Source organism: Saccostrea cucullata, unplaced genomic scaffold (genome assembly GCF_032062105.1).
Source record: "Saccostrea cucullata isolate Sc308-1 unplaced genomic scaffold, CSIRO_AGI_Scuc_v1 ctg2278, whole genome shotgun sequence".
Taxonomy (NCBI): domain Eukaryota; kingdom Metazoa; phylum Mollusca; class Bivalvia; order Ostreida; family Ostreidae; genus Saccostrea; species Saccostrea cuccullata.
Genome location: NW_026939746.1, coordinates 33,170 through 95,907, shown reverse-complemented (window position 1 = coordinate 95,907; position 62,738 = coordinate 33,170). Strand labels below are relative to the sequence as shown.

The following is a 62,738-nucleotide window of genomic DNA, read 5'->3' as shown; positions in this document are numbered from 1 at the left end:
TACAATAATTAATCTTTTTAATCCTAGTTTGAATGGTTTTTAAAAAGATATGAATATAAACACTACAAAGTCTTTCTTTGGTTTTTAGTGCGGAAATAAATTTTGCAGCTATATCAGAAAAAATCACATAAAACGCTCAGCTGCAACAGTCACACACGTGCTAACAACCAAAGAAATCATTTTATTGTTTCAATTTCCATTGAATATTGAATATTAATGTATTCTGCAACTTTTAAGATAATAAGGGATCGAAAATATACAAGAAGTCTTAGTCAGCAGAAAGGATTTCTTATAAGAAAAAAAGATTTTTTGTTTTACTGCAGAAAATTTTAATGATTCAAAAAGGAGGTATTTTATTTTATTTTTTTTACACCCCTTCCGTATTTTATAAAAGGACAGGGTTAAATTTACATTTAAGCTCTTCTTAGTTCTTACTGAAAGAAGATATATAAACATAAAATATTAATATTATAACGCAGTTATGTTGCATAAATTAACATTTATTTTGATGGTGGTGTTGTTAAGTTTCTTAGAAAGTATTATAATTATAGATTTATTCGTAGAGAACAAAAAAAAAAACCGCAACAGATTGAATAAAAAACATGACCTAAAATGTTCATCGTATAAGATAACCAAAAGCAGGAAGTATTACGAGTTTCCTTTTCAAATTTTTCTCAGTAAAGAAGATATAACCTATATAACTCTTATCTTCTGTTCTTACTATCATAGCTAACTATAAATGGCAACCCGTATCACCGACCAAGCTTACAAATTATGCCCTGCGTTTTAAAACACAAAAGAAGGTAAGTTTCAAAACATTTTTCTTAATACTTTTTTTAGATTGATTTGGGGAAATAGCTTATCCTTATTTTTATTTTATTTTATTTTCTGATAAACAATAATATTCATATTATCTTCATATAAACTTTTTTTAAATAGTTTTTTATGAAGTGGCGTTTTGTATGAAAGAAGATTTGTAATCCACACCAGACGTGCAAACACATTCACACTTTCAATAAGGAATTTATCTCTGATGAATCGGGAGACAACACAGAACGTTTTGATTCTCAATGATGTCTTCAACGGACGAAGCTAATACTAACAAAAACTATTTCACTCTATCATTCGCTTTGTTTAAGTCAGAAATTATTGCTGAGACATCGGAAGGATTTGAGAAATCAATCGCCATCCTGATATTAATTATCGGATTACTAGGGTTCGTAGGAAATATTGTAACTATCTTCAAAATTTTATGCGATAAACGGTTTCATACTCCAACATTTCTTGCCATCGGATGCCTTGCATTGCCAGATACTCTGAATATCATCATTATTTTTGTACGGAAATTTTCCTATGTGTTTTATTATTTTGCATTTGAAGATGTTTATAACGAAAGTATGTTCGGGTTCTTCACCCTTTATTTCCTAAAAGAAACATTTATTTCTTGTTCAACTGCACACATTGTGTTCCTTTCTATGATCAGATATTTATTAATAGTCCATCCCTTACAGAGCAAAATAAGACTAACCGTGTCGATCGTTATCGCATGCTCTGTAATGATTTGGATCTATTCTTCACTCTTGTCGGCTTTCATATTAATACTGATATCAAACATCATTGAAGATTTATTGGATCAATTTTTAATCATTAGGAACACATTTCGTGTTCTTGGTATTTTAAGGGGATGGATTGCTATCTGTGCGATCTTTATTATACATATCAAAAAGGTAAAGGCTCTAAAAATGTCATCTGTTCCAATTACCATCCGTAGAAGAATGAATGTTATTATTTGTATCATATTATCAATTTATATAGTTTCTCTTATTCCTTTAATGTTATATATGTTTTATGCATTACTTGCTTTTAATACCGGCATTCTTTATTCATATCCGGATCCCTTATTTCTATACACATATAATGCTAATTTACTTTTTGGAATCCTTAATTTGTCTTGTAATCCTTACATAATTTTTTTGGTTTCACTTGTCGTTTCATAAGCAAAGGTAAACAAGATTCTTGAAGGTGAGCATTTGATGAAATGCGTTTTAAAACGTCCCCGAACTTTTTATTTTATTTATTTGTACATATTTGAAATGACAAAAGTGAGAAAATTACAAGTCTGAACATATTTGCATGTCCATATGCTATTGCTGACATTTGTACAAAAAAGTCTTAGATTTTTGTGTTGTATGAATATTGAATAATCGGAAGTCATAATAAAAGTGAATATATGGGTCCTGTGTAATTTCTTAAAAAGTAAATATACGTTGACATACGTCAACATTCCTAATACATCATATTGGAAGTTTAATTGTGACGTCATGAAAATTTAACAAGTCACAAAAACTTATTAACGACATGATGATGCATAAATAACAACTTGAATCTATTTATTCTATCAATTATTTATAAAATCTTGCTAAATTGAAATAATGGATAGCAATACTGTCGAGTAATAGAAGAAAGTCTTTCGTCAAATCTGACGTCATTAGCCTTGATATGACGCAGCACAGGTGATCCAGAGGACTAGCTTCACTGGCTTATTAATAAAAAGTTAGAATGCTTTAATGAATATATCATCATTATATATATATGATATATAATTTTTTACCTAATCATTAAAAATAAAAGAAAATAGTTTGTTAAATGAAATTTGTATTGAATATAAATTTATCTAATTTACTGCAATTAGTGTGAGAACTACCTTGAGGCCGGATATGACAAATACATATATGATGCTCATTGTTAAATAGTACATTTAATAATGTTAAACATGTATATGACATATATGAGTATACAATTATAATACATACATCATTTCATTAATATTATATAACTTTGTGAAATCCGGTAATTTGATTGGTCAGTACGAAGTAATTATTTTTTTAATAACGACCGCTGAAAGCAAATAATGACTCGCACGAGCTACCTCGTTTTCACTTTCGCTTTAGACAGACATTACGGAAGTTGTAGATGAGGAAAATTTAAAAGATCATATAGTGAAGAACTCTAAGGCTAAGAATACCAGAAAATTACAAGGATATCTGTTATCATTTTCGGGAATACTTAGCACATACCATTCCATGGTTCAATTCGACTTTTCCACTCGGCATGCAGAGTTTTGTCGCTGTTTACGCGATTACGGAGACTTAACAAAATAAAGACAAGCATGTATGATTGTATAGATAAATTATCGTAGAAGACATAGGTATTAATAATTTGTCAGTGCATTTCCTCTGCAAGTGTAAATTAGTGCGATTCTCAATATGGGGAGGAGGTACTAGCTCTGTGTTATTCGGAGATAGTTGTCTTGCGTTATTATTATGGGTTAAAAAAGTAAAGCCACGAAGAGGCATGATCGGCCTATACTTTGCAGGAAAATTTAACTGAAGTAAACCAGAAAAAATAGCGGTATAAATATTATCTACTAGTATCGAACTTAAAGGGTTGACGTCACATTCTTTTTTAATGACGTCATACTCGTACAGTAAACGTGCACCTTGATAATTTTTTGCAAAATTCAACTTTTGTTTTACTTTTTTTTTTCAAAATTTGACCGTGGGTACACCTTACAAACAAAATAAAATTTATGTCATTAAAAAGAGAATATGATAATTAATACACAAGGCATATTTTATTTTGAAATTGGCTTAGATAACACATATAATGAACTGGACAATCTTTCGAAATCTTTCGAATAATTCCAAGGCACTTCACAGTAGTTTTTTGTAATTTGAAGGATACGTACAATCTATAATAAGCCAATAATGATCATTCTAAATATTTCCGTACTTTTAAAATTAGCCTAAATTATTACCAGTTTCGAATAAAAAAAAATATATGAGAGTTTTGTAGGAGGTGTTGAATCAGTTTGATAAACTCCCTGTAGGCTTAAGTATCTTTTTTCTCACATGAACACAGTTTAGGAAGAGAATAAATACACTGAATGAATAATAAAGAAAATCTTCCCATCCTTGCTGATAGTTTAAATATAAAAACCAGGAACTAGTGTTTACGATAAAGGTTACTCATAGAAATAGATTGTTTGAACTTGTTATTACTCTAATGAATGTTAAAATATTATTTTCATACAAAAATGCACTTTAAAAAACAATTCATAAGCGTATTAAGAAAAAAAATATCATCCATCGTTGCTTAGTGTTAGAAAATACTCCAGTAACAAAGAAGCAGTCTGAACAACAAGGGATATGTATAGTGAATCAATTATTATTCAGTGCAGCAACGAGGAACAATACACAGAAGAAACAGAACACTGGTGCCTTAATGTGATTGACTTAAATAAAAGTTCCATGAAAAACAGGCGTGATATTTTTCGCCTACTCTATCTTGTATTTGCCGTTAAAGGCTTCTTTATTTTACAATTACCGTTGTCTTCCTCTGAAGACAAAAACGTGATTTCTAATATTAAATATTTGAATGCATCTTTATGCTGCTTATGCGATAACCTTATGAATTTCATGAGCCTGTCATCATTTTTATAGAACTGAAACCTTTGGTGTTTTATTGGTATTTTATATTTTGGTGCCTTCCTTGGGTTTCAAATTTCCATATTCTGTTTTTGAATAGTTGAAATAAAAAGAACCACACAAACTGTAAAAGCAGTATATGAATGTCTACATTGTTATACATTGATAAAAGATAGCAAAAATATTCAGAACATTTTATTTCAAAGAATAATGAAGTTTACTGATAAAATTGATAATGTAGTAAAAGGTCGTTCTGTCTATACCTTGTAGCGTTCAGGTATTCATTAAGTAAAATAGGGAAAAGTCTTTAGTTTTAAAGTCTTAAAATTTGTCAAAAAAAAAAAAAAAAAAAAAAAAAAAAAAAACATACAGTAATTAATTAACAATTTAACTTACAGCATTTGTGCTACAATTTTATAAATATTTTGAAATTATGTTTATTATTGAAAATGTGCGCCTAAGATATTCTGTTGCTATTACTCTGGAGCGGAATATACAATGACGTCATAAAATGACATCATCATGTGGATTACCTAGTAGAAACTTAAGGTTACTTGTTTCCTCACAAAGCAATTCCTATAGAAATATAACTGTGCTTAGAACACGGTATCAAACTACATGCGCAAACTATGCAGGAGTGGACGTTAAGGAAATTAATAATGTGGAATCCATATATATCAGATATTCATAATAGGGATTTTATAGTAAAAAAAAAAAAAAAAAAAAGAAAGAAAAAGAAAAAAATCCCAAACAGTAATCTCATTTCCCAATTTTACATAAATGTTTAATTTGAAATAATATACCCACATTTTGCATTATAACACTACATTCATTTCATTGCTTACCTTGCCATTGCACTTTTCGTTAAATGTGACATTTCATATTGTGACCTAAAACAGAGCACCCGCAGCTGTAGAGAATCAATAACGACAAAAGAATATTGAAGTGTAAAGCGATGGACATGCTCCTTAGAAGAAAATAAAGTTAACTAAACTAGAGTTCCTGCCTTGAAAATAAAGTAATTAATTCATTTAGCTATTTTACGTAGAGTGTCTCCCTTGAAAATAATATGATTAAAGATATTAAGTGTATCGTATTCGGCGACTATTTTTGAAAAGTGTTGCCTTTATTTTACTGCATATTTATATTTTGTACTTTGAACATTATCTCTTTTATCAGAGAGTCGGTACCCCTTAAATAAAAATACAGAGAAAAATGGAAGTGATATTTTTTCTACACTGGTAGTATCTGTAGTTCATCATTTTTATGTAAATTTTCTTTTTTCAATTATGCATTGTTCCTCATAAAAGTATCTTTTTCAAGAGCAGGGAAATTAGATTCTAAAATTAAATTTTTAAATAGATCTTTATGCTGTACTCAATCAGATTGCATAATTCAGTCGATGCCCCTTCACTCAAGTGTAAGAAGTGACGCCCTTCCTGGGTGTTAAAGTTGTCTGTTTTGTGGAAGATACTAAGTAACTGAGAACAATAGATTTAAACTCACTTTTCAAAATCATCATCGGAAAATGTCTACATTGTTAGAATACTTGAGAAAATACCCACAACATTCTACGTAAAAGAATGTTGAAGATTTCTACGGAAATCAGTTTATTATGGAAATTAATAATGTACCATTTTAAAAGAAAGTCCTCAAGTATAAAGTTTTCAGATATCTATTAAAGTAAAGGGAAAAATATGTTTTTAATGTCTTAAGATTCAAAACACTACTTACAGTAATTAATTAACAATGGAACTCACTGCATTTATGACAAAATCTTATCAATATTTCGAAATTTTCTTTATACTTTATCGTTTGCGCCTTAGATGTTTTGTTGATGTTATTTTTTAGCAGTAAAATACAATGATGCCATAGAATGACGTCCCCATGTGAGTTGGCTTTACAATGTCATAAAATCGCAAGGTTGCTGGTTTCCTGAAAATACGATTCGACGTTTAAAACAGACTGTTTTTAGAATACTGTATAAAATTGCATGAGCAAACACCGCATGGGGGAACGTTAATGCAAAAATCTAATTCACAAATTTGTACATGACATGTTCATTAATAACAATTTATCTTTTTAAGTCTCTTATCTGTAGAAAATCAATGGATGTTTTATAGAATTATAAGTCATTTTCTACGTTGAGCCTAAATTTTGAATCCATTTTTATTTATTTCCAATGATGATCTAAGTGCACGATCATAGTATGTGCATAACAATGCAAAGAAGACTTTATCTATTTACAAGAATAGAATAAAATAAACTGGCCAGAATATCAAATCTTTGACGCTTTATATCTCGAAAAAAGGGGAATATTTTCATAAGCAATACTGAACAAAAGTTGGTCAGAAACATGTTCAACAATATTCCTACTTTCAAATTTTGTTAAACGGCCTCATTAAGGACCTAGAGCGATGGCCCCTAAATGTTTCCATTCAGCATAGCTCCATAATGAATAGAAATCTCTGAATAAGTGTTGAACAAAAAGTCTTCAAAATCACAAGACCGTTCTTTTGAGTTATAATTGAAATGCATGGAAGAAAGAGTTTTTAGCTCACCTGAGCCGAAGGCTCAAGTGAGCTTTTCTGATCACATTTTGTCCGTCGTCCGTCCGTCCGTCCGTGTTTACGAGAGTGCATTTATTGGGTATTTTTCATGCCAAAATTGTACTTATTGGGTACTTTTTGCTTATTGGGTATACCCAATAAGAAGTGTCGCTGAATATGCTTAAAACACCCTAATTGGGTATTTGCAGGTTAGTACCCAACAAAACTTGGACACGACAATTTGTCCAAAAAAGTGTCCAAAAAAGTTGCTTTCACGGACGCACCGTGTTTTGTTGTTTCAGTTTTACATTCGGAACTCTAAATTCTCGAGAGTTCCGAAAATCAACTTCCGTTGATCCTGATCATAACAACGTTTGTTTTCATGGAAAAAAAAATATGGCGACTAAGAAACACTTGATGTCAACAAGATTTTCTGATTGACAAGAGAAAAGGTAAGTTTATTCGATTAATATTTATCCATTGCTGGGTTCTTATTTAAGGAAAATAGATTTTAATGTAATTTTGAAAGCAATTGTGCACAAAATTAAAATAGATATATCGGAACAATTAATCCTAAGTTGCACTTGTTTGTATTTTGAATTTTCTCTGTCTTTTTAACTCTCTTGAGGGCGAGAAATATTTAGTAAATGATCGTATATTGTTAGATAATCTTTAATAAATCAAAAGTGTTTATTATTTAATTTTACATCATAACCAACTAAGTATGTTCTGACAATGTATATTGGAAAGGGAAATGAAAATTTTAACAATCGTGTGTTCATAAATCAGCTGTAAATTATCGGTTTATGTAGACAGTATTACAATCGCAAAGTGAGCCGAGATGATGATAAATGGGTAATTGACAACAACTAAATAATTGTATGTAAGTTTATCTCATCTGACATGTAACTTAAGAGATTCATTGTATTACTGAAAAACTTTCAGTCAAAACAGTGCTTCTTTCTGTCTTTGATTTTGTCTGAGTGTCTGCTTTATTTTGATTTTTTTTAATTATTATTTTTGTCATTTGTTTTAATTAATTCAAAACAATACTGAAATTGATATAGGGCTACTATAACTATTTCACATGATGGGTGTGTAATTAGCATTGCGCTACACCCGGGGCTTCCATTTTTTAGGATGGGGCTAGTGGTTTTCTGCACTGAGGAATCCCCTTGGGCTATTAGGAATTTTAAAATACACATGTAATACATGAAAAGCACCACCGGTATTTTCACTCTTTTGCTATTAGATTCCCTAATATGGAAGTATTCCAGACAGCATCCTCATATTATCCATAAATTTCCACAACTGCATCAATTTTGCAGTACTACAAGACTGATTTACTAAAAAAACGATCTTTTATTTCCTAATTTGAATTCCCCCTTTCCTTTGTTTAATATAGCAATATTTGCATGTACATATATGCCTCACAGATATCTCATTATTAAATTATATACATGTACATTTACTCAATCAGCTCAATGATAAGTGTCATGTCATTATGTTGCGCTTTTTTTTTTTATTTAAAGCCATATATGACGTAACTGATAAAAAAATATATTTTTGAAAAATACAAAATTAAGTAAAGAAATATAGTTAATACATTTAAATTAAAGCTTTTCATACAATTCGGAGCACGGAGAACACCTTGTTTCATCTAATAATACGATTTTATCTTCTCTGTAATGTGTTATTTAAATCTTCTGTATTTTCTTCCAAGACGTCCGAGAATCCAAATTTAATTTTGATATCTTTATAACGCAATTGACTTAGATTTTGTAATTTACGGAAAATTTCTATCTTTATCATGTTTATATAAAGTAATGATACAAATAATAAGTTCTTATAATTTTAGTCTAATAATTTTCATTGTACATACGCCCTATATGGCTTTAAATGATTCAAGATGAAAACAAAATGATTTTTGCTTCGTTTTAATTAGACGAACTAGTGAATGACCAGAAAAGGAATATTTAAATTTTTTTTTCATTTTTTTTAAATCATATATTTATATATGATTAAATTTTACTAGCGAAAATTAAATTAAACTTTTATTTTAAAAAAGAATCATCTGTAGTTAATACCCAGGGGCCCGATTCATCAAAGGCCGTAAGCCCAGTCGTAGCGCTACGCCGGCGTAAAGTCGGGACTAGCACCAATATTTGTTTCATTAAAGAGCGTATCGTTACGCCTGACTAAATTTAGGCCAAAATTTTACGTCACTCATAGGTAGGCCTAAGTTATGGCGTAAAGTTAAAAGAAGGCCTTTTTATTAATTTTAGCGAGTTCTAAAGAAAAAGTAAGGTTCTAAGAAGAATTTAAAATACAAACAGTGCATTATTTAATTATACATATTATGAAGAGGGGGAGGGGGGGGTGTTGTTACAACTACTTGGGGACGTAGTTGATTTGAGTAATAACGTACTCAAATAATATTTTAATAAATTTCTGCTGAGAAGAAAAGATTGTCTTATTAGAGATTTCTTACGTTTTGACAATGCATTCATACACATTTGATTGTGGTATTGTATGTCTAAGGTATTGTAAATCATTTTACATATATAACTGTATTTCTACACCCCGCTTGACGGTACATGTATATGTACATGTATATACTATTTAGTAATCGGGATTTCCGTCCGTCCATCTATTACGCTTTGGGGGTACCCATTTCTATCCGCAACTCCTTTCATATCACTGATTAAAATTTGGTGAAATTTTCACAGAATCTTTATTATATATTGCCATTGTGCCTTATTGTACTTTTTGATCCGCAACATATTTTGGGTTTACCACAGCAAATAATGGACACTGCCATTATATTTATATGGAAGGCGGGGGGATATCTTTTATTGAACTCATTGCTTACGGTACCTCTAGTTTCTTTTTCATTTACTAAAAAGAGACCCATTAAAATTGTCTATTTTGAAAAATATTTTCCAACAGCATATTTTCTGAAAAACAAAAATTAAAAAAAAAAAAATCGGTTTCAAAAGCATAGTTATCATCTTTCATGTAATTTTCTACATTTAAGAAAAAAATTCAAAAAAAAAACCCCATCTTAAAACCAAATAGCTTTTGTCATGTTTGAAGAGTCCATTTCTTATTTACTTCTCGTCCACATGCGTGGATCCAGAGGGGGTCGGAGAGAGGGTTCAGAATCTCCCGAATTTGCAGATTAATTAACATTGAATGTACAGATTACTTAGCTAAGGACAAAAGTAATTATTTTCCTAGGTATTGGACAAGTGATGTTCCCGGCGAATCATAGACCCCAACCCAGGGAGGGGGTTGGGGTCTCGTAGACATATTTAGTAATAATACAGTGACTCGTACGTGCATAACAAAATGGCTACACTTAAGAAAGCCTTCCTAATATTTACGTTGGAAAAGTAATATAAAATGTATCAACTCAATTACCGGTAATCTTAGAAATATATGTACTGAAAGATTATTCATCAAAATTAATATTTGTCTCGGATTTATGTCTGGTACATCTCCATTTCGGCTAATGTCAGTGTAAGGAAACGATTTTTTTTTTCTGTAAGACATTTTACTTACGCACTGTAGATCCAGTCTAAATTCATGAAATTGATGAAATGATGTTAAAACCTTAGCAATATCTTAAAGAATGCATATATCTCATTGTACCCCCTAAGTTTCATTTAATTCAGAGACGTGTAAGTGCATTTTTTCATACCTTTTAGTTGCGCGAACAATAATTGATGTAACGTCGGACACGGGAATTTCGCTGTAAATGACCAATACTGAGTAACGCCTCATCATAGTTAAAATAATTTTAAATTATTTAAAAGAAAATTTTAAGAATTATTGATTACTTTAGATAAAATAAATGATTTTGTTTTTAAGGACGTTCGATCCTGATATTTTGAGCGTATTTCGCGCAAGTCCTTTATTCATAAAATTAAGCATCATTTTTATGTTTTAACAATAAAACTGAATTCTACAATGCAAATTAAACTATATACAATGAAAAAACCGCGATTTTATTCCATTCAAGTAGAATTATGCTAGGGCATATATTTTGTGGCGGAAGGTTTTTTAGACGAAAACGGTCAGTTTTTTTTCCATTTGAACTATAACAGTATGTTAATTTTGGATGCCTATTTTTCCATGCTGGTTGCACACAAAGCTGTTTTTTGCAGTGAAATATGTTATGCTGGTTCTGAAATATCTATTAAATTATTTCTTATGAATTCTATCAACAAAGTGGGGCAAATATAGTAAATATATTCTGAAAATCCAGGAAAAAATTGAGCGAATTTTAACGTAAAATTCACACTTTTTTAGTAATATCTGAAAATGTACATCATATACCCCCACTTTTGATGTTCTTTTCTAAATATTCAAGATAACTTTGACCTATTTGCTTAAAATCAGAAAAAGTTTAAGACTTTAAAATAATTTTCTTGCTTAATATATTTTCAATGCCGGAAAAATAACATTTTATTAGTACAGAAAGGTCAAATAATTGATTATGCGAAGCAATTTGAAACTTTTTCTTAGTCACAATTTTTAAGTGTCTTTTTTTTAAACAGACTTAGAGTTCATTTTGTTTCATGCTTTAATTGGATAAAAATATTGGAGGGAGAACGTCGAAGATGTAATTTTTAATTAAGACACAAATTTCAGTGCAGAAAGGTTATATTAAATGTTCTGTAGCGCTAAAAGAAGCATATTGACCCCCATTTTTTGATTTGAATTTTAATTAAGCTATGTATGTAGAAACTACAAATATACTTGGCAAAAAAAGTTTAAGACTTTAAATATCAGGATCGAACGTCGTTAATTCAAAGTAAACATGACATCGCGAAACCGCCAATTTCTTTGCGACATAAAGAGTTAGATATTATAGTACCAACATCGTGCGCAACGTCAAGAAATTTTTGAAAGTGGTAATAAATTATTGCTTTTATAATATCGATGTAAGACAGTGGTAATTACACAGTTAAGTTCAAGAATGAATTATTCCCATTTTTTTTTCTCAGACAAACATTGATGCAGAAGACATCTTTAGTTTTCAAAATTTTGTTTAAAAGAGCAAATCTTACATAGTATAAGATAATCTGAGCGCATATATAGCACATATAAGATGAAAATATACATGTTTTTGATTTCCTGCATTACTTACATTTTAATGAAAACAAAATAAAGAGTAGCTGTAACTAAATTTTTAAGACAGTGACCACACAAGCAAAGAATTTTTGTAAGAATATCTTTGTAGTCATTTTTCCAAACCTCTCTCTCTCTCTCTCTCTCTCTCTCTCTCTCTCTCTCTCTCTCTCTCTCTCTCTGCGTACTTTTAAAATGGTACATCACATTTAATCTGCAGATAGTGCAGAATTTTTTTCTATAACTGAACAATTATGAATCAATTGAATTGACAAAAAATTAATAAATACAGAGAGGATTATCTTACATGTACTATAGTAGTAAACGTGTAAAATTTATTTCTTGACTCAAAATGTGTTCATATGTAAACCGTTTGCATTTTGTTTTCATTATTTTTGCTTGCATATACATTTCTTATTAAAATTTTAAAATCTTATTCTGTCTCAAACTTAATTATTAGTATTTGTCAGTAGAATCAGTATTTATCGAATCATGAAATTTATTATCGAAGGCGAAGTCATTAACCTGTATCAATTTCGGGAAGAGGGGGTATGGCTGTAATTAAATTTCTAAAATGAATTGTTTTGCTTAATTCCGAAATACAAGTACATGTACTGTCCTTTTCATCCTTTCAATTTATTAGACTTTTATTATTGAACTATTGTAAAAAAAACTAAAATTTGTTTCTTAAAAGATGCATGTCTCTTACATAACACTATAAACCCATGCATGTTTCAATTAGTGCAAGTATTAATTTATCTATAACTTGTGTTATTGCAGCCCGGAGGACCGGGCTGCTCTATACATATAAGTTTACGTGTTGGTGTATGGGGATTGGGGTGGGAGTAGTTATTTAGAATTAAATGTTTTCTAAACATTGAAAAGACTTTTAATCAGAATGTTCTTTCCGTTTATAAATTACGAGATACATAATATAATTACTTCCATAAAGTGAATCTGAAAAAATAAATACGTTTTTCATATTTAATATATATAGTTGCTTATCATTTTCTATCGAAAAAACGACAGATCCTTTTTTTTAGAACATCGAATTTTACTTCTCGGATAAAAACGTTCTCTGCACAGTTCGTGTTTTATATTATAAAATTGAAAAATAATACATTTTAAATATAGGTGATGCGTGTGTCTAACTTGAATTTATACTTTATACAGCCAACATTTACTTGAGGAATTGATCAAGTTTAAAATGGTATCGTTGTTTAATAATTTTAATCCGACTTTAAGTTCGACTATCGTCTCCATCAATTAGACGCATGCCTTTTCACTCATATCGAAGTGGTTTGATGATCAAGACTCATTTTCATTGTTTACTTTGGGCGCGCTTGTTTTGTCTACACCTTACACCTGGTGTACACTTTTTCATAATCAAGTGCAAAAGTGTACACTTTTGGTGTACACCTTTTACACCCTGTGCAGGGCATGTGTCGGTAATTACACCGAAAATTCAATATGGCTGACAAATGCCGAAACGGTAAAACTGCAGAATTTCTTTTTCTGTATTTGAGTTTACTGTCAAGTATTTTATAGGTTCATTGTGATGAATTGTTTTTAGTAATATTTTGGACCTTTTTTGAGCATTTTATGGAAAATAAAAAACTTCATAATTTGTAAAATAAAAAAATAAGCAAATTTCGCAAGTTTTGGTGATAAAGTCTCTAGATATATTTGACTATGGCTAGATATTTAGTTATAGGGGTAATTATGGACAGCTAGGAAAATATTTAATAAAAAAATTCTTTGCATTTTTATGTTCCCCAAACGGAGTTTGGGAACATATTGTTTTTACTCTGTTTCTTATTAAGGTCTTCCGTTTTCACGGAAGACCTTCTAGTGATTCTACTGTTTCTTATTATTATTATTATTATTATTATTTTTTTCCCCAAAATTTTGTGCACGCGATTTCTCGAAAACTATTCAGTGCTTTTTAATGAAACTTTCAGGAATTATGCGTCATTATATGAAGCTGTGGCATGGATAGGAAAATTTGGAATACTCACCTTTGGTTCCAAGTTATTGACACTTTTCTGATTTTAAAATGCAATTTTGTCCCCCCTTTTTTCCGAAAATGGTTTAAGATATTAACTGGAGACTTGTTAGAGATGAAAGATGATGACTTTTAGATATGACGAATCACCTATTCGTGTGTCGTCGGTACTTCCGGTTGCTGTCGGAAGCGAAATTAAAAAGTCCGCATTTTCTAACTTTTTTGTTTTTCAATATTTTTCATTTATTTTTGGAATGGTAATAGAGACCCTTCTTATATTGCTTACTGTATGATTTGTTTGAATATTGATAAATCCAAACTCTAGATATCAAGAATTAAAAATCTGAAGCGAGTCCAAAATGGCGGCCGTCTCTGTCAACTCCGACATTTCGCAATAGGGGTTTACGGAGGCAGCCGAACGTTTGCTTGAACGAAAGTTACAAAGGGACAAATGAAATGTAAAGGAATACTTGGATTTTCACGTCATAGTTACGTTGCAATTCTGTGTCAAACTACGTTCTTCTTAAACGTCTTCTATAATTGGTTTTGGCTGGTTCTCAAAGTAAAAAAAAAGTGTTACTTGCTTACATACTATATGGAATTTGTAAAATGTGTTAAATATACTTTCTAATCGTCGAATTTTAGGTTACATGAACGGTTTTTTATTTCATTGAAGCTATCACACGTATCAAATAGAACATTTCAAAGAAAATGCGCCAAGCTTAACTCGTTGCGTTTGCGAGAAATTATGAATAGTGACTAGCCTTTTATAATTCTAAAACAAAGGCACTGTTATACAGAGGTATATACATAAAGCTTTAGAGCAGAGGTCCCAATAGCGTAATATTTAGCGCGTTCGATTTTCATGCTGGCGACTTGGATTCAATCCCCCTTGAGTGCATTTTCATCTCGACTTTACGTTTTTTTTTAACGGAATCGGACGGAAGACCTCTCGTTGCTCGCAACGAGATCGTATCTAGTTATTATTATTATTATTTTTTTTCTTATTTCTTCTCCGGTACTTTTTTTGTCCGCGAGTGTTCTCAGAAACTGTTCACCCAACTGAGCTAAAACCTTTTTAGGGTTAATAGGTGTGTAGTGTAGGTGTGCGGAACGAAGGTCATTTCGCGCGCATACGCATGCACGTGCGTGCGCGTGAAATGAGTGAATTGACTGATATATTTAATATGGATGTAACTTCTATATTTTTTGATGAAATGTTTTGAAACTCATTATATAAGGATATATAAGATGTATAGATATGATGACATGGTCAAATTTGCATGAACTCACGCGCATGCACGTGCGCTTTGCTCTGATTGGCTGAAACAAAAACCTCAATATCTTTTTTGTTTTTCGATGAAATGCTTCGAAATTTATAGCATAGTCATACATTAGGATACCCTACAATATGATATATAAAGATTTTCGTGAAATCACGTGCATGCACGTGCGCTGCAATCTGATTGGCTGAAACTTTAAATGACTATTACTCCCTTGGTTTCCAACCAAAGAAGATGGGATTTAGAACATAGAAAGACATAAAGGATTCCTACAAGATGGTATGGTCAACATTTACATGCATGCACGTGCGTGCACGTGCGCTTTGCTTTGATTGGCTGAAACAAAAATCTCAATATCTTTTCTGTTTTCTGACAAAATGCTTTGAAATTTAAAACATAGGCATACTTTAAGAAGTCGTACAACGTGATATATAATAATTGTCATGAAAACACGCGCATGCACGTGCGCTGCAATCTGATTGGCTTAAACTTTAGATGGCTATAACTCCCTTGTTTTTCAACCAAACAAGATGGGATTAAGAACATAGACAGGCATAATGGACTCCTACAAGAAGGTATGGTCATCATGCACGTGCGTGCACGTGCAATGAGTAAAATAGTGTAGACAAGATGATATAGTCATTACGCTCATGCAATGTTGTTTAAATCTTAAATGCATAGATTATGCCTATTTTAATGAAACTTACAGGAATATGGCACGAAAAGGGAGTTGGGGAGCGTTTGGGGAACATCTGTAACGGTTCCCGTTACAATTAGCACTAGTTTAAGATGTTTTGTTTTTAAAAGAATTTTAAAAGAATATTCACAATCGCAACAAATGTATTTAAAATCGTCTGCAAATAAGCCCCCCTCAGTTAGTTGAAATTTTGACGTCCATATTGAATTTACTACACTACACCCAATTTCACTTGATTATAAGATGTAAATCGTCTACACCGGGTGTAGTAAGGTGTAGACAAATCAAGCGCGCCCTTTATATATTTGCCGGGCGACAATTGATGGTTACATCAATGTTTTCTTGTTCTGTACTTTGACGTGCTACAATTAATACATGTTTGTACGCTTTGGACAATGTTTATGTTTTTGCGCCTGCGCAATGCAACGTTGTCAAGGACTTAGTCCTTGACTAAGCGTATCTTTTACGACTAGACTTACGCCACTTGGTGAAACGCAAATTACGCCCGACTAAATTTTGGCCTAATCCCCGGAAGTATGCCAAAGTTAAGGCTTAACGTTACGACTTCTGATGAAACCGGCCCCTGACTTTTTTCACGATGAACTTTTTTTCAAAGTATACTTTTTAATTTTTGCCTCTATATTTGGGCTTGTCACTTTTTACTCGGGGATAGTAACTTTATTGCCACAAAGCTGTGGATTAGTACTTGATTTCCTTTATTGCACAGCGATGACTATGATTTAATAGCACAAAAGGCTAATAGGTTTACGTATGTGAATTTACATGATTAATGCTTACTTGTGATTTTAGGATAACTGGAGATAATGATTCCTTTTTTCCATTGATATTACATAAATATTTTCCTAAGTATTATGTTACAATAAATTGGTTTAGATTTTTTTAAATAAAAGTAATCAACAATTACAATGGAAATTAAAACCATAATCATGTTCATTGAGGATTTTCAATATGTTACAGGTCAAACAGGAACTTCAGCTGTGAACATTTCAGAGAACACACTCATCAGAAGATGACCCTCAGAAATAGGACAATTGTAAGTAATCAGTAAAATGAACAGGAGTACTTCATGCCAACCATAAGATTTTTAGAGACATTTTCGCTTCTTAAATTAGAAGAGAAAGGGGGAAAAACTACTAAATAACTACTAGGCAACCAACCTTTAACTACAGAAAAGCTTTTGGTATGTGCAATACAGCTACATAAAACCTCTTTAATATTCATGTTAAGTTTGAGAAAGTACCTTAGTATTTTTTTCTAGTGTTTGCCAATATTTTCATGCACACTGTTTGCTTGTTTGTACTATCATTTTATTTTAAATTTTTCAGATGCCCTTTACCTTTGCCAGTTTAGAATAATTTGTTTTAAGGGCATCTGAGGGTTGGTTCCAGAACTTAATTAATTGTAAAGTAAATAATGGGGTACTATACGGTCATAGGTTATGTTAATACATGTATAACATTTTGTTCTGATAGAGATTGCATACAGGAAAAGAAACAATACTAGATATCACTTCAAAGGCATAAAACAGCTTCATCTTGTAGGTGTATTTTTTTAAGGATCACTACTTCATGTCTGATGTGCTGAAAGTTATTCATAATCTGTTTGACTGTTATTTTTCATATTTTCAACTTCTATCCAGCTTAGTCAATTTTAATTAAATTTTGTGCAAAGTATACGCCAGGAAGTGGGGATGGAGTTTCAAGTGTGTCTCTGTCCCTGTCAATATAATTTCAAAGCAGTTAGTAAGGTTTGGGTCAATTTTAAATCCTCTTTAGCAGAACCATTGGGCAAAAAACAATACTTATGTGAAAGCTTTATCATTAAGTGTAGAGATGTTTTTGATTACATAAGAAGTCTAAAATTTGCAAGGAATAGGTGTAAAATCTTTTTTAAAATCTACTTCTTAACAATCAGAAACTAATATACTGTCTAATTAATATGCAACATTGTTTTGTGTGTTGAATGATGATTCTATTTTGATAGAATTATGGCAGATGGGGGGTAGGATGAAGATGCAGTTAGACATAGAAGAAAAAAAAGAGTTGATAGAATTTAGTTTTTCTTCCATTTTATTTATCAATACATATTTCTGAATAAGAAATATACTTCTACTTCTTGGTGGGGTTTGATCAACATAATAGGTGATCTTCAGCTGTAGTCAAGAAAAACATGTTTTATACTGCAAAGAAATGCCTTTATCTAATTGCAGAATGAATAAAATGGACAGAGGCAGAACAGAAGGAGATGCATGAAATGAGGAATATTTCAAAGATTGCCTGAGCATAACCACTGCTACTGGATAAACATATGGCAATATAAAAGAGCAGGGTCAATGGAGGTATCATACAGTATAGGCCATTAGAGACCCTGAAGAAGAAAGTATTGAACAGGAACAAAAATTAAAACATTTTGACATTTATTGAGATATAGGATCAAAGTCTTACATGTAAAATTTGGGCATGTAATGACCTCTCTCTAGCTCTAATACTTATAACAGTGATGATTTGATTGAATATCTTTATCCCGATTTGTCGAAAAGAATTGGACATTGTGCATCAATTATTTTAAAGTTTTGATACAACGAATTCATTTATTGTACTTGTAACTGAGGTTTCTGGTGCGACACTGTTTTATCGGCTTCAACTTTTAACATCAGTGACTATTTAATCCATTCTTTTACATCTCAGAAGTATTTTTATTATTACAGGGAAAATATGCATTGTACATGTATCTGTAATAAACAGGATTATAGAAATTTTCCATATAATACAACACAATCTTAGCAACTGAAGGCAAATATTTTATCAAGGGTGTGATCTATTTATCAATATGGTTTTCAGCATCTTGCTCTACCTGTAATGACTTGCTCCAAGTTCCAATATTTAAATTTAAATTTTGCAAACATGGTTATAAAATTCTTTAAAAGCCAAATAGTTTAGGTACAAAATGCTTATATATTTCCTATCATTTGTAAAGTGTACACTGAATGAGATGTGGAATGTTAGAATTAAAGTATTGAATATGTTTTGGACTTATGTATGCTTATGCAGATAAATTTGAATTCAACTAGGGAAGGAAAATGTCATACTTATTGGGTTTGCAATCTAATACAGGAGTATAAATATCCAAGACAAATTTGACAATTTTAATGAAGGGTATAAGTAACCCAAGAAGAACTGGACAGGTAAACATCGCCTGTCGGGTTTTATTTTAATGTTGGGATGTAGTATCCAAGAAGAAGTGAACCAATGTCCAATACCTATTGGGTTTTCTTTCTTATGAAAAAAAAATTGAGTAACCCAAGAAGAATGTCCAATACCTTTTAGTTTATATACTATTGAAGGGATGAAGATATCCAAGAGGAATTGGACAGGTGTCCATTACATGTTGGGTAGTATTCTGATGAGGGGATTCTCAAGAAACCCAAGAATTAGACAAGTGTCCATTGCCTGTTGGGTGGGATGTAGATATCCAAGAGGAGTTGGACGGATGTTCATTACCTGTTGAGTGGTATTCTGATGAAACAATTCAAGAAACCCAAGAAGAACTGGACAAGTGTCCATTACCTGTTGGGTGGGATGTAGATATCCAAGAGGAGTTGAACAGGTGTCCATTAACTATTGGGTTGTATTTTATGAGGAGATTCAAGAAACCCAAGAATTAGACAAGTGTCCATTGCCTGTTGGGTGGGATGTAGATATCCAAGAGGAGTTGGACGGATGTCCATTACCTGTTGGGTGGTATTCTAATGAAACAATTCAAGAAACCCAAGAATAATTGGACAAGTGTCCATTACCTGTTGGATGGGATGTAGATATCCAAGAGGAGTTGGACAGGTGTCAATTACCTGTTGGGTTGTATTCTGATGAAACAATTCAAAAATCCCAAGAAGAATTGGACAAGTGTCCATTGCCTGTTGGGTGAGATGTAGATATCCAAGAGGAGTTGGACAGGTGTCCATTACCTGTTGAGTGGTATTCTGATGAAACAATTCAAGAAACCCAAGAAGAATTGGACAAGTGTCCATTACCTGTTGGGTGGGATGTAGATATCCAAGAGGAGTTGGACAGGTGTCCATTACCTGTTGGGTTGTATTTTGATGAGGAGATTCAAGAAACCCAAATAGAATTGGACAATGTACACATGTTCAATTGTTCTTGGGTAGTTTAATCCCTTCGTCAAAATACAACCCAACAGGTATAGGACACCTGTCCAATGCCTGTTGGATACCTTCATTCTGTCCAACATGTAATGGGCATTTGCTTATTATTAATTGGTCATGACTTGTTATTCAAGAAATTCTGAGATGTGTTGAGTTGTGTTTTCACAATTCAGTTTTTTTTTTTTGCACTTAGGTATTCATATATTTTAATATTAATTATTTTGAAATATACAGGTGTATATCCTTATTGCTAAGAACAAATTAGTAAGGTGTCACAATAAAAGAGCTATATATCACAGAAATTGACAAAAATATGGGTTCAAAACCAAAGGTTTTCAGTATTGTCTTAATTTACCAGCAAATATTAAATATATAATAATTTGAAATGAATAAAAAACAACAAGAAAAAACCCAATAAAATACGGACACGAGGATTAATATCCAATAAGATTTGAACAGCAGCTACCCAAATAATGCTCTCTCGTGTGTACACTTTTTTTGTATCCAATAAGCAGTATCCAATAGGACTTGGACTTGATGTACCCAATATATAACCAAATGTGTGTCCGTCCGTCTGTCTGTCTAGCTGTTCTTACGAGAGGTACATTGTGGGGTAAAATTAACGTATTTTCCAGCAGTGTGGGGTTTTTTTGGTACTGTGGGGTTAACCCCATAATGAAGGGGTCTATTTACGTTCAAAATTACTCTATGAGGTCGAAAAACCTAAAATTAGATTTAACCTCACAAAGACTTTGTCCAAATTTTGGACATGTCCTTAGCCCAAAACGCTCAGACATTCAGAAATCTGCTGTTTAGAGGAGTTCGGTAATTGAATCGAGGAGTTCCGAATACCTGAGCATGCGCATATATTTAAAACTAACTGCGCATGCGCAGAATACGGAAGTAGCTGTGTTTGGACACTTTGTATTAGCAGTGAGGAAATTCGGAAACACAAAAAGCAAATGCAGTAAGTCATACTATTTTGTTGCACCCCATTGAAAAAAAAAGCTTTGTAAGTTGTTTGACATGCTTCATACGTACATTATGCAGTTGTAGAATTTATTTAAAGTCAAGGAAAGGAAATCTGTAGTCCACATAAACACATACCTATTGAAAACGGACTTTTGTAAAAAAAAAAATAATAATAATGAATGCACTGATAGTTCTTTTTTTAATCAGAGGTCTGCAATGAAAATCGACCGATACCCGGGGGTCGGGCTAGTGGTTCTCTGCAAGTAGGTCGCCCCGTTGGCCAGTAAAAAAAGATATTATTTATACACATGCAATACGTGCAAAGCACACCTGGTACGTATTTTCACTCGTTTTTTGCTATAAAAATCCAAACCATTTAAATTTTCCATATAACATGCTCCAACTGTCAATAAATCTCCATAATTTAATCCGTGTTGGAGTACTACTTGGCTTATTTACTTCCAAAAACGATCGTGTTTTTTTCTTAATTCGAATTTTCTCTATACCTATGGTAAATACATGCAGATATCTCATAACATAAATACATGTGATTCTTCCGACGGGAGACAAAATCTCTGGATTTTTCACCCCTCTTCCGCCCCTCCCGATTCATTTTTAAATCTTCCGTGTTTAAATTTTTTTCAAATTGAATATTTTTGGCTTTAATTTTATCCTGTTTCACTCTCTCTTTCTCTCTCTCTCTCTCTCTCTCTCTCTCTCTCTCTCTCTCTCTCTTTCTCTCTCTCTCTCTCTCTTTGAATTCATTCTAGATACGTACCAATTGTTTATCTACTCTTCACACATTTGTTTACATGTACTTGTAATCGTACCTTAATTTATAGAGAGAAAATCAGAATGGAAAAATGGAATTAACAATGTCACTGCAATAAATTTTCACAGCAAGTAGACTTCGTAGGAATCAACATGGGGTTGTATAATTAGGTTGTAAAATTTAGTGGTATATCAATTTGATAAATGACAATCAATGTTTATAAATGAGTGCAGGACATTTTAATCAGTTGTTAAAATACCCAATATGTCACATTTTTTACACATTCGCTTGTGTAATTATGTGCCCGATAATAGAATTCACCTATTAAAGAAATTAAACAAATTACCTTTAGATACGTATATATATAACTCTGTTTGTGTTAATGAAAAAAATATAATTGTCCTGTAAGATCAATTTGTACTTATTTTTCAAGATCGACGATTGAAAGTTTAAAAGAATTAAATCACAATTAATAGTTTTTCCATAGCTAAACTTAAAGAAATTCAAGTTTAAAGCTACATTTTGTAATTTACAATATTAATTCATCATTGCTTTGAATATTTACAGTGAGAGTATGTGACTTAGCTAATACAGGGCTATCAGTATTTTCACACCTGTTAGATTTTGATTCCGTGTAGAAGCTCTAATTGCAACTCTTGTCAAAACAAATGTTTTGTATAGCATGATTATCTCGTGAATTTCACTATCAGGAGACGATCGATAGGGATTAGTTACGCACTACTGCACTTGACACCTGTGTTGTAGTAGAATGATTTTAAACTGCGTAAATACAAATCTTTGGTCAATTGAATAATTTTTTGTGTGTGTCTGTATGTTAGATAGAAATTCTGACAGCTTTATAAAAATAATATAAAAAATTTACAAGACTTTAAAAACTTCAGCAAACTAGTTGATCGAGGATTAATTGAAGGGGGGGGGGGGGGGGGTTACACTGCTGATCATTACCTGAACAAATGATAGTGAAGTTTTTAAATGGATTTTATTGACACTTACTGAAATAAATTTTTATACTTTATTTAATTCACCATTAAACTGTCTTTTAATTAAAGCTTGTGTATTTTTTCTTATTAAAAAATAGATAGTAGTAAGGCACACGTATTTCTTCTTGAATGATACTGTAATTCAATTATCATATATTTGAATGTAACAAAAGAACACTTACGAATGTATGAAGTTTAACTGTTTTCTAGGAACAGAAACATGCACAAAACCTTAAAAATTTGGAATTCTTTAATTTGATATTTTTTAAATAAGCATGGATTAATATATATATACACACATACAAAGGTTTTGTGAAATTGACATGTTTAATTAAATCAACTGTAGTGGTTATTGCTGTTTATTTATTGACCGACTGGCTACTTCTTGGGCAAACTGGAATAAGAGGCCACCTGTCTTAAGTGGCTAGTTTCTGGACTTCCCAAAGCTTAAAACAAGTTTGACTGTACTTTTTCACCTTTTACCAATATAAGAAAGTAGTTCACAGTACATGACAACTATGCTATAAATAAATTTCAATGAATTTTAATTAGTAACTCGGAATTTTTGTATGTGTTATAAATAAACATTTGCTTCTGTATTCCTTTGTAGAGTTCAGATACCACTGAAAGTGAACATCAGTGGAACTTTGATGATCTAGGCCACTCTATTGTTGCAGCAACACCAGCAGGCGTCGGACATTCATAAAGTTGAAAAAAAAAACCTGAACACACAATTTGTGATCTGAATATAGTTCACAAATTTAAGGAAAGCAACTATTAGAGACATCCAGATCGATGGTAAGTACATATTATAAGTGCCCATAAAATCAAGACAACAATATTTTTTTTACAATAAATTAAAACATAACCTTTTAAAAAATTCAACATTATCATTTAAAAATATATTTTACTGTATTTTTTTTGACAGGTATACATGAAGTATGAGTTAAAGACTTTTCAGAAGAACAAGGCTAGCACAATCCCGATTCATTCTTGCCATTGCCTTCTCCAGACGGCGACATTCAGGACCTGACTTACTTTTCAGAAAAAGAAGATGAATCGATTTTTGAAAGTTGATCTAAAAAAGATAACATTTACATGGGTCGTGGATTTGAATTACATTTTCTTGATGGGCAACTAGTTTCAAGTATTTGGATGTCTATTCTCAAGTTACTGCAAACCTTAAATTAACTTCTTGATTATTAGTTAAATGTGAGACCGTGTCTTACTTGAAGTAATCATTTTTTGAATTGAGCTATATGTAATCTCTGATTACATATGTTTATGAGTAGTGTTCAGCTTTAAGACAAAAGGATCTTTTATGAACATTGCATTCGGCATGGCGAATTTCTATACATTAACAGTCATAGTTTTCGTCTTTTTTAATTAGCGATCTCATTTTAAATGTGAGAAATAATTATTAAACTGAAATGTACATTTATGTTGTTTGATTTTTATTTTTTTGAAAATTATAAATCAATTGCATGTTGGTTATTTAAGGGGATGGGAGTGGGGGTGCAGCTGTAAGTTTGAGTATATTTTCCAAAAGGATGTACATCGTTATTTTTGTTTTAAGATCAATTTTAAAATGCTAAATGATGAGATATTAGACAACACTTTTTTTTTAAACCTTCATTATGCCCCGCCATGAATATGGCCGGGGCATATAGTGTTTGTCATGTCCGTCTTCCGTCCTTCTGTCCTTCCGTCTTCTGTCACACTTTGTGTTTAGCTCTGTTCAAATCTAAGTTTCAAAGAAACTATCCATTATTTTCATCAAACTTCATATGCTGATGGATATTGATGAGAGCTATGCAACTGCATCAACATTTTTTGACCTTGACCTTTCCGTTGACTTTGACCTCACTTTTCTTAAATTAGTGTTTAGCTAAGTTTTAAACATATCATTCAAGATGGTGTTATCAAACATCAAATGTTGATATAAACTTGCACGGATGATGCATTTAGGGATGGACACTACCAGACTTGCTTCGGATGCTGGATCTGACCTACATTTTCCAGATGAGTGACCAGGTTAAAGTTTTTGGAGCAGGTCCATTCCAAAGTAACTATAAGCCCTACCTGAACCAAACTTGCATGGATGATGCATCTAGGGATGGACACTACCAGACTTGCTTCGGATGCTGGATCTGACCTGCATTTTTATTCCCAAGTATCTATAAGCCCTATCTGAACCAAACTTGCATGGATGATGCAGCTAGGGATGGACACTACCAGACTTGCTTCGGATGCTGGATCTGACCAATATTTTCATTCCCAAGTAACTATAAGTCCTACCTGAACCAAACTTGCATGGATGATGCATCTAAGGATGGACACTACCAGACTTGCTTTGGATGCTGGATCTGACCTATATTTTCCAAACAAGCAATTCAGCTGCATCACTATTCAAGATATTCTGATCAAATTTTATACACATACAAATTTTCATGTTGCTTTACTAATATTTCCTCGGCGGGGCATTCATGTCCTATGGACATATTTCTAGTTTGAATTAATATATTTTGTTTAAAATAAGTAGCAATAACATGCAAGTTTTAGAGTTATTTGACAACTCACTATATACTTGGTTTTTTTTTTTTTTTTACATCTATGAAGATTGTCTCAAATTTTGAGGGTTTTTTTTCTGTGTTCTACATTTATTGACATGTTTCTTATCTGTGTTCAACTTGTCGAGTAACTGAAAAGTTTAATTAAATTTTTTTTTGAAAAATCAGGATCATCTCTTTTATTTATTATTATTAATTTACAATGAAATTATGTATGCTTTTGATGCATAATGTACACTTCAAATTCATGCACCAGCAGATTCAAAGGAAAAATTCTCATTAGAAATAAGCAGTAAAGATAAAGAGATTATCCAATTAAAAATAGTTTGAAAAATATTTAAAACAAATTTTCGAGTATGTTATCTAAATAGGAAAAAGTATTACGAGTATTGTTTGGTATTTTTAATAGTAAAAAAAGGACATGACGTACTGGCAATCGCATCATCTCACTCAGGGTCTTTCTGTCAGAGTTCGGAAAAACAACCTCGAATGTATTAACATCACCTGATGTTAAAGGTTATGCTTTTCTTGTTTTTTCAAATATAGGATAGAGGAAGTAAGAAGTCCCTTTTATAGTATATTTTATGTAATATCATAGCATTGAATAAAGTTAAACTCCATATTCCACAGATAAAAGGTCTTCATGCATTTATTTCGAAGATCATGAAAAGGGGGGTTGTTGCCATGGCGTCTACCTAATACATTCGAGGTCGTTTGTCAGCTAGTCAGAAAGGCTCGAGAAGTTGCGATTGAACATAGTGGGGGTACTTGTTCTTTTATTACCAGTCCCTGGTAGAGTTTTTTAATATTAGAACATACTGGGGTTTTCAAACACTTAAATTCATATGGTTACTTGTATCTGTTACATGAGAACACAGCGGGGTTGTTTGTTTAACACTCTGAGGTTACTAAGATGTCTGATATTTTCTATCAGAACATATTGTGGTTCTTGTCTAACACTTTGTGGGGTTAATGTTATCTTTTATCTATATAAGAACATAATGGGGTTGTTACACTTTATGGGGTTAGTGTTGTCTATTATCTTTATGAGAGTACATAGTGGGGTTGTTGTCCTAACGCTTTATGGGGTTAATGTTGCCTATTATCTTTATGAGAGTACATAGTGGGGTTGCTGTCCAAACACTTTATGGGATTAATGTTGTATGTTATCTTTATGAGAGTACATAGTGGGGTTGCTGTCCAAACACTTTATGGGGTTAGTGTTGTCTATTATCTTTATAAGAGTACTTAGTGGGGTTGTTGTCCTAACACTTTATGGGGTTAGTGTTGTCTATTATCTTTATAAGAGTACATACTGGGGTTGCTGTCCAAACACTTTATGGGGTTAGTGTTGTCTATTATCTTTATGAGAGTACATAGCGGGGTTGCTGTCCAAACGCTTAATGGGGTTAGTGTTGTCTATTATCTTTATGAGAGTACATAGTGGGGTTGCTGTCCAAACACTTTATGGGGTTAGTGTTGTCTATTATCTTTATGAGAGTACATAGTGGGGTTGCTGTCCAAACACTTAATGGGGTTAGTGTTGTCTATTGTCTTTATGAGAGTACATATAGTGGGGTTGCTGTCCAAACACTTTATGGGGTTAATGTTGTCTATTATCTTTATGAGAGTACATAGTGGGGTTGCTGTCCAAACGCTTAATGGGGTTAGTGTTGTCTATTATGTTTATAAGAGTACATACTGGGGTTGTTTGTCTTATAATTTATGGGGTTAGTGTTGTCTGTTATATCTAATAGCATAGTGGGGTTGTTTGTTTAACACTTTCTGGGATATTCTTGTCTATCATCTTCATGTGAAAACATGATGGGTTAATTTACTTTGATGCAACAGTTATCCTCAAATAAAAACATTTTTTGCATTGTTACTGCTATGCAGTAGTTGAAAAATGTTATTGCTATATCCGTTTTAAGTTCTTCAGATAAACAGTAACAATTTTAAGTACTTATAATTAGTTGCCTGTAAAGTTGACTTGATATTAAATAATTAATTTTTAACCCCACAAATATAGATCTTTAACCCCACAAATATAGATCTTTAACCCCACAAATATAGACCTTTAACCCCACAAATATAGACCTTTAACCCCACAATATACCATTTGTTTGAATTCCTAATGAAACCTCTCAAGTCACCACTGTACTCTTAATAACCCCACAAAGCAAAATGATAACCCCGCACCTTCCGTAAAATGCACAATGTACCTCTCAACTGTATAGCTGTCTGTCTGTCCGTCTGTAAACTTTTCACATTTTCGACTTCTTCTCAAGAACCACTGGGCCAATTTTGACCAAACTTGGTACAAAACATCCTTGGGTGAAGGGGAATTTAAATTGTTAAAATGAAGGGACATATCCCCTCGCAAGGGGAGATAATCAAGAAAAGACAAAAATAGGGTTGGGTCATTAAAAAATCTTCTTCTCAAGAACCACTGGGCCAGTAAAGCTGAAACTTATGTGGAAGCATCCTGGGATAGTGTAGATTCTAAATTGTTCAAATCTTTAATCCCGGGGGAAGGGCGGGGCCACAATGGGGAATCACAGTTTTATATAGAAATATATAGGAAAAATCTTTGAAAAACTTCTTCTCAAGAACCACTCGGCCAGAAAAGCTGAAACTTATGTGGAAGCATCCTGGGATAGTGTAGATTCTAAATTGTTCAAATCTTTAATCCCGGGGGAAGGGCGGGGCCACAATGGGGAATCAAAGTTTTATGAAGAAATATATAGGAAACATCTTTGAAAATCTTCTTCTCAAGAACCACTGGGCCACAAATACTGAAACTTATGTGGAAGCATCCTGGGATAGTGTAGATTCTAAATTGTTCACATAATGACCCCCGGGGGAAGGGCGGGGCCACAATGAGGTATCAAAGTTTTACATAGAAATATATAGGAAAAATCTTTGAAAATCTTCTTCTCAAGAACCACTCGGCCAGAAAAGCTGAAACTTATGTGGAAGCATCCTGGTATAATTCAGATTCTAAATTGTTCAAATAATGACCCCGGGGGAAGGGCGGGGCCACAATGGGGAATCAAAGTTTTATATAGAAATTTATAGGAAAAATCTTTGAAAATCTTCTTCTCAAGAACCACTGGGCCAGAAAAGCTGAAACTTATGTGGAAGCATCCTGGTATAGTGTAGATTCTAAATTGTTCACATAATGACCCCCGGGGGAAGGGCGGGGCCACAATGAGGTATCAAAGTTTTACATAGAAATATATAGGAAAAATCTTTGAAAAACTTCTTCTCAAGAACCACTCGGCCAGAAAAGCTGAAACTTATGTGGAAGCATCCTGGTATAATGTAGATTCTAAATTGTTCACATCATGACCCCCGGGGGAAGGGCGGGGCCACAATGGGGAATCAAAGTTTTATGAAGAAATATATAGGAAAAATCTTTGAAAATCTTTTTCTCAAGAACCACTGGGCCAGAAAAAGTGAAGCTTATGTGGAAGCATTCTGGGGTAGTGTAAATTCTAAATTGTAGGAATCATGACCCCCGGGGGAAGGGCGGGACCATGATAGGGAATCAAAGATTTACATAGAAATATATAGGAAAAATCTTTGAAAATCTTCTTCTCAGGAACCACTGGGCCAAAAAAACTGAAACATTTGTGCCCATGGAAGGATCATGGGGTAGTTTAGATTTCAAAATGTCTAAATTATTATCAGTGGGGTAGGGTGGGGATGCATTATGTATAACAAGGGGGAAATCTGGTAAAGAACAGATTGGTCAAAGCTTCTCAGGTGAGCGATGTGGCCCATGGGCCTCTTGTTAATATTTTAGCTCAACATATACATACAAATTCTATTTTTTTTTCAATTGACATTTTAGTTTAATTTTTCTCAAGCGTAGGGTATATAAAGAGATCGAGGATATTCATATTGTGTGATTTGATTTTCGCTTTATCCAACGACTTGAAATTGTGTATAAACATTCGCGATGCTTGCCGAGAGAATATACACTATTTCAACGAGTCAATTACATCTCTCTCTAAGGCAACCAAAACAAAAACACCGTTTCGGGAGTAAATGGTCTCTATACTGCCATGTTTAGTTCAGCATACACAAGTATGAATCTTCAAAGTGTAATGTCATGATATATAAGGTTTTCTTGCTATTATAAATGGCATTGGTGATAATTTCCGCTATGCCAGTTACTGGGATGTAATCTGAGAATAGAATTCTTAATGAATTTTAAAAAAGTGCAAACATATTCATCATTATGATTGATATGAATATTCTGTGAATTTAGAATCAGTTTCATAAAATCCAAGTTCTCTAATTCAATGAGAGAATGTTTTTTTGGGAAACTGCGTCTCACATGTCCCATATATCCCTTCTCAAGGACGATATCTGCTTTTAGCTCACATGAGCCAAAGGCTCAAGTGAGCTCTTCTGATCAAAATTTGTCCGTTGTCTGTTGTCGTCGTTGTTTTCGTAGTTGTCGTTGTCGTCATTGTAAAATTTTCACATTTTCATCTTCTTCTCAAGAACCACTGGGCCAATTTCAACCAAACTTACTACAAAGAATCCTTGGGTTAAGGTAATTCAAGTTTGTTTAAATGAAGGGCCACACCTTTTTCCAGGGGGAGATAATTATGAATTAGAGAAAAATTAATGGTATTTTTAAAAATTCTTCTTCTCAAGAACCACTAGGCCAGGAAAGATGAAACTCATGTGGAATCATCCTCTTGTAGTGTAGATTCCAATGTATTCAAATCATGACCCCTGGGGCTAGGGTGGGGCCAAAATGGCCGATTAAAGTTTTATATAGGAATATATAGGAAAAATCCTTTAAAATCTTCTTCTCAAGAACCATTGGGCTAGGAAACATGAAACTCATGTGAAATTATCCTAAGGTAGTGTAGATTGAAGTTTCTTCAAATCATGACCCCCGGGGGAAGAATGGGGCCAAAATGGCCGATCAAAGTTTTACATAGGAATATATAGGAAAATTTCTTAAAAATCATCTTCTCAAGAACTGCTGGGCTAGGAAAGATGAAACTCATGTGGAATCATCCTCAGGTAGTGTAGATTCATTGTGTCCAAATCATGATAGGGTTGGGCCAATATGGCCGTTCAAAGTTTTACATAAGAAAATATCAGAAAAATCTTTTAAAATCTTCTTCTCAAGAACCATTGAGACAGGAAAGATGAAACTCATGTGGAATCATCTTCAGGTAGTGTAGATTCAGGTTTTTCCAAATCATGACCCCCGGGATAGGTTGGGGCCAAAATGCCCGACCAAAGTTTTACATAGGAATATATAGGAAACCCTTTTAAAGTCCTTTTTTCAAGTACTTTAAATCCATACTTAGTCATATTTATATGGAATCATCCTTAGGTAGTTTAGATTCTAGTTTGTTCAAACCAGGTCCCCCTGGGTGGTTACAATTCAAGCCCCCCCCCCCCCCCCCCAAAAAAAAAGTAAACTTTCAGTTCTTATCTGATATGTGCTTTTTCCTAGCAAATTGCTCAGATGAGCGATGTGGCCCCTTGGCCTCTTGTTAGACAGGTCACGGTAAGAATAGCGAGCCATGTAAGGTATTGTAAACTTACTCAAATAACTAGAATCGAGGTTAAAGTTTTCAAGTTGTTTCAGATTCCGAAAGACTTTCCTAGAAAGTCGTACACTTTTGTTTCGTGTAAGGTTTAAAGATTTTAGCATAAAGGAACATTGGCTTAGGAGAGTCTTCTGTGGAAACATTCTGGGGTATCGTAGATTCAAATTGTTTAAATCATGCCCCCAAAGGGAGGGGGGGGGGTAGAACGGGACCACAATTTGAAACAAAGTTCTACATTGAATTATTAAGAAATTCTTTAAAATCTTAAGAACGATAGGGTCAGGAAATTAATTTGGAAACTTTCTTGGGTAAGGTAGATTCTAAATTGTTCAAATCCTGACATCCGAGGAAAGGACGTAGCTGCAATAGGAAAAATGTTTTACATTGAAATATATACCCCGGTAGGTAAAATCTTTTAAAATCTTCTAAGAACCACTGGTCTAGAAAAGCTAAAATTTACGCGGAAACATTCTGGGATAGAGAAGATTCTAAATTCATATCAGATCTCCTCAGGGACACAATAGGGAATTTAAAGATATATATGCCGTGTTAAATAGTATTTTTGCACAGTTAAAGCCAAACCAAAATTTCTGAAGTATAATTAGCTACAAAAAAATGAACCATTCTTTCAAATTTGACGAAATATTATTTGTTAATTCTTAATTAGAATCTATTCTTCGTAAGCCAATTTACAATTTTTTGAAACATGTTTGAAAAACGAATAAGAAGAATGGGTACTAATTGAGAATTCCCATGCTCAAACTAACAAAACAATTCAGTTTTCCTTGTTAAAAAGTACTTTGAAAGTCTCCACAAGTTAATAAGATTCCTGTTTTTAAACTCTATATTTGTAAATTTGCAACGCATCTGTTTGAATTAGTTGTTGTTCATTTTTTTCTTACTAGAAATTCAAAGTTAATGCATTTATAAAAAAAAAGATTTAAATTGCACGATTTTTTTTTAAATTTCCTCTATCTTAAGTCTCATGTGCATTGATAATAGAACGTGTATTTTGTAGCATACTGTATGTTTCGAAGTTGTATATGCTGTAAACATTGTCAATACGTGAGCACACCTCAGCATTGGTTGCTTTTTGTACCGAGGAATACATGTAGTACGTGAAATTGACTTTTCACAGACAGAAGAGCACGAGGAAACGGTATACAAACTTATACAGTAGTGTGGGGGGGGGGGGGACTCTAATTTTTGTAATTGTTAATCATTTGTATGTAATTGTGAGCATGGGACTAGTAGACAATAATGTACATATTATTTATATTAAGTGTATAAAATGCTTGGAAAAATGGATCACGTCTCTCCGAGAGGAAATTTAAAAAAAAACTAGCCTTTTTTGAAAAACACATGTAGTATTTATTGTAGTAACCCATAAATGCATCAAATGCAACTCATTGAACTGATTGGTCGATTTGTCAGTCAGGAACATGTAAATTTATTCTGACGTCACAGAAAATAGTTTCATTCTCGCAATGCTTTTCCCGTGCACATGCGCAGATCCAGCATAAACGCCAATTCTTCATAAATATTCAGTAGAATATCATGATCTCTTCCTCGTCAGTACATTGTTAATACCGAATAATATTTCGTCGAATTTGCAAAAATGCGTCATATTTGATAGCTAATCATACTTCTGAAATTTTTGTTTGGTTTCAGCCGTGCAAAAATACTGTTTAAAACGGCATACGTATCTTTGAATTAAACATTAAAATACATATGAATAACTCTTAAAAATCATTTAATGAACAACTTGTCGATGGAATTTGAAACTTATGTGGAAACACTCTGGGGTAGTATAGATTTTAAATTGTTTAAATAATGTGCCCTAGGGCAGGACGGGGACCAATATAAAATTTAAATTTTGATTTTAAATGCACTTGAAAATTCTTGAACTCAAGAACCATTGATCAAGGGAAGTTGAAACCTATGTGGAAAAATTCTGGGATAGTGTAGATTATTAAGTGTTCAAATCATCACCCCCGGGGGCAGAGCCACAACGGGGACACTAAGATTTACAATGAAATATAAATATAGGAACAATACTTTTCTCATGAACCACTGAGCCAGGAAAGTTAGAACTCATATGAGAACATCCTGGAGTACTGTAGATTAAAGAAAAAGTATTATCAAATTATGTTCCTCTTGTCATAAAAAAGATAATAATGGGTATATTATAAGTGGGGAAAATTGGGTGAAAAAAGCATTGCTATAGTTACTGAAAATTATTAGACATACACGATTCATAAATTAACGTATAATTTTGCGAGAAGCTCACTGATTACTCCCTTCTATTTTTTTGTGCTTAAGTCTATGCAAAATCTCTTAATCAACCGTCCTTTTGCGATTTTTTAAAATTAACATTGAAAAGGCATTTCGCAATAAACAATCCCGAATAGTGAGGACTCTACTGTTCTAAGGTGAGCTTTGTGATCCATGACCTCCTATTTAAAAATGACTTTATCTAATCACTCTACGTACAATAAGATGTTCAGTTTTTTTTCTCAAAAAAAGGTGACAAGTTATAAATATTTGATTTTAATGGAAAGGGAACCTTTTTACGAGGGCTGTTCGGAAATTATTGAGATATTGTGATTTTTTTATGAACGTCTTTCGGTGAAAATTCGCATAAACGTTGGACTTACACTAAGAATTCGTTAAAGCAAAAAATATTTCACAAATATTAAATTTCTTTCATATCTTCAATGGTCTATGTAATAGTAAGATCATATGAAGCAGAGCAGAGCCATTCTTCTTGACGAAGATCTCTCTTCATATGATCTTACTAACTTAGAACAGAACCTGAGCCAATAAAATGAATGGATTAAAAATAAACTCCTCCCACGGCTGTGTCATATATAATGCTCAACTTGACCGTTCGTTGTACATATCGAGCACGCAATCAATATCGAACTCATTCAGGTTAACACGAAATTAAATGAAATAGCTTGATTTACTGCGGAAATAGTATGGCAAAGAACTTAAGCTACCGAACTAATGAATATCCGTGTAACATAAACCGTAATAACAATATTTTTTTGAAAAAAAAAGATAATTGTGTTAAAATGATAAGGTTCTAGTCAGCTGGAGTATAAGTAGGCATCCCTGACTAGTGTCAAATAAAGATATAATGAATATTGTGACTTATATCTGTATTCAAAGACAAAGTTCATCTTTGACATGATGCAGGTTGTGTTTTCTATATGTTCCGAAATGTAAAAAAAATCTTCAGAAAGGCGACAAAAGATTACAGTGGAAATAAAAAAAAAGTGTTGCAAGGCTGTACCCAGATAGCAGGATGTTATTGGACCTTTGTTGGGCCAACAACGCTCCTTATGTTGGGCCACTGTTTGAATTCAACATTGGGCCATCGGTAATTTGCTCATCGGCCCTTAATCAAACCAACTTGTTGGCTTATTGTTGGGCCAATGTAACAGTTAATATTGGGCCACTGTTGGGCCAGTGTATTATTTCAATATTGGGCAAACGTCATTTTTGTACAGTTGGGCCATTGTAAGCAACTAATGTTGGGCCAAAGGTAATTTGCTCATCGGCCCTTAATCAAACCAACTTGTTGGCTTATTGTTGGGCCAGTGTAACAGTTAATATTGGGCCGCTGTTGGGCCAATGTATTTCTTCAGTGTTGGGTAAACGTCATTTTTGTACAGTTGGGCCATTGTAAGCAACTAATGTTGGGCCAACGGTAATTTGCTCATCGGCCCTTAATCAGACCAACTTTTTGGCTTATTGTTGGACCAACGAACGGATATCATTGAGCCATTGTTGGGCCACTTATTCTTTCAATATTAGGAAAACATCATTTTTGGGCCAACGTTGGTTTGTATCTTATTGGCTCTCCATCATGACAACTTATTTGCTCTTCACTGGTTGGCCATTTGTCCTCAAAATTGACAAACAAATATATACAATAAGGTTATACTAGTTTTGTAGTACAGTTTAATGGTAAAAGCTCTTTAATACTATCTTGTATGCTATATATGCTAGATTAATAGTTTAATACATATTCTCAATATCTCATAGAATTGCCATCAACAAGTATTGCATTGTAAGTAGCTCTACATTAATTGAATAACTGAGGAAAAAGAAATCAAAATATGAAATTAAGTTTTAACATACTTTAATTTTATTGCTCAGTGCATAAAGAAAACATAAATAAAGAATTAAAAGTCGATGCTCACTTCAAGTGATACATGTAGGGTTACATGACTGTATACTCCCTCTGTGATGTAAATTATGCACAAGTTCAGTAAATTACAGGTATCAATAAGCACGTCTAACAAATTAACAAAGCCCTCCTGTTCTTAAAATAATACTAAAATGAATCCTGTCCTTTTGTTTACTTTCAAAAAAAAATGTTTCTGGCATCTGCATCGTGTTTATAACCGACAAACAGACACAAAAAAGGGTAGAACTACAGGCATGTCACACTATATTACAGAAAAAAAGTTAGGCACTGCCACTTTCGATCTGATCCCTCTCCTAAGTCTCCATTTCCTCTTCCCAAGTCTCCTCCTCCCCCTTCTTTTCTTCTCTGTCCGTTTCTTGCTCCCCTATTCCTGTCCCTGGCATATCTTAGCCATTCTTTGATTGTGTTCTCAATGTCTTTTTAGAATCTCCAGTAGCACTAAAATTGTACATGTAATATTGGTACTTAATACATTTGTTACTTTTCTCAGTAAAGAGTAAACATACGATTAAATTTACAAGTATATCACTATGTGTTTAAGCTGTCAATTAAGGAACAACCGTCTTTTTTGTCTCATGGTGTGATTAAGTGATTAGCTTACGTGATGAAGGCATTTATGCATGATATTTATACGCTTGATAATCATCATCACAACAATTTTGATTCAATGTTGCCCCATATAAAATACATGTATTGAAAAATTGTCGTTTCAATGAACAAATTTTAAATGAAAGAACCCAATTTATTTTTAGTACTGAATAAATTTTGTTTTAACTTCAGCAAGTTCATCATTTTCAAAATGTTTGATCATGTACTCGACGTTAAGTGTATATAAGTAAATTAAGTTAGACTTTGGAAATGTATTCTACTATAGACACAAATTTCAATTTAAATAAGGAGCAAATTATTAATTGTTTTAACTGTATCAAAACACATTTTTGTACTTTCATTTATTTTTCTTGTATAGAAACAAAAAAATTAATCACTGATAATTTATTTTGTTTTGATAAATTATAAGAATTTTAGATTTATTTTAGCTAGATTGATTTTTCAAGAAGGATTGGTTGTAGATTTATTTCTGATTGTAGAGACGATCAGATTTGTTAATATACAGATTTGTAACAATTAAATGTTTATACACATTGTAGTATCCACAAGTCAAATTTTAAATTTAGTATATACCACTTGTGTTATATATCAAATCAAAGCTTATAAAAAATTGTTTAAGAAAAATATAATTTCGAAATTTTCTGGTCAAGCATTGTTACTAAAAATAGATTGTGAAATGTAAATGTATTGTTCTAGTGTGTGACCACTTTTCTGAAGAAAATACCTAGTAGCATTGAGGTCAAAACTAAAGGTAGTGTATTCAAAATATAATCTCTCTCTTCTTATTTCCTTTGCCCAGAATCAGGGTTATTAAAGTTCAATTGCATCAAACACCTAGATTGACTTGAATCATTAGATAGTGAGAGTCTTCTTCCAGTATAATTAATTGGGTCACATGGGACACGCAACGTTACGTTGACGTTATGCTTATAAAAAGACGTCAACAAATCCAATCAATAAAAATGATCACAAATTAATTCAAAACAAGATTTGTTTGTGAAACACTATGCGCCCGGCAACTACAAAATAAAAAAAAAACTTTTTGGCACATATGTCACAGTCAAGGTCACAAGGCAATTGACCTTGGTGTCATTTGAGGGAACATGATTAGTAAAATATGGATACCAAAAATGAAGTCTCTATTTCTTGTGGTTCAAAAGTAATTGCAAAGGTTTACTAAAAACGAAAAAACTATTTTTAACATACAGTCAAGGTCACTGGGTTTTTTCATTAATTACTAGAAATTTAAAGACTTTATTTATCCTTTTGTAAAATTAATCTTTGTTTTGGGCACAATGCTTGCAATTACAAAATTCAGTGGCGGATTAAAGGGGGTCGCATCCGCCCCCTAAAATTGTCAAAGTTAGCGTAAATCATAGTTTCGTCGAGAAAATGTAAAAATGTCTACTCGGTTAACCTCAATTTTTCCTACAAAATCTCTAGAATTCAGCTTAAACCAGACCCCTGCCGATTATGGGCGCCCCCTCTAACTTTAATTCCTGGATCCGCGCATGGGATTTATAGAGAGATGGAGTGATATCCACTTACTATATAAGGAAACTAAAAATCATGAATTTTTGTTATAAATTATTAAAAACAAAAAATTGTATTTTAAATTCTTCATACGAATACATTTGATATGATGCGGAGAATTGGTAATGAACTAGTATTAACTGGGAGCGTGATGTATATCTTAAATTATTCCGATATGTAAGTGGAGACTGATATTCTGAATAACTAAAAAAACTAGAAGAATATAAGTCATAGATATGACAGCAGCATATGATAAATTCTGAAAAGAAAAAGGAGGGGGGAATTAAATTTAAAATTCATTTGAACGACATTTAGTTAAACATGTAGATCTTTCCTAATGTGTGTTAAAGGTTGTCCGAATTTTTTGTGAATTATTAAAGCTCTCTCTCTCTCTCTCTCTCTCTCTCTCTCTCTGGTGTAAAACATTTGATTTGCCCCGCTTTTGCGAAAGAGATCGAGGTTTCTTTAAATCTTATTCGTCTGTCTGTTTGTCAGTCAGACTGTAAATCTGTTCGTATGTCACAAAAATTCAACCTTGGTCATCTCTTTAGAATTAGAACAGAGAAGAGATTCATGTGTTTAAACTGTGACAAGACCTTTCTAAATACACTACAAGAAACGTATATATTGTCGCCAGCGTCAAAAATCGGCCGAAAACCCAATTAATTGTTCCTTTGATATAGTAATAAGAAACTGAAATTTGCGTGATCTGTTTTTAAAATTTCTTACATTTATCTATTAAAATATCCTCGTGACATAAAACACGTGCATGCGACATTGCCGATTTTCTTCATGCATAATGCATATACAATAAACCGTATTTGTATAAGCAAACTGTCCATAGACTTCTGCGTATCTGCACTCAGTTTGGTACTTGTAAACGAACTCTGGTAGAAGTTTAATGTTAAAGTAGTTTTCGCAACAAATGTAAAATATGTGGGGCTCCTCGCTCTCTCTTAGAGAATGTTAACACCCCCCAACTCCCCCTAGATCCACCACTACATTTCTTCTCTTTCAAGTCTCTGTCATGTTAGAGTTTGTCAATCAGGATTGGATGAAACATTTACACCCATTATTTATAAAGTTTTCAGTGATTTTATGATTATTGTGCTTTTTGTTAAACATTTAAAATAGTTTTTTTTAATATTCTATATAATATAAATATTAAATATTTTTATTTAAATTGTTCTAAGTCCGCAGAAACGCACGGCGACTTCAAACTTTCAAATCGAGTAACCGACCGCCTCCTGGCGGCCTCTAATAATTTTTTACCTCATGACCTTGATCTTGAAGTTTGAAATACTTTTCAAAAACTTGAACCTTGATCATAACTTTTGAATGAGAAAAGATACAAAGTCACAACCACGGTTTGGCGTCCGCTTACTAATTCAAAAGATAGAATAAAACACTCACTTAAGTGCAAAGTTAAAATGTTGAAAATATCATATCTAAACAAAAGCAGTCATCCAATGATAAGCATTGACATAGAAAGTCCTTTTAATTATTTCAGAATGTGTCAACCTTGCCCCAACGTAAAGCTCAGCAGCTAATTATAAAATTAACACCATCAATTAGTTGGAAGTATAATATTTGGGCCAACGTTGGCCCAATATAAATATGCCATCTTTAAAAGACCTAAACAAAATAACACTTGTGTGTATTACAAACATTGTGCCAACGTTGGGCCAACATAGTACTACCAACTTAATAAGGCACTTTCTTAAAGGGTGTATTACAAACAATGGGCCAACGTTGGGCCAACATAATACTACCAGCTTGATAGGACACGTTCTTTAAGGGTGTATTACAAACAATTGGCCAACGTTGGGCCTACATATAACTACCAACTTGATAAGGCACTTTCTTTAAGGATGTATTACAAACATTGTGCCAACGTTGGGCCAACATACTACTACCAACTTGATAGGACACGTTCTTTAAGGGTGTATTACAAACAATGGGCCAACGTTCGTCCAACATAATACTACCAACTTGATAAGGCACTTTCTTTAAGGATGTATTACAAACATTGCGCCAACGTTGTGCCAACATACTACTACAAACTTGATAAGGCACTATGGAACGCCGTCACTGCCTTATAGCAGAACACTACTATTGCATTGTGTCAACCTTCCATTACATTATGCCAACTCTTTATGGCATTAACCCACCCTACTATTGCATTGTGCCAACCTTTCATTACATTATGTCAACTCTTTATGACATTAACCCACACTACTATTGCATCGTGTTAACTTTCCTTTACATTATATCAACTCTTTATGAAATTTACACATACTACAATTTTATTTCGTCAACTTGCATTTCGTTATGTTTACTTTTCATGACAATCTTAGTTTTTATTAACTGATGTGCCATACTGTGCGCACTCTTCTACATTATGTCGATTCACTATTACGTTATGCGAACGCGGGTATCCTCGGCCTTTATATGAGCATAACGTATTTTCCGCGTTCCGCAAGCACTAAAATGGCGGGAGAGAAAACTGTCGTAGAGGAGATTCTCGGCGATTTCGGAATGACATCTTTAAATGAAAACTTTAAGCGACAAATGATTGACAGTCTTGAAACATGCAAAGCCTTAACACTGCGACTGTGAATTAAAGTCACGTCGAAATTTAATGGTGTTTACTTTAATCTGATAATTAAATAAATCAAATATTATTAGTCGTGCAGCAATCATTTTTTTCTTTTTATTTTGAATTGCTTTTTTTTTTTTTTTTTTTTTTATAAAAGTCTTAAACTTTGTAGGACATTGCATTAGTTTCACATTAAGTTTAGCTGAATTAAGTGTAAACTTTTTTCTATAAAACTATAAAGCCTGAGAGCTTCTCCGCTTTCCGCCCTTGATCTCCAACCATATACCGTCCCCCTTCCTTGTTCAAGATTCCCATATCTGCCACTGATATGTGCCCATGCATGCTTACTAAGGCATATTCAATTGATTTAGATGAGCGACTGGTAGATTTTTGTAATAGAATTCTGGCCCTGGAATGATTAAAAAAAATACTAACTCCAGTGACGTAGCATCATTTTTTTGAAAGAGGTGGTCAGCCAGTAAAAAAAATCATTTATCCGAAAAAACTAGACAAGCCAAGAAAAAAAATGTCCAAGCCCGAAAATCCTATTTCGGGGAGAGTGGTCCAACTTCAATCAATCCTATTTTTTTCCAGATATATTATATTACCCTTAGTGGACTATACTTCAACAAGAAGTGGGGGTGGGGGGCTGTACAGTTTCAATGAACATTACATTTTCTATAGTAAAGTTATGTCTGGGAAAAGAGGGTGGTTGATATCATGTGCCTGTAATTTGTCCTAATCAATCACGACCCCCCCCCCCCCCCTTGTTACCAGTCATTAAAACACGGTCGTCAACATTTATTATATACTAGATATACAGCTTTGAGATAATGTAAATGTATTTTTGCATCAGGTAATGAACTTGCAATCCACATGATAAAGAGTTAACACAATATAAAGATATTTTTAAATCACATAAGAAAGAGTTGGCATAACGTTATAATGTATCCACATCACGGTATGGAGTTTTGATATAATGTAATAAAGTGTTGATATAATATAAAGATGTGTTCACATTATGTTATACACTTTTTACACCACGTAATAAAGCACTGACATAAAGGTAAGATGTGTTCACCTCACATCATGATGCCCTCGCCGTAAAATAAAGATAAATCCATATCACGTAATAATACTTTGATATAATAGAAATATACACTCTCAAAAAGGAATGAGCTTTTGACTTCATGTGATGATAAGTTTAATTATAAAACACAATTTACTTGACGTAATGCAATTTTGACCTCACATATTAAAGAAATGAAATGATGTAAAGAAATATTCATTTCACGTAATAAAGTTTGAACACAATGTAAACACATTATCACTTCACATAATGAATTTTTTACTTCAAGTTATGAAGTGCTGACATAATGAAAGGATGTATTTACTTCATGTAATGCAGCATTGACATGATGTTAAGATATATTTTCATCATCCCATAAAAAATGGACATAACGTAAAGATATGTTCACATCACGTAATGATAAATTGACGTAATAAATGCATAGTTGTATGCTATAAGGCAGTGATGGCGTTCCATAAGGCACTTTCTTTAAGGGTGTATTACAAACAATGGGCCAACGTTGGGCCAACACACTACTACCAACTTGTAAATACACCTTCTTTAAGGGTGTATTATAAACACTGGGTCCACGTTGGGCCAACGCAATGATCCTTCCTTCTTTGGAAACTAAAGTGAATGGAAGTTGCTTATGTTGGACCAACGTTGGGCCAACATAGGAATTCCGTCATGATTGAGAAGGTTGACTTGGTAACCTTGGTCCAACGTTGGCCCAACGTAGTTCCCCCAACGCCAACTATATAACCTTTAACAAATGTTGGCCCAACACAGTCATGCTATCTGGGTAACAACCACTAGTTCAAATTTAGGGTACCACTTGTTTTGTTTAAAGTTTTGCCCTTCGAGCATCTCTTTGGTAAGCACCCAGAATTCCTTGCAGAATTCTGGCCAATAGGACAGGTAACAATAGCTAGGTATTCCCGGCAGAACTGTCCACCGTGAAAGATACATTGTAATGGGTCATGACAAATTTGGCTAGCTTTTGCACCAGTTAGTGCCAAAAACTTAGAGCAAGTCTACTGAAACATTTTAGTTTATTTCTGCAGGGAACACACAGATTGTGGTACACTGTAAATATATTTTGCAAGTATTTTTAGTCATGTTTTCTTTTACCTTTAAAATTCGTTATAGATATTGACATGGGCAGGCACTCACTGTCTTACCAGTGTGCGCGTTCAGGTATGACGTTCGCGAGAGTGTTTAAATAGGTTATCTTGCCAGAAAATTTATCGCTGTTAGTGTAATTCTATACATTTAAAGAACAGCCTGTTTTTTTTAATTTTATTGTATTTTTGTTCGTTGTATTACTTTTTCATTTAAATGTTGAGCGGAAGTAAGTGACCGGAAGTATTGTCAGCCATTTTGTATCCATGTCAACTGTAAACAAACTGATAATATTGAAAGCATCCTAGTGTTATGCTTTATTAAAATGAAAAAAAAATTACATAGTTATTAATTAAAGCCAGTATAATTGTATTATAGTATTGCCATATTTATAGTTAATACATGTAATTATTTACAGATAAAGGAAAGTTAATATTTTAGCATATTTGAATGAGTGCTCTTGTGTGTGTGATTAATTAGTTTTATTGTCTTTTTTTTATTGTAAATAGATCATTTTCATTGAAGAAATTCTGATTTAAAAAAGGAAAGTCTGGCTCATTCCAAGTTACAAGCTGGAAAGTTTAAATATCATTGTAAACACCAAGTGAAATTCAACCAGACACCGTTAAATATTTCAGAAATAGAAGAATTCTTCACATTTAGGATTCAATACTTTGCGAGAAATGAAAGCATTTGATTGGCTGAATACGTAGATTATGTTCTAAAAATATGTCGATGGTAGAGCTTATCGGTGCAGTCACTACATACGATATTTTAAAGATGTAACAACAACGTTCAAACCCTTAGTGGACCCATAATAAAGGCGATAATACTTTAATTTATATTTATAATATTTTAATTTTATTTTGACAGTATATTGTGTAAGTTTGTTAGAATTCTGGTCATACGGAGATCATTTTAAATATTAAGTGCAGTAAAGAATTCTGATAACGACGAAAAAATGGAATTTGACGTCGAACACTCATTCCACAAAAGCATGTCCAATTAAGATTTTTCTAAGCCACTTACAAATATACCGTTCTAAAATCTTGACTAAAAATTTTATGATCTGTTTCAACCGTAAGTCTTAATATACACATATGGTTTTGTAAATATTTAACTATACATATGCAGTTAAAGATTCGATTAGAAAATAATGCTATGTTGAAAAACGAACTAATCTTCATGTTGCTTTATTTATTTACAATTTCAAGATGGTATTCTCAGCCGAAAGAGGTTGCAAAACAGATTTAGATGAATGTTTATTTTTTTTATCCTATATAAAATGAAATCAAGATACTCCTAACAAAAAATGCATGTATCAATCATCTTCTTTCATGCAAAATCATTGAAAGTTGCTTAAAATCTATTAACATGTTCAGCATGCAATAGAAAATAGCCAATAAAAAAGAAATTTACTTCATTTTTATTTTTCACTTGAAGTTAACAAAAAAAAACTAATTTTGAATTTAACTGTTTGAAGTGCATTTTTGCTGAGTAATCTTCTGCCAGTACCTGTTTGTTGTATCTTATTGCCTGCATCCCTCAGGTCCACCATTATGCATTCTTGCGTAGGTTTCAGAATTAGCAGGGCAACCGCTGTATGGTGCATAACGGTCCATATATGCCTTCACACAACTAGTAGCACATGAATAGTCATTAGCACAAGACGCCCAACCTATAAAATTTAAATTAAATGTTGCTATAAGCCTGAAATACCTGCATTTATTATTGTCTCTTAATATAGTGTTTTTCCGTTTTTTAGCTCAAGTGAGCTTTTCTGATCACATTTTGTCCGGCGTCCGTCTGTCTGACCGTCTGTCCAGCTGTCTGTCTGCCTGTCTGTCTGTCTGTAAACTTTTCACATTTTCGACTTCTTCTCAAGAACCGCTGGGCCAATTTCAACCAAACTTGCCACAAAGCATCATTGGGTAAAGGGGACTCATGTTTGTTCAAATAAAGGGCCACGCTTTCATTCTAGGGGAGATAATTGGGAATAAATGAACATTTGTTGGCATGTTTTAAAAATCTTCTTCTCAAGAACCACTGTGCCAGGAAAGATTAAACTTATGGGGTAACATCCTCATGTAGTGTAGATACAAGTTTGTTCAAATCATGACCCTAGGGGGTAGGGTCAAAATGGCTGACCAAAGTTTTACATAGAAAAACATAGGAAAATTCTTTAAAAATCTTCTTCTCAAGAATGACAAAGAATAATTTATCAAATTTATATGGAAGCATCCTCAGGTAGTGAAGATTCAAGTTTGTTCAAATCATGACCCCCGGGGGTAGGGCGGGGCCAAAATGACCGGCCAAAGTTTTAAATAGAAATTCATGTATATTAGAAAATTCTTTAAAAATCTTCTCAAGAATAGCAAAGTTCATAACTCATCATATTTATATGGAAGCATCCTCAGGTAGTGTAGATTCAATTTTGTTCAAATCATGACCCCCGGGGTAGGGCGAGGCCAAAATTGCAAAATACCAAATTTTTACATAGAAATGTATAGGAAAATGTATAGGAAAATTCTCTAAAAATCTTCTTTTCAAGAATGACAAACCATAATTCATCATAATTCATCATATTCATAAAGAAGCATGTGTGTTAATTCAAGTTTGTTCAAATCATGACCCCCGGGAGTACGGCAGGACCAAAATGGCCGAATCTTCTTCTCAAGAATGACAAAGCCATATTTCATCAAATTTATATGAAAGCATCCTCAGGTAGTGAAGATTCAATATAGGGGCAGATTCAGATTACATTTTTTTTCAATTGACAAAGATGACAATTCAAGTCATTGACATGTTTTTACCTAATAAAAATCAGTTTAAAGCCCACAAGTGTTTCAGTTCATAAAATTTGGGAGACTTAAACAAATGCCATCGGTTCATTAGAAAACAGAAGTCCTTGGAAACAAACTTTTATAAAGAAGCTTTGTATTTCTAACCTTTTTGAAAAAACAGACAGAACTAATTATATAAGAAGCCGGTCCGCGAGAATGCCAAGTAAGTTAAAAAAATCATCAAAATGGAAGGTTGCAACTTAGGAGTTTATATTTGCTTAAAGTTTTCTACATAAAATGAAGTTTGAACATCTGCAATAAATTTTCGAAAACTGCATTCATTTTAAGTAACAGCTCATCTGCACATTAGTCGGAAGTCGCATAAAATTAAATGGAAAATTATACAGATTGATCTATTTGAAAAATTACCTTCTGAAATCAGTTTATTTTTAAATTCTGTTTTATTTTCAAAGAAAGGTATCATGTATACAATTAATGAGGAAAAACGTAATTCAAATGAATGTTTTTTTTATAGGTCTATTGATAAATCCTTAAATAAAGAGTTTCATATTTTAGCCATAATAAGATGCACTTTTCTTTCAAGACCAAGTAAAATGATTAAATTCAATGTGACCTTAAGAATGATATACGATGTATTAAGAAATAAAACATATTTTTTTATAAATTAACTTTAAAAAACCATACTTTGCCACAACATTACATGTTTTAAATAATAGTCTATTATTATATTTATGAGCTTTTTCTTAATATACTTTACAATGCAAAAAGCACATTAAATCTAATATATTTTCAACTCAACTGAGCTGAAAGCTCAAGTGAGCTTTTCTGATCACATTTTGTCCGGTGTCCGTCTGTGTGTCTGTCAATCTAGCTGTGTGTCTCTATGTCTGAAAACTTTTCACATTTTGACGTCTTCCTCAGAACCACTGGGTCAATTTCAACCAAACTTGTCACAAAGCTCATTATGTGAAAGGGATTCAAGTTTGTTCAAAGGAAAGGTCACACCTTTATTCAGAATTTGTGAAAATTAGTAAAAATTTGGTGGCATGTTTTAAAGATCTTTCTGTTAAGAACCACTGGGTCAGGATGAATGAAACATATCGTGAAACATCCTCAGGTAGTGTAGATTCAGGTTTGTTTAATTTAGGACCAGTTGGGGTAGGGAAGGGTCAGAAGGGCTGATCAAAATTTTGCATAGAAATACTGTAGACGTACTTTTTTCCACGGGGTCATAATTCCGCGGAATCTCAATTTCTGTTTAATCCGCGTGTAGAAAATTACGCGGATTTCTTAGACTGCCACTATATGCCTTACATTTATATTCAGTACGCTTGGACAAATTTCCGCGGAAAATTTATGACCGCGTACATAGCGTAATTTAATACCACGCGGACAAAAGTACTTCTACAGTACAAGAAAAATTATTTAAAAATCTCCTTAACAATAGCAAAGCCATGATAAGTCATATTTTTATGGAAGCAAACTAAAGTAGTTTAGATTCAAATTTGTTAATCTTTACCCCCAGGGATAGAGCGGGGCCACCATGGCAGATCAAAGTTTTACAAAGAAATATATAGAAAAAAATCTTCAAGAAATCTTCTTCTAAAGAATAGCAAAGCCATGATTAGTCATATTTATATGGAAATATTCTCATCTAGTATAGATTTAAGTTTGTTCTAGTCATTACCCATGGAGGTAGGGCGAGGCAACAATGTATGTTCAAATGTCAAGGGCAATGAAACCAAAGGTAGTCAAGGAAATATGTAACTATCCCTAGTTAGGGTTGATTGAACTATGTACAAATCATATACTGTATAACCTATCCCTTTTAAGGATTGGTTGGGGCAACTTTTGTATTAAACTTTTCAAAAAGATTTCTGCTTTTTCCCTAGCTCCAGTGCTCATGTGTGCGATGTAGCCTATGAACATCTTGCTAAAAATAGGAACAACTGATTAATTGTTTATTTTAACTCCCTGTTACTAATTTCCTGGAAGTTAGTTATTACCTCTCTTGTAGAAACTATCTTGTTTATAGGATAAAACAAAGCCGGGTTTGCATCAAGAGGTATGTGATGTATGATCATTTTTATTAGCCCAAGGAGTTGTCGTGCTTCATTGCACTATGAAAGTCGGAAAACTTATTTTAAGATCTTTGAAGGCATGAAAGAAACATAATCCTAGCTGGAATAAGTAAATGGTCTTTGCATTAGGGCCTTTAAGTTGTATCGGAGTGTAGAAATAGAAATTGTGATAAACTCTACTCGTTAAAACCTTTAATATATGCTTTAAAACATCGTGATACTTTTTTTTCTGGAGAGACAGCAAATGCGAACATAAGTAGGGCTCCAAAGTGCAATCGGACTCCAAAGTCCTTTGGCCACGCTAAAGTCCGACGGTTTGCCCCATACCCCGATGAATTGATACGCCAAACCCGATGGTGTGGAAAACAATTAATGTTTATGACGTTATAGTACTGCTGTGTCAAACTGGGACTCCGCTCCATGCCAAGGACCAATTATTATAATTAAATACAAAATATCATAAATACAAAAAATTACCCTCATCTTTTGGATATGGATGCGAGACAAACACTTATCAGTCGAAAAATAGGTAACAACTATAACCTAAATATATTGGGTGATTACAGGACTTACCCAGATCAGTCCAACAGTGTGCGAAAACTAACTTTAAAATCTCTTGGGTAGTCTCGAAGAAACACATGAGTGTTTAAGGTCTAATTTCAACAGTCGAATGGTGTACGAGGACTAACGCTAATACCTCTGCTGGGTGAAAGTTATAAGCATAATCAGTAAAATTGTATGTGAGATGAATACTGAATCAATGGATATTTGAATGCATGAAGGACAAGGTCATCATATCAGAGTATTGTAATGTCATAAACGTCATGATTGTTCCTCAGCATCATCGGACCTTGGCGTATCAGACCATCGCACTTTAGCGCAATGCGTTTTATAGGAAAGAAGCAATCGGACTTCGACTTAACAATCAGACTTCGATATCCATACAGACAGCAAGCCATCGAGGTATGGTGCAGACCATCGGGGATTGGCGAAACCGTCGGACTTTGGCGTCACCATTGCACGTTTTTTTCTACTGGAGAGACAGCAAATGCAAACAGAAGTAGGGCTCCAAAGTGCAATAGGACTCCAAAGTTCCATGGTCACGCCAAAGTCCGATGGTTTGCCCCACATCCCTATAAATTGATACGCCAAAACCCGATGGCGCGGAAAACAATTAATGTTTATGACGTCATAGTACTGCTGTGCTAAACAGTGGCTCCGCTCCATGCCAAAGACCAATTGTTATAAGTAAATACAAAATATCATAAATACAAAAAATACCCTCATTGTGCAAACCATCGGGGTTTGGCAAGACCGTCGGACTTTGGCGTCACCATTGCACTTTTGAGTCTTACATACATCGTGCATGAATGCAGAAAGAAGGCTAGGTACACCCTCAAACGAGAACAAAGCAAGTATCATGATACTCATTGACGCGTTATCTACTTGTGCAAAGAATCTGAGTCATAAATGCAGCCAAAACATTAAACATTGGTATTGATTGTTTGTTAATTAACGTCCCTTTCGATATTTTTTACTAATGGACATACGACTACTTCCCCATGAAGAGCTGCAAATTTCGCCCTATACTTGGCACTTGCATTTACATGAAGGGTCCAGTAGTGTTTATCTCGCCAACCTCCCCACAATCTTTTTCCTAGGAAATGAATAATAATAGGGTTCTAGAGGATCGGGAACAGAACTGCAAATGATCAGAAATGATTTATCAGACAAAATTCAACGGTTGAATTTTAATTTTTCTCAGATCAGGTGGTGATTTTCAGATTAAGTGAAGCAATCCAAACTTATTAAGAAAGTGCTCATGTTAAACATTAGAAAGAATTCATTTGGTAGATGGTGAAGATTTGGAGAGTTGAAAGCTTTGAAAATACAGATCTTTAGGATGAAGGTTACCGTGCTTTCTAAGTTTTATTTCGATGTTTTCAAAATTAATAATTTATATAAATTCGGTAAATTCCTCGTAAATTTAAAAACATGTAACTTACTTTTTTTATTATAGAGAAACCATATTACAAAAAATGTAAAAATAAAAAAAAGTAATAAAAAATTCGTTGAACATTAAATTTGATCTTTGAAAATTTGCTAGTATAAAAGCACAATATCTTATGATTGTTTTTCCATTTATAATTAATTGGCACAATGTCATTCCCCATTTTAGTTTTAATTTCTTGAATTTCCATCCAATATGATTTTTTTAATGTTTGTTCTTTCTTCATTTTAACTATTACTCATGGTACCTCTTGTTTTCATTATAGAGAAATATATTATAAACATTTTTGGATATTGAGCCTCTTCATAGGACAATAATGAACATTTTTTGCAGTATTTTTCATAATGGTCGTCATATGCCATACTTATAATGAAACATATGGAAATAGAGAACAGTATTCAAGTTCAAAAGTCCATAAAGCTGTAAAAAAAAAAGAGAAAAGAGAAAAAGGAGAGCAAACACGGACCTCCGAAACATCAGGTCGCTCTCAGGTACCTCCGAAACATCAGGTCCCATCGAGGAGTGAGCATCCCTTGCCGACTGGTTACACCCGCCGTGTGCTCCTTGTCGTGATCGGGAAATAGAAAAAAATCCGTCGTCAATTCAATGTATCAATATTGGACTAAGAATTAGTCAAGAAAACGTCAATCATGGAATTTAACCACTGCAAAAAAATTACATTTTTAAAACTTTGAAACAACTCAAAATTAGGAGATCTTAGTTTTCTCAATATGGTGAAAGTTTAAGATAAAGTTCCATTTTTTGCCGTACTGCATGCATCTTCGCGTCTGCAATCACAACCCATCCCCAAGTCATTGTTTTTTTTAACTTAAGCAATGGCAAATCAAATATTTGACAGTTTATAATTTTTCATTAAATTATTAAAGAAATAGATAATTGATGGACTGTCTATCATACTCAACTGATGACCAAATTTAGATTCAAATGCATAAACTTCACGTTTCTGCTGCTATATTTGTAAACGTAAAAGTGGATACAAAGTTAAAGGTTCTAACTGGAATCAGAAGCGTAAAAGAAAGAGCTTACCCCCGCATCGTACATATAATCCAGCAGTAAAAAGCAGAAAAAAGTAGAATGGATTTCATGTTGGTGATTTCAAAATCTTAAGATAATCATTTTTCTGTCTATATATATATATATATATATATATATATATATATATATATATATATATATATATATATATATATATATATATATATATATATATATATATATATATATATACTTTACCACACCTGATAGTAGCTTATCTTCACGGAAAATCAAATAAAGCCAATATGAAACACGATGAGATAACCTCGAACAGCAAAAATTGTAACTACAGTCCCTGAAACGTTCTACAGTGACATGCCAAAATTTATGCAACTTTTTCCCGAAGTTTTTTATGTTTGTTTTATTCTCTGTGCATTTTGATATATAATTCAAAATCAAAATACTTTTTAAAAAGAATTTGAGTTGATACAAATTATATTGGGTATGATTTCCCCTTGCACCCAATTTCAGTTGCTTCCCCTGTTTTAACTCTCTAGTGTTTTCACTGTAAAAAATGGAGGGCAGACGACTAGAAATGTCAGAGGAGTAAAGAAAACTGGCTTTAGATTTGTACATACGAGGCAAAAAACAAAGTGATTAGGCAGAAATATTTTCTGTGAATAAATCTACAATTTCTAGACTTGTGAAGAAATATAATAATGGGGAAAGTATGGAAAAGAGCTCCAATAGAGGTAGGAAGAGTCTGATTGATGAGAGGGGTGACAGACTTTTGATTCAGACTGTGAAAAAGAATAGAAGACAAACTTTGAATGAAATTGTGGATAATTTCAACCAACATGCTATAGCTACTGACAAGGTGTCTGTTAGGACTGTTCAAAGGAAACTCCATTCTCATGCAAAACAAAAGAAAATTGGTTTAGATTTAGGTATTACAATTTTAAGCCATATTGTCTCTATTTCATCTTGTTCAATGTCATCTCGACGCTAATGATTTAGATTTTTAAACACATATACAATAGGGCCTCCACCTGCTTCACCTAATCTATCCTTTCTTTCAAAAACATATCAATCTATATGCTTAATTCATTATCAACTGCATTTTCATTTAAAAAGGTTTGGCAAAACGCATACACATCCAGTGGTTGTTCACTTTTTAAAAGTAATTGGATTTGATTTAATTTCGGCAAAATATGAAAATTTAAATTCCCAAAATTTTAGGCCCTTTTTATTTAAATCAAAAGGTAATTGTGAATTTCTATATATTTCGGGAGGGTGATTTGTGTCCTTTTTATCAGTGACTTTGAATTTTTTAAATGTTGTATCTTTGATCTCAGATTAAAAATCGAGTTCTCAAATTTTTAATCTGTAAAAAGCAATTATGTACTTCAGGAATCTCGAATTACAAATCCAGGGAACAAATTAGTGAACTGTGACGATGAAATATGTAATTCGAGATGCCGAATTATAATTAGGGAAACGAATTGATAATCTGTTGTAACTCTATAATACTACAGCAAAACTCGGTTATTACGAAGTCACTGGGACCTACGAAATTATTCGCTATATCCGTAATTCGTTATAACCGTGTACGGAATTCATTAAATTTATATAGCTGGGGATCAAAGATGACTTCGCTATAGCCGTTAATTCGCAATATCCGTGTTCGTACTAAACGAGTTTTGCTGTAGATTTTAAATTAAATTCGATTTTACATTTTGATAAATCAACGTGTCTCTTCAGTTCTTTCATTACAAGAGGTGGATTTCCCAGCCAAATTTTACTGCGCGGTTGTGACCTTATCACATAAACAGATTAATGTAGTATTTAGCATAATTTAATTACTACAAATTATCATTAACCTAGAATCAATTAAAAAAAAAATTGAAACCATGTTTCACCATAACATTAGGAAAACGTTTAACTTTAAAAGGAGAATCATAAATTAAATATTGTAATATGTGTCCATTAATACATTACTTTGTATTCTATCTATATGAAATGAAACATTAATTTTCATAAATTACAAAAACTGCACTGCATACGGAGTATATATATCTCAACTGATTCGATACGCAAGAGCATGTTCTAGGTATGAACAATTTCTTAAACGAGGTAAATTAATGACAAGCAGGTTGATGAAACAAGAGTATCAGCAGTCTCGTTTGAAGTCATCATTTCGTGTAAGTTTTATGGTCGATACAATGACCTTGTCAGCAAATACAATTTATCATTGAGTCAAATGTTGACGGACGTTTTTCATACCACTTGTTAGTCCATTATTTATACACTGAATTGACGACGGATTTTTCGTTATTTCCTGATCATGACAACGAGCTCACGGCGGATGTGACCGGTCGGCAGGGGATGCTCACTCCTCCATGGCACCTGATCCCACCTCTGATGTTTCGGAGGTCCGTGTTTGCTCTGCTCTGATTTTGTATATTGTTTAATGGACTCTTAGATTGAATACTTTTTTGTTATCTACATATCCTACTGTTTAGAATGCAAGGTTTTGAAAACGATTGACAATACTGTAAATCACTTTATCGATATACTTTCATGACATCTTTTATCAGCCAGAAAAGGTTTGCAAGCTAAAGTTATTGTTGTGTATAAACCTTGACATTACAAATATATAAAAACCCCGTTAGAATGAGATTTTCGCGCGTAAATAGACATGCATTATGAAGCGAGAATTCTTTTGAATAGTCCCCTCCCCACACTACAAAGTATTTTTCAATGTAAGGATACATACATTCTTTACTAAGTCAATAATGATCCTTCTAAACTTTTATTTTGTTTTTAATTTAGTCTACATTCTCATCAGTTTCAAATAAAAAAAATGTTGTAGTGATTCATATTTTGATAAACCCACATGGAAGTTTAGATATCTTTCTTTTCTTATATGAGGCCAGACTGAAAAGACAATAAATTAAATAAACATAAAGGAAACGTGTTCTTCCTTACAGATTGTTTACCTAAAAATAGAACCATTGTTTACAATAGAGTTATTCGCAGCACTGCATTCAACAAGTAGGTTTCTAGTATTTCAATAATATGCCAATATTCTACTGGAGGTTAAGATATCATTTTTCTCAGAAAAACCAATTTTAAAGACAATGTATAAGCGTATCAATAAGAAAAAAACATTATCCATCCTTGCTAAATATTAAAAAACAGAGATGCAACATTAACAATAAAGGATACTGTATGTATAGTAAATCAGTAATTGTTCAGTGCAGCAACGAAGAACAATACACAGAAGAAATCAAGAACACTTGTGCATTAATGTGAATGACTTAAATAAAATTTCCCCGAAAAACAAATTTGATGTTTTTCCTCTATACTATCTTGTATTTGCTGTTCATTTAAAGGCTTCTTTATATTACAAATATGTATTGTTCCTCTGATCACATGGAAGGATCATTGCTTTCCAAAGTTAGATATTTGAATAAATCTTTATGCTGTTTATCCCAATTCATCATTCATTATATGTCCCTACAATACATGTATCTATATTATAAAACTCAAGTATACAGTAGTTAAGTTTTCTACAATATTATATTGTTTATTTATCGACTTCATAAAAGAAGGGCGGCTTATCCCCAACCCCTCAACCCCATTCCTATATGCGAACGTGTGTACATGTATATTTGTTTATATATGTATACATAGAATTCACTTTTATTAAAAAAAATCATGCCCGTAGTATCTTAAATCACCTCTAAATTTTAACTGTAGGTATCAATTTTGTATGTGGTAAATTGTAAATGTTACTGATGGAAGAAAGCCAAAAATATTTTTGGATCCGGATTTTTATATATTCCAGGGGTTGTGTGAAGAGGGGGGTATAGGTTCTATGATGGCATGCCAAATTGGAACTGGCTCTCATATATCTTAAATTATATAAGAAACACAAACTTCCAAAAGAAATTACCGCTCATGAGTTATATATCTTCAATGAATCCTATTACTGAAATCGACGATATTGGGAAATTAATTGTTCTCTGTGTATAATTGAAAACTGATTATGCACCTGACCATTTATTTAATTCTGTAAGTAATTGTGTAATTATTTGTTGATCAGATTCATGATATATTGTAGTATAAGACACAGAATCACGTGATCCATTACAATGCCAATATATTTGGAAAATGCACACTTATACTGAAATAAACATTTTAGAAGAAAAAGAAAATATGTGCACCTTTTTAACAGAAAGTTTATTTTTTTGTGAATTTAATAAGGTATTCAAATTTGTCACTATTAAAAAAAAGATGACATAATGCACTTATAGTGGATGGGGTTGCTACACTGTAGAACTGTTTATTTAGAATATCAGTTTTCAATTCGGTTTTGACAAATCTAAATTATCTGAGATAAAATTGCGAACGCATTGAAACTCATCAAAATTTCCGAATGCAATTTTCACTTCTTCAATAACTTTTAGTTTTACATCAAAAAGTTCATTGTGGCCGTCGTTCCAGGTTATTTTTAATAACGATTTGTAATCTTCTTTGCTTCTTGAGTCTAAAAGTTTCTGTAAATATTCCTTGGGATCTCCTTTCAGTTGATTAAAGAATAATTCTCTGTTGCAAAAATGTTCACCTTTATGAAACGTTTCCATCAGGGATAGATCACACAGGCGAGGACGCACTCCACATGTCCACAATTTTTTCACCATCTCGGGTCTACCAAGATACACACCTACATGTAATGCTGTGGGAAGTTCGCTACTATTACGATGAAAGACAATTTTACTGTCGTATTCTAGCAGACAATCTAGAATATCCTGATAATTATGAATCACAAGGTAATGTATAATATTGTTTCCATGCTCATCGATAGTCCTATATAAGTCAGAATAATTTTGTTCAGTATCTTTCTGTAGTAAAGTGTTGATAACATTTTTAAATTCCCTGCTGTTTGGAAATGACACAGCACATGCAATAAAAGGCTCTGAAAAAAACTTTATAGCATTTGAAGGCTGAACTACCTCTTGATGTCCGTATCGGAGTCCTAAAAGAGCTGTGTGTAGCACAGAAAACCCTTCGGATGTTCTTTCTGTTACATCTTGACCAAGATCTATAAACATTTGTAATAACGCTGATCTTCCAGAAAAAGAAGCAAAGTGGGCGCACGACCAATTCAAACCTGCTTTAACCGGCTCCTGTACCTTCAGCATCATGTGTACAAATTTATCCCAACCTTGAACAATACAGTAATGAAGAACAGTAAGGTAGTATTTTGTTTGTGTATAAAGCAAATGATGTAGATTTTGATGTTTACATATATACGGAATGATTGTCCATAATGTACATTCTCGATTATAATCATAGTATAGCTTTTCTCTTATATATGCAATATCAATTCTAAACTCTGATTCTCCATTTCCGGACAATGATGTTGCATGATGGGGTCCATAGCCCTGCAGAATCTCCCCTAACAATACTGGGTTCTCTTTCGCCACAAACCCGTAACTGCTATGGAATAAAACATCATAGAGGGTAAATAATCTGTCTGACATATCAAGATCACAAAACACTGACACAAATTCGGGATCATTACATGCTGGATGTAGCATGATTTCTTGGGCTACAACAGACATGTTTAATTCCAAGTCTTCACCCTCACAACTAACATCACATAAAAGTCTCCGCGCCAGATCTTTATAGTGTCCTCTTGAAATCTTCAGAACAACTTCACCTGGTCTAGACTCATAGATTTTGTGCGAATCAGTACATGTAATTGTCGTTTACTACAAGAATTAATAACAAAATCCGGTGCTAGCTGTCCGAATGACACCAAAACAGCTTCTAAAATAGTTTCATGTGAAAAATCATAAAGATTTGTTGCTGTTAAATTTGACAAAAATAAGCCCTTTAAATCATCGATTGCGTCTTTTAATTCAATTTCCAGTATATCCGAGATCCTTAATTTTTCACCTATATTTTTTAATAAAGTCTCACATATGTTGTTTGTATCTATGTTGCTCTTTATAAATACATAGCATAGTATGCAATATTTAATTTTTTCACTTCTGTTTCCACATCTTGCCCGTCGCATATTTTCTATTGCTTCGAACAACTTTTCATCAGGATTTCGAAAGTAGGACGAACCAAGTTTAAAAAAATCAGGTCTGCAGAAAAACTAAAAGCATGTTAATGGAAATCCATAAAACGGTTGGGCAAGTAGAATTGCCTTTTTGGCGGAGTTGGATAGTCTATAAATAGCATTTACTCCATTTTCTTTCGAATACTCCGAAAAGATGTCGCCAGATAACTCCGATGCTTTGAATTTGCAATTGTTCTCATAAGCATGTAGCATTTTAGATTTATCCATCTGGGTGAAGTTTTCTTCTGACGAGAGGTCAACTACTGTTTTATCATCAAAATTGAGATGAAGGTGGCACCTTTTTACTTCATCAAATATGATTCTTCTGAGTCCAATCATGACTAAAACGTGTCCTTTTTTAGCACACGCAAAAATAATATCTAATTGATTTTTCCATTTATCAATTTCAACAGAATCTAGATTTGTTGAGCCAAAAATATCATCTAGATAAACGATATATCGATGAGAAGGATTAATTACTTTATCCCATTGATCAGGACGTTTTATTAAAACAGGCGTAAACGGTGTTTCTGATGAAGGATCAGACATCTCACACATGACTTGATATGCCGTGGTGGTCTTTCCAGTGCCTCCTTTACCCGTCAGAATAGCGATATGGCTATCTTTAAGATTGTCTATTGTTGTCTGTACTCCTGCTATTCTTATGTTCACCTTGTTTTCTTTCTGATCTTGGAGAACAGCTTTTGTGTTATCTTAAATTAGATCAAAGTTCAAATGAGACGATTTCACGTTGCTTAAAAGAAACAATTACATGCATAAGACTTGCACAGTTTTTTTTTTTTTTTTTTTTTTTTTTGTATATTTTCTTCATTTTTTAAAATATCATTTTCTGAAAAATTATCAAGCAATATATTCTCTCTTTCCTTAATAGTAGTGCATGCTGTGCGATAAAGCTCTTGTACTTACGAAGAATGTTTTTTCTTTCGGAATCATTTTCCATTTCTGTTAAAAGAAGAGTGGTAAGTGTAAATTAATCATAATGATTTTTAACTAACATATTCTACATGGTCACGTATATATCTATAATTGACATCAATAGATGATTTCACTTTAAGGTATCTACATAAAAACACTGTACCCATTCCTGAAAAATATTTTGGCCTGATATCTTCGTCATATCTTTGTATCTTTTGCTTGCATTTAAGTTCAGCGTTCTGTCGTTTTTGTACATGCTTCAGTTTCCTTAGTTTAGTCCCCTGTTTCTTTTCCTTGATATTTAATTTCTCGATCGCCTTTTCTATCTTAAGTTGGTTAACCTGTCTCTTCTGTCCTTCTTCTTTTAATTTTGATTTAATATTACCCTGTTCTTTTTTCATTTCAATGACAGCTCCTGCAAAAAATATGCTTTACTGGGTATACTCTATAAATTCATAAGATAAGAATCAGAAAAGCAAATTACAGTTAAATAAACAGTAAATCGTATGAACCTTTTTCCTTTTAATCGCTTTTACAATGAAATCAAAAAAAAAATTCTTTAACATCAACCAACCATAATACCTTTCAAATCCTCTGAAGTTAAATGTTGTTGATCAATTATATCCAGAAGGTGTTTTTCCTGACACGGGTCCATGGTGTCGATTTTGATCATATTTGCAGCATTTGAGTATGTTGAGCATCCTCCAGGAAGACTGCATTCAAGTTCACTGATGATAACCGTAAGGTCTTGCCAAAGTTTCTGAAATTCTACATCAGAGAGGGAGCCACTTGCGGCATGTCCACAATAACTATTTCTGATTTCTCTTATTCGGTCTAAATTTGCAGAAAGGATCGATCTGATTGGTTTGGAGACTGAGCCCATCCTTTCTGATGAGGTCTTATACCGGATATATTTCTCAATAAAATATACAAAAAAGACAAATCAAATTCTTTATATGTCCCGTTGAAATATCTGCCAGAGTTGGGATAAAGTACCTGTCTTTGGACGGGGTTTAAAATTGGGCTTAAAACACGTTTCTCCTTTTGAATAATATTTGGTAGCTGTATTTCTGTCACATGATCTCTCAGAATGTCCCTGTAAAGATCAGTACAGGGACCCAATAACAACCGTGCCACGCGGGTAGCGTTAGTTGTCTCTTTCGTTGAGAGGTATTTAGAACATGCCATTTTCACCCTGTCAATAAAAAAACTTAATAATTACATATGCACGTATATGTTGGTAGAATGAACATATTAGGATAAACCTATACCAAACCGATTAAATCATGAGCTTTAAATCTGTCTTGCATATTAAAATGTATTTCAACAAAGCAATCAATAAATATTCTGCAATCATTTATAAATGATAATAATTCTTTATTTAGGTATGAACTTATAAACACTATAGTGTTAGTTTGTAAGTAGTAAATTCCGATAAGGTTACAAGTTAATTAAGGACAGATAATACTCTTTTAATTTGGCATTGAATATGGTTTTGTTAACCACTGGCAAAAAATATTAATGTTGACCGATGTAAAGCCGAACTCAATATAATTTTTTTTTCTGGTGAATAGCAAAACGATATTCATCCCCCAAAGAGCCCATTATCCTTTTATTGAATAGTCCGGATTTAAATAAATAAGACACTAAAGGATGTTGACAACACTATTTTCATTTTCAAATTTCTGTCGTTGAAAATAAAAAAAAATGTTCAGTTTGTAACCTTCTTGTTTTAATTTTCGAGTCTCTATGTGTAAATCGTCCAAATGTTCAAAAATAATCCTACGATTGATTGATTGATTGTATATTGTTTAACGTCCCTCTTGAGAATTTTTCACTCATATGGAGACATCACCGATGCCGGTGAAGGGCTTCATATTTAGACCTATACTAGGCACTAAGGGCCATTAAGCAGTGAGGGTTCTTTTTCGTGCCTACGCCTACGGTGACACGGGACCTACGTTTTTAAGGTCATATCCGAAAGACCCGTGACTTTCAGTTCCAGTGCCGAGCGTTTGGCGAAGGAACAGTTACTTCCTATGTTAACGTCTTAGGTATAACGCGGCGCCGCGATCGTGAATTGAACCCGGGCCTCGAGCTCCCAATCACGAAGCGAACGCTCTACCACTAGGCTACCGTGACCGGTAAAATAATCTTACGATAGCGCTGTACTGTCAAGGCTTCCCATAGATCTAAATGCGTTTAAAACGTAACACTTCATTGCAAGGTCGATTTTAAGTTTTGTTTTTAAGTTATGTACCTAAATAGTGGAGTGTATAGTGGGGAAAATATTTCACTTGCGGAAACAAGCACCAAATTTTGCATGAAGGTTCTTTGACTATTACTGAAATAAGAAATGTCGTTGGCCATTCAAGTTTCAGCCACTTTCAAGATGGTCGCCACTTTTTTCAAAATGGCGCCTTTTTTCATAATTTTTCCTTATATTTTTATCCTTCCTCGGTAATACTTTTATTTTTTTTTTTAAATAATAAAAGGGAACTTGGTAAATGATATAATTTGAGCTCCATTTTATTTATACATACACTGCGCATGCGCTTAAATACAAACAAAAGCTGTTTTAATGACATAACTGAATTAATCTTCTGAAACCTGTATAGCTGCGCATGCATAAAGCAATGCAAGGTAATCCGGACCTGAAGCAGTTGAAGATATATTACACCCATATTTTAGTACTTCTTGACATGATGCAGCAATGGCAGTGTGGGACACAAAATCCACGTAACTGGAAGGTGAGGGTAAAGTTAGCCACTTGCATACTAGTAGTGACTGACCCTATAAATGACCAACATGCAAACAAGAGCAGCTCTTTAAGGAGGGGATACAGGCAAGCGTCATTAACGCTATTCGCATTACTGATTGTACATGATGTAGCATCCACAAGTCAAATTTTAAATTAAGTATTTACCACTTGTATCATATATCAAATCAAAGCTTATAAAAAACTGTTTAAGAAAAATATAATTTCGAAATTTTTTGGTCAAGCATTGTTACTAAAAATAGATTGCAAAATGTAAAGGTATTGTTCTAGTGTGTGACCACTTTTCTGAAGAAAATATCTAGTAGCATTGAGGACAAAACTTAAGGTAATGTATTCAAAATATAATCCCTCTCTTCTTATTTCCTTTGCCCAGAATCAGAGTTATTAAAGTTCAATTGCATCAAACACTTAGATTGACCTGAATCATTAGATAGTGAGAGTCTTCTTCCCGTATAATTAATTGGGTCACACGAGTCACGCAACGTTACGTTGACGTTATGCTTATAAAAAGACGTCAACAAATCCAATCAATAAAAATGATCACAAATTAATTTTTTCAAAAAAGCAAAAATACTAAATTATATCTATCATTATTCCATAGTATAGCAATTGAAAACCTACAAAAAAAGCATCATTTACGAGATTATATCTTGTTTAATAATGTCATATTTTCGCGAACTCAACAGAAGAATTACAGAATATACTTGACGCGTTACACCGCAAAAACCAAAATTTAAGTATTCATGAAAAGAGGAAGCGATAGTTTTTCCACGGACTTATAATCATGAAATTTTGGAATTGGTCAACTATTTTTTATCACCAAGGATAATAAAGTTTAAACTATAACGGTAAATTCAATGTTATGCAAAAGAAATAAGCTGAACAAAAGCTCAGTTCGATTGAAACTGTAATATTCAGAATTTGAATTCAACACAACTAAAACCCGTGTGACAACTCTTTTAAATACATGTATATTGGAAGTTCTTTTGTTTGGAAGCTGATTTTTTCTTGAATCTCTAGAAATTTAAAGACTTTTTATCTTTTTGTAAAATTAATCTTTGGGTTAGGTACAACGCTTGCAATTACAGTGGCAGATTTAAGGGGGCACATCCACCCCCACCCCCTAAAATTGTCAAAGTTAGCGTAAATCATAATTTCGTCGAGCAAATGTAAAAATGTCTACTCGGTAGGCATCAAATTTACCTACATAATCTCTAAAATCCGGAGGCTTCGCCTCGAGGCGGCGTCCAGACCCCCTGCCTATTTTTGGCGCCCCCTTTAACTTTAATTCCTGGATCCGCGCATGGGATTTATAGAGAGTTTGGGTGATATCCACTTATTATACAAAGGAAACTAAAAATCATGAAATTTTGATGTAAATTATTTTTTTTTTAAATAAAAAAAAAAGAACTGCATTTTAAATTCTTCATACAAATGCATTTGATATGATGCGGAGAATTGATCAGGAACAAGTATTAACTGGGAGATCGGAGAGTTATATTCTGAATAAATTAAATATATGTAATTAATAAATACTGTAATTCAAACAATTATGTTTGAACTGGATATTTAAAAAAAAAACTTGCGGAATATTAATCACAAATATGACAGCAGCATATAATAAATTCTGAAAGAGAAAAAGAGTGGGGGGGGGGGGTAATTTAAGATTAATTTGAGCGACGTTTAGTTAAACATATAGATCTTTTTTAATGTGTGTTAAAGGTTGTCCAAATTGTTTGTGAATTATTAAAGCTCTTTATCCTTTTCTTTCCCTTTTTTCTCTTTATAATTTCTGTTCTCTCTCTCATTCTCTATTTCCCTCTCTTTATCTCGTGTAAAACATTTGATTTGTCCCTCTTTCGCGAAAGCGAGGAGTCTTTAAATCTTATTCGTCTGTCCGTTTGTCAGTCAGACTGTAAATCTGTTCGTATATGTCATAAGAATTTAACCTTGTTCATATCTTTTGAATTAGAACAGAGAAGAGAATTTTTATATTTAATTCATGTGTTTTAACTGTGACAAGACCTTTCTAAATACACTATAATTTTTTTACCCCATGACCTTGATCTTGAAGTTTGACCTACTTTTCAAAAACTTGAACCTTGGTCATAACTTCTGAATAAGAAAAGATACATATATAGTCACAAGCCACGGTTCGGAGTTGGCTTACTATTATGTGATAGGATCGTACATTTTAGTCGTGGTTTGTGACGATGGAAAAGATATGGCTTTCACATTTCATATGTATATCATCATTTCTTAATACACTATGGATTTTGACCTTGTGACCTTGAACCTTGACGTTTGACATACTTTTCAAAAATGTTATTTTCCCCTTACAACTTTTGATTGAGAAAAGATAAGGGTTTCATATTTGACATGTTTATTACGTGTTTTGAACATATTTATTGTATAATTTATACAACGGGATTAGTTACAAGTTCTTGCAACTTAGAAAAAAACGTGTGTCAAAATATTTCAACGCATGCTAATATTTTTGACCCCCCTTGATCTTGACCTTTATGTTTGACCTAATTTTCAAATAAAACAACTTTGGTTATAACTTTTGAATGACATATAATAGGGCGTTCATATTTGGCA

General features: G+C 33.0%; 1 long non-coding RNA gene across 1 annotated transcript; it reads right to left on the bottom strand.

Moving 5' to 3' along the window:
* Nucleotides 1-24,247: 24,247 nt before the first annotated feature.
* On the bottom strand, nucleotides 24,248-25,331 carry LOC134253860 (uncharacterized). The gene is made up of 2 exons (XR_009989184.1): nucleotides 25,241-25,331; nucleotides 24,248-25,094 (listed from the first exon to the last, which is right to left on the bottom strand). It is a non-coding gene; the product is annotated as an uncharacterized LOC134253860 (long non-coding RNA).
* Nucleotides 25,332-62,738: the final 37,407 nt, after the last annotated feature.